Genomic DNA, 72089 nt, shown 5'->3' on the forward strand with positions numbered 1-72089 from the left:
CTTTTGAATGAATGTATTCCAAACGAAGTAAAAACATCTCACTGTAGGCTAATTATTGCCTAACAATGTCATGTGTAAAAAAAAAAAAGACCCTAAATCACATTTAAAAAAGGCTGAATATTAATGTATGCATTAAAGTAATTATTTAAATATCGAATGAATTAACATATTACAGATTTACCGTCGCTTTCATTCTGTATTATCATAGCGGCTTCCTGCCATTCTGCGGTAGGAAGCACCTGTCTACGTCACATACAGCACCTGTTTCGGGGTGGGGTCTGTCTGTCTCCGCAGCCAGCAAAGCAAATTCCCGAAAGGTGTCGGACAAGGAAGACAAAACACAAGACAGACAGAACAATGGGGAGTCTGTTTAGGAGGATAATTTAGGTCTTTCCTTTTTTTTAATAGATAATAAATTGGGCGAGATAATATTTATTAGTTTAATGGATCAATCATCAACGATGAGGAGGTTGATACTGGCCGCGTTCGTCCTCTCTTCCCTACCGACAGGTGAGTTTTTGTTGATGAAAATGAGCAATTTATATTTGAATCGTTAAATGTTGTCAATTCGTCCTGTTCTTGCATTAGAGCTTCGTTTCATTAAGTCGCGTCAAAAGTTTATGCTATTCTAATGTATCCATCCACAACCCAAAAAGTTCCAATGACTAGCCAGTTAGGCAGGAGCCGGGGTATCGGTCACATGATGGACAGATACCGATGAGTTCTCACGATGACTCGCACTGTCGTCCTGTCAAGTTACAGATACTGATCCTTATCTAGATTTAGACCTACTCATAATGAAATACTGTAGATTGAAAATGGAATTCACCTTTTTTTAGAGCAAAACTCCTGTTGGTTTGGCTCCAGCTGGGGGGAGAATGGGTGTTAGTTATCCTGACATTGCACCTCAATAATAGTAATTATGTAGGGTATTTAAGGACATAGACCCCGACAGTTACAGAGTAACCTGACTAGCCTAAATGGCAACCTGGTCTCAGAGCATTTCGTATTATTCTGTACGTAAATCCGGGACACTCCATTTAGTGTGATATGTTATGTTTGGTATGGTTACAGAAGACAAACTGTTACTTAAGGCAAAAACGAAAGTAGGGTGGATGGGTGGGTGTATAATGCAAACGTCTAGCTCTAGCAACCCAAAGGTTACGAGTTCATCACAGACAACTTCAGCATTTTAGCTAATTAGGAACTTTTCAACTACTTGCTACTTTGCATCTACTTAGCATGTTAGCTAACCCTTCCCCTAACACTAGCCTTAATCCTTTAACCTAACTCCTAAACTCAACCTTAACCCCTAGCCTAGCTAACGTTAGCAAGCTGTCTAACGTTAACCACCTAGCTAGAATGTAACATATCATACTGTTTGCAAATTCGTAACATATTGTACTTTTTGCAAATTCGTAACACGTAATATGAATTGTAAGTTTTAACATATCATAGGTAATGTGTGATGGACATCCACAAATTAATGCATACCATATGAAACGTATTATATGATAATAAATGGAGTGTCTCGGATTTACATACAGAATAATACGGAATGCTCTACAACCAGGTTGTAAAGGGTGGTCTATTGCCGATATCCCTCAACGCCAGTTCCACTGCGTTTTGTCAGGGCTCTCCAAAACTGTCCCTGGGGAGAAACCGTCCCGTCGGTTTTCACTCTAACCTTAATCTAGCACACCAGATTCTAATAATTAGCTGGTTGATAAACTGAACCAGGTTAGTTACACTTGGACTTAGAGTGAAAACCTACAGGAGGGTAGCTCTCCAGGAACAGGGTTGGAGAACGCTGTCGTACGGTAAGAGTTGAATACACCTGGCCTATACTGTAGAGGTATTTTTGCAATGGAAGTTGAGTCTATTTGAATAGCATCAAACTGTTTCCTGTGGCAGGCTGTCTCTTGCTTTGTCACTAGTTTTTCTGGTTGAACCACCTTCAGTAGGGCTCTGTCACACACACGTACACATACTCTACCCCATTCTTTTATTCTCTCTATCTCATTCAATATGCTTTAACCCAATGATTCCCACCGGAACGCCAGCGCATTTTGGTACCAACGATTCCTCTGTGATTTAACGGGGGCTGAGCTAGAGCGGTGTTTGTGAGACCAGGGCAGTCCGAATGGATTGAGCTACAAACTATTTAAAGCGATCTCTGAAAAGCTGAGACTCTCAGGAACACGCACGTGTGACATGTTTAGGTCTATGACCTCACAAGCTACAGAAGAGTCGCTAGAAGATACGGTTCTTCTACATAGATCATAGGAAATCCCAGGACAGTCTCTAATACTGTAAGGGGTTCTTCTACATAGATCATAGGAAATCCCAGGACATAGTCTATAATACTGTAAGGGGTTCTTCTACATAGATCATAGGAAATCCCAGGTCATAGTGTCTATAATACTGTAAGGGATTATTCTACATAGATCATAGGAAATCCCAGGACATAGTGTCTATAATACTGTAAGGGGTTCTTCTACATAGATCATAGGAAATCCCAGGACATCGTGTCTATAATATTGTAATAAGCTGACATAGTTGCTGTCACAAACTCCACCCAGTTGTCACTGACTAGTTGGATATTTCCCAGTGAGCAAACCATTTCTGTACTTGTTTTTGCTTTGGTGGACCTTATGTTTTGTATTGGCATTTGTCAATAAAACTCATGAATACAACTGTTTATGTGAAATAGTTGTTGTGTTCTACTTGTAGCCCTGGTTGTCCTGAAAATACAATGTTAAAACACTTCATTGTGAGAATAAATATAAGGGCTGGACGTGCAGATCAATGAAAGTCAGATCAATGAGAAGCTGATTTTTGCTGTGGCCTCGGGACTGATAGAGTTAACGCACATCTGAGCAAAAGAACAAGTACATTAGAATGTCTAGTTGTAGAAACCGACGCCTCACAAAGCAGCTTCATTAAAAAGTACCCACAAAACACCAGTCTCAACGTCAACCGTGAAGAGGCGACTCCGGGATGCTGGCCTTCGAGGCAGAGTTCCTCTGTTCAGTCTCAACATCAACAGTGAAGAGACGACTCCGGGATGCTGGTCTTCTAGGCAGAGTTCCTCTGTCCAGTCTCAACTTCAACAGTGAAGAGGCGACTCCGGGATGCTGGCCTTCGAGGCAGAGTTCCTCTGTTCAGTGTCTGTGTTCTTTTGCCCATCTTAATCTTTTATTTTTATTGGCCAGTTTGAGATATGGCTTTTTCTTTGCAACTCTGTCTAGAAGGCCAGCATCCTGGAGTCACCTCTTCACTGTTGATGTTGAGACTGGTGTTTTGCAGGTACTATTTAATGAAGCTGCCAGTTGAAGACTTGTGAGGCGTCTGTTACTTAAACTAGACACTCTAATGTACTTGCCCTCTTGCTCAGTTGTTCACTGGGGCCTCCCACTCTGGTTAGGGCCAGTTTGCGCTGTTCTGTGAAGGGAGTAGTACACAGTGTTGTACGAGATCTTCAGTTGCTTGGCAATTTCTTGCATGGAATAGCTTTCATTTCTCAGAACAAGAATAGACTGAAGAGTTTTAGAAGAAAGTACTTGGTTTCTGGACATTTTGAGCCTGTAATCGAACCCACGAATGCTGATGCTCCAGATACTCAACTAGTCTAAAGAAGGCCAGTTCTATTGCTTCTTTAATCAGAACAGTTTCCAGCTGTGCTAACATAATGGCAAAAGGGTTTTCTAATGATCAATTAGCCTTTTAAAATGATAAACTTGGATTAGCTAACACAACGTGCTGTTGGAACACAGGAGGGATGGTTGTTGATAATGGGCCTCTGTATGTCTATGTGCAGTTGAAGTCGGAAGTTTACATACACCTTAGCCAAATACATTTAAACACAGTTTTCACCATTCCTGACCATTTAATCCTAGTAAAAATTCCCTGTCTCAGGTCAGTTAGGATCACCACTTTATTTTAAGAATGTGAAATGTCATAAATAATAGTAGAGAGAATGATTTATTTCAGCTTTTATTTCTTTCATCACATTCCCAGTGGGTCAGAAGTTTACATACACTCAATTAGTATTTGGCTTTTCGCACCAAAGTGCGTTCATCTCTAGGAGACAGAATGGGTCTCCTTCCTGAGCGGTATGACGGCTGCGTGGTCCCATGGTGTTTATACTTGCAAACTATTGTTTGTACAGATGAACGTGGTACCTTCAGGCGTTTGGAAATTGCTCCCAAGGAATAACCAGACTTGTGGAGGTCTACATTTTTTTTTATGAGGTCTTGGCTGATTTTCCCATGATGTCAAGCATAGAGGCACTGAGTTTGAAGTTAGGCCTTGAAATACATCCACAGGTACACCTCCAATTGACTCAAATTATGTCAATTAGCCTATCAGAAGCTTTTAAAGCCATGACATTTTCTGGAATTTTCCAAGCTATTTAAATGCACAGTCAACTCGGTGTATGTAAACTTCAGACCCACATTCACTTATAATTCACTGTAATAATCTGTCTGTAAACAATTGTTGGAAAAATTACTTGTGTAATGCACAAAGTAGATGTCCTGACCGACTTGCCAAAACTATAGTTTGTGAACCTGAAATTTGTGGAATGGTTGAATAACAAGTTTTAATGACTCCAACCTAAGTGTATGTAAACTTCAACTGTAGATATTCCATGAAAAATCAGCCGTTTCCAGCTACAATAGTCATTTACAACATCAACAATGTCTACACTGATTTAATTTAATGTTATTTTAATGGACAAAAATGGACTTTTCTTTCAAAAACTGTACATTCCCCCTTACACACACACACACACACACACATACACACACACACACACACATATACATACACACATACACACACACATATACATACACACATACACACACACACACACACATATACACACACACACACACACACACACACACACACACACACACACACACATACATACATACATACATACATACATACATACATACATACATACACACTGACATGATGTATTCTCTCCCATCAGAGGTGCAGAGCGTCCAGGTGAATGTTCCTCAGACAGAGAGGAGTACAGCTCTGTTTGCCTCCGTCATCCTGAAGTGTGATTACTCCACCTCCGCTAACCAGCAGGATGTCCAGGTCACCTGGCGATACAAGTCCTTCTGCAAGGACCCCATCCTGGAGTATTACTCCCAAGGTTAGTTATGGACCCTGTACTAGTCCCCAGGTTAGTTATGGACCCTGTACTTGTCTCCAGGTTAGTTATGGACCCTGTCCTAGTCCCCAGGTTAGTTATGGACCCTGTACTTGTCTCCAGGTTAGTTATGGACCTTGTCCTAGTCCCCGGGTTAGTTATGGACCCAGGACTAGTCCCCGGGTTAGTTATGGACCCTGTCCTAGTCCCCAGGTTAGTTATGGACCCTGTACTAGTCTCCAGGTTAGTTATGGACCCTGTACTAGTCTCCAGGTTAGTTATGGACCCTGTACTAGTCCCCAGGTTAGTTATGGACCCTGTCCTAGTCCCCAGGTTAGTTATGGACCCTGTCCTAGTCCCCAGGTTAGTTATGGACCCTGTACTAGTCTCCAGGTTAGTTATGGACCCTGTACTAGTCCCCGGGTTAGTTATGGACCCTGTCCTAGTCCCCAGGTTAGTTATGGACCCTGTACTAGTCCCCAGGTTAGTTATGGACCCTGCCCTAGTCCCCAGGTTAGTTATGGACCCTGTCCTAGTCCCCAGGTTAGTTATGGACCCTGTCCTAGTCCCCAGGTTAGTTATGGACCCTGTACTAGTCCCCAGGTTAGTTATGGACCCTGTACTAGTCCCCAGGTTAGTTATGGACCCTGTCCTAGTCCCCAGGTTAGTTATGGACCCTGTCCTAGTCCCCAGGTTAGTTATGGACCCTGTCCTAGTCCCCAGGTTAGTTATGGACCCTGTCCTAGTCCCCAGGTTAGTTATGGACCCTGTACTAGTCCCCAGGTTAGTTATGGACCCTGTACTAGTCCCCAGGTTAGTTATGGACCCTGTCCTAGTCCCCAGGTTAGTTATGGACCCTGTCCTAGTCCCCAGGTTAGTTATGGACCCTGTCCTAGTCCCCAGGTTAGTTATGGACCCTGTACTAGTCCCCAGGTTAGTTATGGACCCTGTACTAGTCCCCAGGTTAGTTATGGACCCTGTCCTAGTCCCCAGGTTAGTTATGGACCCTGTCCTAGTCCCCAGGTTAGTTATGGACCCTGTCCTAGTCCCCAGGTTAGTTATGGACCCTGTCCTAGTCCCCAGGTTAGTTATGGACCCTGTACTAGTCCCCAGGTTAGTTATGGACCCTGTACTAGTCCCCAGGTTAGTTATGGACCCTGTCCTAGTCCCCAGGTTAGTTATGGACCCTGTCCTAGTCCCCGGGTTAGTTATGGACCCTGTACTAGTCTCCAGGTTAGTTATGGACCCTGTCCTAGTCTCCAGGTTAGTTATGGACCCTGTACTAGTCCCCAGGTTAGTTATGGACCCTGTACTAGTCTCCAGGTTAGTTATGGACCCTGCCCTAGTCCCCAGGTTAGTTATGGACCCTGTCCTAGTCCCCAGGTTAGTTATGGACCCTGTCCTAGTCCCCAGGTTAGTTATGGTGGAAGTGAAAGGAACTGGCCTGGAGCTGGGTTTGGGAGTTGGGCTACATGTTAACTAGTTGGGCTACAGTTTGACGGTGTATATAGGCAAATTCTAAGGTTGTTAGTGGTTGGGTAGATGAGTTTGCTGTAGTGTTTTCTTCAGGTTTGTAGTGAGGCCCAAACTTCCTGTCTCACTCTAGAACCTGAAATATTAATTAAATTACTGGTAATGTACAGTAACACTCACTTCTGAATGAAACATATCTCCCTCTATAGCGTACCAGAATGCTCTGCAGCTGGGTCAGGACCCGGCCAATGACTGCCCCGACCGCCAGCGCACGGTTAGGATCATCGTCCAGAAGAGAGGCTCCAACGAGGCCATACTGGGCACAGAGTACCGGGAACGCAAGATCTCCGTCCAGAACAGTGAGTCTAGTAGACAGCCTTGTGTTGCAAAATTCCAGTAACTTCCCCTAAATCCCCCAGTTTGATAGAAATCTTGGTGGGAGAATTCCAAATTCCCTGCTTAAATCCCTCCTGATACCGGAAATCATCCAACCTGGGCATTTCTGGAAAACCTGGGAATTTCAGGAACATTACTGGAATTTTGTAACTTTAATCCAGTCACAATGTCACACCTGCGTTAACTAATCCAAATAGTGGTGGAATACAACAACCATGTGAAATGACTGGAGGTTCCCAGAAGAATGGATTGAGAAACAACGTGTGAATGTGTGCTGTTTGTTGCTACTCTGACATGTTTTGACGTTGTTGGGCCTGTCTTCCCCCACAGAGGCTGACCTGGTGATCAATGAGATCATGTGGTGGGACAACGGAGTTTACTACTGTTCTGTGGAAGCCACGGGAGACACCAGCGGCGGCTTGGATGGCGTGATCCAACTCATGGTCTACAGTAGGTTGACCACGACCACAGCTATGACCACAACCTGGGCCGTGTTCATAAAGCGTCTCTGAGTCAGAGTGCTGATCTAGGATCAGGTCCTTCCTGTCCATGTCATCTGATTCGTTAAGATGTCTTTCCTGTCCATGTCATCTGATTCGTTAAGATGTCTTTCCTGTCCATGTCATCTGATTCGTTAAGAGGTCCTTCCTGTCCATGTCATCTGATTCGTTAAGAGGTCCTTCCTGTCCATGTCATCTGATTCGTTAAGATGTCTTTCCTGTCCATGTCATCTGATTCGTTAAGATGTCTTTCCTGTCCATGTCATCTGATTCGTTAAGATGTCTTTCCTGTCCATGTCATCTGATTCGTTAACTTCTTACGGCTGAAATCCCGTTAACGGGATCGATTTGACAACAGCCAGTGAAAGTGCAGGGCGCCAAATTCAAACAGAAATCTCATAATACTTGAATGTTTGAGGAATTTTAAATATCTTATGGCTGTTGGCAGTATTGAGTAGCTTGGATGAATAAGGTGCCCAGAGTAAACTGCCTGCTACTCAGGCCCAGTTGCTAATATATGCATATTATTAGTATATTTGGATATAAAACACTGAGGTTTCTAAAACTGTTTGAATGATGTCTGTGAGTATAACAGAACTCCTATGGCAGGCAAAAACCTGAGAAATAATCCAACCAGGAAGTGGGAAATCTGAGGTTTGTAGATTTTCAAGTATATGGCTATCTAAGATAGTGTAAATTTGGTCCGATTGCACTTCCTAAGTCTTGGGGATGAGGTAGTTGGGTGTGCTATTTACAGATGGGCTGTGTACAGGTTCAGTGATCGATCGGTAAGCTGCTCTGACAGCTGATGCTTAAAGTTAGAGAGTGAGATATAAGTCTCCAGCTTCAGTGATTTTTGAAATTCATTCCAGTCATTGGCAGCAGAAAACTGGAAGGAAAGGAGGCCAAAGTAGATGTTGGCTTTGGGGATGACCAGTGAAATATACCTGCTGGAGCGTGTGCTACGGGTGGGCGTTGCTATGGTGACCAGTGAGCTGAGATAAGGCGGGGCTTTACCTAGCAAAGACTTTTAGATGACCTGGAGCCAGTGGGTTAGGCAACAAATATGTAGCGAGGGCCAGCCAACGAGGGCATTCAGGTTTCAGTGGTGGGTAGTATATGAGGCTTTGTTGACAAAACAGATGGCACTGTGATAGACTGCACCTAGTTTGCTGAGTAGAGTTGGAGGCTAATTTGTAAATGGCATCGCCGAAGTCAAGGATCGGTAGGATAGTCAGTTTTACGAGGGTATGTTTGGCAGCATGAGTGAAGGATGCTTTGTTGCGAAATAGGAAGCCGATTCTAGATTTAATTTTGGATTGGAGATGCTTAATGTGAGTCTGGAAGGAGAGTTTACAGTCTAACCAGACACCTAGGTATTTGTAGTTGTCCACATATTCTAAGTCAGAACCATCCAGAGTAGTGATGCTAGACGGGGGTGCAGGCAGCAATCAGTTGAAGAGCATGCATTTAGTTTTACTATCATTGAAAAGCAGTTGGAGGCCACGGAAGGAGTGTTGTATGGCATTGAAGCTCGTTTGGAGGTTTGTTAACACAGTGTCCAAAGAAAGGGTAGATGTATACCGAATGGTGTCGTCTGCGTAGAGGTGGATCAGAGAATCACCAGCAGCAAGAGCGACATCATTGATGTTTACAGAGAAAAGACTCGGCCCGAGAATTGAACCCTGAGGCACCCCAGAGGTCCGGACGGCAGGTCCTCCGATTTGACACACTGAACTCTATCCGAGAAGTAGTTGGTGAACCAGGCGAGGCAATCATTTGAGAAACCAAGGCTTATTGAGTCTGCCGATAAGAATGCGATGATTGACAGTTGAAAGCCTTGGCCAGGTCGATGGATACGGCTGTACAGTATTGTCTTTTGTCGATTGTGGTTATGATATCGTGGCTGAGGTGCCCCCGTGACCAGCTCGGAAACCAGACGGCGTAGCGGAGAAGGTACGGTGGGATTCAAAATGGTCGGTGATCTGTTTGTTAACTTGGCTTTCGGAGATTTGAGAAAGGCATGGCAGGATGGAGCTAGGTCTATAACAGTTTGGGTCTAGAGTGTCTCCCCCTTTGAAGAGGGGGGTGACCGTGGCAGCTTTCCAATCTTTGGGGATCTCAAGACGATACAAAAGAGAGGTTGAACAGGCTAGTAATAAGGGTTGCAACAATTTTGGCGGATAATTTTAGAAAGAGAGGGTCCAGATTGTCTAGTCCTGCTGATTTGTAGGGGTCCAGATTTTGCAGCTCTTTCAGAACATCAGCTGTCCGGATTTGGGTGAAGGAGAAGTGGGGAGGGGGGCTTGGGCAAGTTGCTGCGGGGGGTACAGAGCTGTTGGCTGGGGTAGGGGTAGCCAGGTGGAAAGCATGGCCAGCTGTAAAAAATGCTTATTGAAATGATTGATAATCATAGATTTATGTTTCCATGTCATCTTATTCATTTAGGAGAAGCCATAGCTTATATCAGCACTAGTCCTACTGTGAAGCACTTTGTAAATACTGACCCTGGTGGGAATAGACTCTAAATGAAGTGACATGGGTATAAGTGCATGTCTGTTTCCCAACCTAGTAAGTATCATCTGATGTGATGGTTTCCTGTGTTGTGGCTGTCCCCAGACTGGCTGACGGTGCTGTTCATAGTGATTGGAGCTCTGCTCCTCATCCTGCTCTTCTGTATCTGCTGCTGCCAGTGTTGTCCTCAGAGGTGCTGCTGCTACGTCCGCTGCCCCTGCTGCCCACAGACCTGCTGCTGTCCTGAGAAAGGTAGGGAAGGGTCTCTCTGTCTGTCCCTGCTGCCTACAGACCTGCTGCTGTCCTGAGAAAGGTAGGGAAGGGCATCTGTCTGTCCCTGCTGCCCACAGACCTGCTGTCCTGAGAAAGATAGGGAAGGGCCTCTCTTCTCTCTTTCTCACACACTTAGGCTCCATCTCACCTCTTCCTCTGTGTCTCTCTCTCTCCAGCGGTGATGCAGCACAGGATGATGAAGGATGCCCAGAGGGCCATGGGTCCATGGATGGGAGGTCAGCCCATCTACAGCCCCATGAGCCACGGATCCTCACAGATGAACCCTCTGCTGTATGCAGGTTAGTACCACACACACACACACACACACACACACACACACACACACACACACACACGGAGTCTTACACACACACAGCAGAGCTATGCTTCTGATCTTCTAAATGTGTTTTTAACAAATCCATATTTGTCACTTATCATGGTTTTCTCTGTCCCATCAGGCTCCCAATCAGGGAAGAGCATCGCCATGGCCCCCATGCCCCTACCCCCTCCCCCATCTGGCTACAACATGCCCCCCAGTGTCCACGCTGCCAGCATCTACGGCAACCAACATCCCGGCAACAAGCAGATGCTGGACTACCTGGAGAGCCAGGTGAGGGGCATGGATGGGACCAGCCCCATGATGCAGCCCCAACCCCACCACCAGCAGCTCCAGATGATACCCCCTCCCCCTCAGCACATGATGCCCCAGCACGTCCCCTTCTCAGCGGGTCCTCCCAGCATGCTCTCTGGCCTGGACGACGGGGCCGTGGAGTACCGGGGGGTCATCCAGATGCCTCCCATCATAGAGCAGCCTGGACGAGGAGGTCGGAGAGGGGGCCAGCCGCCGCTTGCTCCTAAAACACGTCCACCCAGCTCCAGAGGAAGCAGCCGCAGCGAGAGTCGCTTCACCAGTCACCGTGACGACCGCAGCGAAGCCAGCGGGCGCCGTTACCCGTCGCCGTCAAGGAGCCGTGGCATGCCAAGGAGCTACAGTGAAGTCTTTCTGGACGGGGAGAGCCGGGGGGCGCGGGGTCGAATGGGTTCACGTGACGACCTCAGCGACAGGGTCCCTCGATCCCGCTCCAGAGACGACCTGTTCGAGGAGCAGCGTCGCGCCCCACCTCCCAGCAACTACTCCCGCTCCCGCAGAGGGTCGTTCAGTTCAGATGAGGATGAAAACAGCAGGAGAGGAGAGGGCAGAGGTCACAGGAGAGGAGGAGGAGGAGAGATGTATTCAGACATTCCGCCCAGCTATTCTGAATACGAGCCGGGACAGAAACCACCAAGGAGGAATGAGCGTTACTCTGTTAAAACTCTGCTTTAGTTAGTACACTGAATACACACTCCTAAACACAAACCACACACACACACAAACCACACACACACACACTCACACAACCCCTTCAAAAACATTTACCATCTGACAATGGCATTTGATCCATGCCTTCAATTACACACAATCATATAATCACGCAGATATGAAAGAATCACTCACAGACACACTAGTGCACACTACTTGCTTTCATCACTTCTTCCATTCAGGGAGCCTTTAATTAATGTGTCCCGCTACAGGGCAAGAGTTCTGGCAGGGGCACTGTGGTCATCTGATCTGGGCTCTCACTGGCTACCTCTCCTCTCCTTCTGCTGAATGGCATTACAACAGCCCCCTCTGCTGGTTGAACGCTCTCAGTGCAGATAAGTGCCCAATCTTGACAATCTGTTGTGCAAACAAAAGCTGTGTGTGCAGTACAGTAGTCAGCCAGTGAGTCAGCCCTCAACAGTAGATGAGCAGTTTGAAAGGCTCAGCAATGGGAAATCAGAGACTGTAGAAAGAGCTGAGGTTGGGCAATTTTGCAGAGCTAAACAACTGTCTCAGGTCACACTGTCATGTCCTCCTCCACCCTCTATCTCCTCATATTGTGCTATTCTAATTAGAGGTCGACCGATTATGGTTTTTCAACACCGATACCGATTATTGGAGGACCAAAAAAAGACGATACCGATTATTGGAGGGCCAAAAAAAGACGGTACCGATTAATCGGCCGATTTAAAAATAATAACAATAATTTATTTATTTTAAATGTTATTTATTTGTAATAATGACAATTGCAACAATACTGAATGAACACTTACTTTAACTTAATATAATACATCAATAAAAATCAATTTAGCCTCAAATAAATAATGAAACATGTTCAATTTGGTTTAAATAATGCAAAAACAAAGTGTTGGAGAAGTAAAAGTGCAATATGTCCCATGTAAGAAAGCTAACGTTTAAGTTCCTTGCTCAGAACATGAGAACATATGAACGTTGGTGGTTCCTTTTAACATGAGACTTCAATATTCTCAGGTAAGAGGTTTTAGGTAGTAGTTAATTTAGGATTTATAGGACTATTTCTCTATACCATTTGTATTTCATATACCTTTGACTATTGGATGTTCTTATAGGCACTATATATTGCCAGTGTAATAGTATAGCTTCCGTCCCTACCTGGGCTCGAACCAGGAACACATCGACAACAGCCACACTCGAAACAGCGTTACCCATCGCTCCACAAAAGCCGCGGCCCTTGCTAGGCAAGGGGGATAACTACTCCAAGTCTCAGAGCAAGTGACGTTTGAAACGCTATTAGCGCGCACCCCGCTAACTAGCTAGCCATTTCACATCGGTTACACCAGCCATTAGGCTTATAGTCTTGAAGTCATAAACAGCGCTGTGCTTGCGAAGAGCTGCTGGCAAAACGCGCGAAAGTGCTGTTTGAATGAATGCTTACGAGCCTGCTGCTGCCTACCACCGTTCAGACTGCTCTATCAAATCATAGACTTCATTACAACATAACACACAGAAATACGAGCCTTTGGTCATTAATATGGTTGAATCCAGAAACATTTTGAAAACAAAACGTTTATTATTTCAGTGAAATACGGAACCGTTCTGTATTTTATCTAACGGGTGGCATCCAGAAGTCTAAATATTCCTGTTACATTGTACAACCTTCAATGTTATGTCATAATTACGTAAAATTCTGGCGAATTAGTTCGCAATGAGCCAAGCTGCCCAAACTGTTGCATATACCCTGACTCTGTGTGCAATGAACAATTTCACCTGGTTAATATTACCTGATAACCTGGATTTCTTTTAGCTAAATATGCAGGTTTAAAAATATATACTTCTGTGTATTGATTTTAAGAAAGGCATTGGTGTTTATGATTAGGTACAGTCGTCCAACGATTGTGCTTTTTTCGCAAATGCGCTTTTGTTAAATCATTCCCCAGCGTTGCATCGATTATATGCAACGCAGGACACGCTAGATGAACGAGTAATATCATCAACCATGTGTAGTTAGTTATAACTAGTGATTATGATTGATTGTTTTTTATAAGATAAGTTTAATGCTAGCTAGCAACTTACCTTGGCTTCTACTGCATTCGTGTAACAGGCAGGCTCCTCGTGGAGTGCACTGAGAGGCAGGTGGTTAGAGCGTTGGACTAGTTAACGGTAAGGTTGCAAGATTGGATCCCCCGAGCTGACAAGGTGAAAATCTGTCGTTCTGCCCCTGAACAAGGCAGTTAACCCACCGTTCCTAGGCCATCATTGAAAATAAGAATGTGTTCTTAACTGACTTGCCTAGTTAAATAAAGGTATAAAAAATACATTTAAATCGGCAAAATCGTCGCCCAAAAATACAGATTTCCGATTGTTATGAAAACTTGAAATCGGCCCTAATTAATCGGTCGACCTCTAATTCTAATGGGGAAAGAGAGGGATGAATGACAACATATGAAAGAGATGAAGTTTGGCAATTATGTAGAACTAAGCAATTGTCTTTGGTCAGCGGCCATGTTGTCCTCCTCCTTCACCTTCGCCCTCTTGTTTTCCTCCATCCGCCCTACATCTCTCCATCTTGTATTATCCTAACGGGGAAAGAAAGGACTAAACGAGAGAAATGAATGACAACATATGAAAGACGTAGAAAGCACGAATGATAGCTGGCGGCGTGCAAGTCGACATGTCGATCTGATTTTCCAGATTCTAGAACTAGGACTCTAGAACGTTTACAATTTCTTTAACGTTTTTGAAGGTACTACACACACCATTTTATTTGTATCATTGCCATAACATTAACAGATGAGAATAATACATAATATGCCTTATTTAATTGTTTGTCAAAAGTAAACCAGAAAACAAAATGTGTTTCCTGTTTGTTTTTAGCCATAGCCTATGTAGGCTTGTACTCCATGATCACTCAGGTCCCTTTTCTACATGTTGTACATGTAAATAGTTTTGAATTTTGTGCTCTGTCTGGACATCTTGACCTGTGAATATTCAGTTATGTATGTATCGATATGGCTCAGGATATTTCAAATGTGAGAAAAATGAGCAAAAACGATGTGTTGTTACGTGAAGTCAGTTTGCTTGGGGACTTATCCTATTAGAGAAAGCAAAACCACCACCATCTCCTCAGGGTGAATTAGGCTTTGATGTGAAGATCACAGCTGTATGATTTGATGTCTCTGGATAGAAAATGGTGTTGGTGTAAGTTACTCCCTCTTAAGGACAATGAAGGAAATGTTTTCAATAAAGTTATTTTATAGATACCTTTGTGTACAGGTGTCTTCTTCACCCAACTGGTTTCCATTTCAAACATGCTGGAGGAAAATTACACTCACATCCAACAGGCTGGCCTATAGGACACACAGACACTAGGAAGCTCCTCCATTGTCCAGTAAGTTACACAGACAGTGAATGCCTGCTTCAGACCTATATATGATCACCTTTGTGTTGTGATCAGATCAGCTCAAGGCAAGGTAAAGACAAATTGGCAGAATTGATTTGTCAAATTACATTCAGGGTCAAAGGCCATCCATATAAGATGTGTGCCATGGGATGTCATACTCGCTTGTGATTAATGTATTCAATATAACAAAGTTAGCAGGAATTAAATGCATATTTTTTTATTTAACATTTACCCTGTGTTGAAAATGTTAACTTGAAAAGCCACTGCTTTGCAAGAGGATTGTACAATTTGTGTAAATATTCGTCACCAAATTCGTGTGCGGCTGCGTGGCTGAAGAACACGTCGCATGAATGATGACGTTTTGGCAAAACAGGCATCGCTTTGCCACGTCGGTCTCTGTGTGCTACTAGTGACTGTAGCTAGCTACTGTTGCACTGCAAACAGACTCGTTTTTAACCGTATGTTTGTTGTTGGAGGTAAACCGATATAACGTCCTGTGTGTTTATAAGTAGCACACAACCCCCGTCCCCGCTAAAACCTATGAATATATTCCCTTTTAAGACGAGAGAAATGTTCGCTCCTGTCTCGGCTTGTCAACCCACAATTGACTGATGCATCCGTGTCCATACCATCCGCTTTTTGTCAATGTTGTGTGAGTATTCTGTTTAATTCCTGCACGAGTAGCTAATTAGCTAGCTGTTTTTGTATACGATGCATAATATTAAACATAATATAAACTACCTAGGCTAGCTAACTTCCCCAATTTGAAATGATGAATCCTGTGCATTGTCTCGTTTCTCCTCTATAATAACAAATAACAGTTCGATCATGTCCAATAACACACAAAAACTAGCTAGCACCGTTCGTTAGGTAGCTTGACAATGTTACTGAAAATAACTAGCTAGCTACAAATTGCTTATACAAATCTAGTTAAATGTGTAGTAAGTACAATATGTGTTTAGCTAGCAAACTTTAGCTACGTGTCTTGAAAATACAACTTTTCAACTTCTTCTATGAGAATGTTTCATCTTCTTGAATGTTATAAAGTAGTTAGAAATTCGATGTTCTGCCATTTGGGAATATTGCACTCTCAATACAAGTGTCAGACTTGTGTAACAGTTGCCTATAATATTGTAACAGCTTCTATCAGCCACAGTTTACCACGAACTGTCATAAAGCCGTTACTTTATTGCGCATGCCTTCTGATCTGATTTCCGCATTTTGCAAAGTTGAAAAACTGCAGTTTCGATACAACACTACATACAGTACAGTCATGCTTAAGAAAGTGTTGCCTGAGAACAGTAGCTAGCTATGTTTGCAGATAGGCTACTCTGATCTGATGCGAGCATGGCTAAAGGGGATGTTTCTAAAGCCGTTATCACTCATCATCACCAGCAACATTAGTACATGGAAGGACAGCCTAGCTAGTCTAAGTTGACTGGCACCTTTGCATCCCTTCCCTGCTCCTCCAGTAGTCAAGGTTGTAGTGTACTGGACTAGCCAGCTACCTTTGTTTTGTGGTTGTGGGCATTGTCTCTATCCCTAACTCCTTTCTGTTCAGTCTCCCTTAATGGAATGGCTGTGTGTGGATTGTTCAGGCACTAGGAAGCTCCTCAATTACACACACACACACACACACACACACACAGACACAGACAAAGGTAATTGTGATAACCTGGTTTGCTTATCTCTTGTTCTATAACCGTGGCATCTACCGTAGCTACGGTTGTTGTCTCTCACCTGGCTGCCATTGTAAAGTGTGTTTGGTGACTGTGTGCTTGTACATGCATTCGATACCTGTCTGTGTGTGTTGCCTGTCTGTGTGTGTTGCCTGTCTATGTGCGTTGCCTGTCTGTCTGTGTGTGATGCCTGTCTGTCTCTGTCTGTCTGTGTGTGATATTTGCCTGTCTGTCTGTGATGTTTGTCTCTGTGTCTGTGTGTGATTTTTGTTTGTCTGTCTGTGTGTCTGGTCTGTCTGTCTGTGTGTGTTTGATGCCTCTGTCTCTGTGTGATGCCTCTCTGTCTGTCTGTGTGTGATGCCTCTCTGTCTGTGTGTGTGATGTCTGTCTGTGTGTGATGTCTGTCTGTGTGTGATGTCTGTCTGTGTGTGATGTCTGTCTGTGTGTGATGCCTGTCTGTGTGTGATGCCTGTCTGTGTGTGATGCCTGTCTGTGTGTGATGCCTGTCTGTCTGTCTGTGTGTGATGCCTCTCTGTCTGTCTGTGTGATGTCTGTCTGTGTGTGATGCCTGTCTGTGTGTGATGCCTCTCTGTGTCTGTCTGTGTGTGATGCCTGTCTGTGTGTGTGTTTGCCTGCCTGCCTGCCTGTCTGTCTGACTGTGTGATGCCTGTCTGTCTGTGTGTGTGATGCCTGTCTGTATGTCTGTCTGTGTGTGATGCATGTCTGTGTGTGTGATGTTTGCCTGCCTGTCTGTCTGTGATACCTGTCTGTCTGTGTGATGCCTGTCTGTCTCTCTGTGTGTCTAATGTCTGTCTGTCTGTCTGTCTGTCTGTCTGACTGTGTGATGCCTTGTCTGTGTCTAATTCCTGTCTGTCTCTCTGTCTGTCTGTGTGTGAAGCCTCTGTCTGTCTGTGTGTGATGACTGTCTGTCTGTGTGTGTGATGCCTGTCTGTGTGTGATGCCTGTCTGTGTGTGATGCCTGTCTGCCTGTCTGTGTGTGTGATGTTTGCCTGCCTGTCTGTCTGACTGTCTGTGTGTGATGCCTGTCTGTGTGTGTGATGCCTGTCTGTCTGTCTGTCTGTCTGTGTGTGTGATGCCTGTCTGTGTGTGTGATGTTTGCCTGTCTGTCTGTCTCTGTGTGTCTGTGTCTAATGCCTGTCTGTCTGTGATGTCTGTCTGTCTGTGTGTGATACCTGTCTGTCTGTGTGATGACTGGCTGTCTGTCTGTGTGTCTCTGTGTTGCCTGTCTGTGATCAGTCTGAGGATGTCGTCTTATGTAAAGTTGCATGACCCTGGGTGCTTGACTGTGGTGATGTTGTCCTACCAGTAACCCAGGACCTATTCACCCACCTCTGTTCTATTGACTCTGACCTAGTCTGGCCTTTTCTTGTCACCATCTTCCCCAGGGCTGCGTTCAGTAGGACACCATGTTCTGGAAAGTTTAGACAGAAATACATTGTTTATCCTACGTCATATCATCCTACGTGCCTCTCCGATGAGAAGAGTAGCGACTCATTCATGGCATGTTTTTTCAGGAGACGTCTATCTGCAACGTGTGTGTGTGTGTGTGTGTGTACACATTCTGTCCTCTATTGGGACTGTTCTTTATTGCACCTGGGTTGTCTTCATTAGTGCACACACTATAACAAAATGGGTTGCAATGTGCACAAGTTCAGATGGTATTCTACCTCCCTGTTTGACTCTGTTTTCTAACGTGTTGTGCCTAATGAACATGACCCTGACGTTGTTCTCTCTCTCTGTCCGTCTCTCCAGTGGCCTGGCTGTGTTGGGCCGGGCTGTGAGGTGGTGCTGGTCTCTGGGTCTAGGTGGAGAGGCAGTAGCAGGGGGTGTTGAGGTGGTGCCTGGCCATGCCCGGGGGCCGCAGGGGGCCAAGTAGACAACAGCTGAGCCGCTCTGCTCTGCCCTCCCTGCAGACTCTGGTGGGGGGCAGCCTCGGCAACGGACTCAGAAACAGGTTAGGATACGAACACAGATATTGTCGACACCCCTAACACACACACACACACAGATGGGGTAAAGTAGTGTACTACAACAAGCAGACCTAACCCTCCTACCCCACCAAACACAAACAGGCCTACATGATTTATTGAGCCAAGCCTAATGGGAAGTTAAATGTGTAGTTCTAGGCTATTTGATCACACCTTCTGTTTTTAAAATGTTACTGTCTGTATCTACCATGAGACGGCTTCTTCCTTCCCGTCCTGACTGTGATTTAACATTCAAACATAATTAGTGTTAGTCCTGTAGATGATTGGTGTGAGTGAGGGGGGTGGAGTCAGATTATTAATACCACACCTCCTCTGAGGAGGAAGGTATGCCAGCTCAGATCAACACCGATGAGGAAGAGGCATCGAGATCATTTCACTTCTATTGTTCTGGGAGCAGTCTGGCGGACTCGTTCTCCAGGGAGCAGCCTGGGGGACTCGTTCTCCAGGGAGCAGTCTGGCGGACTCGTTCTCCAGGGAGCAGTCTGGCGGACTCGTTCTCCAGGGAGCAGTCTGGCGGACTCGTTCTCCAGGGAGCAGTCTGGGGGACTCGTTCTCCAGGGAGCAGTCTGGCGGACTCGTTCTCCAGGGAGCAGTCTGGGGGACTCGTTCTCCAGGGAGCAGTCTGGCGGACTCGTTCTCCAGGGAGCAGTCTGGCGGACTCGTTCTCCAGGGAGCAGTCTGACGGACTCGTTCTCCAGGGAGCAGTCTGGCGGACTCGTTCTCCAGGGAGCAGTCTGGCGGACTCGTTCTCCAGGGAGTGGTTGTCCGGCGGACTCAGATGCTCAGCACACTAACACTCAAGCTCAAGGCTACTCCAGAACCACAACACACCAGTAACCCCAGCTTCTCTCTATGCCCCCCTCCCTCCAGAACCACAACACACCAGTAACCCCAGCTTCTCTCTATGCCCCCCTCCCTCCAGGAGCAGTAACTGTGTGGGTCTCTCTGCCCCGCCCCTCTCGGCCCTCATCACGCCGGAACCCGTCCGTCACTACCGGATCCCTGACCTCCCATTGGACAGCAGCCTGCTGTTTGAGTTCCTGCTCTTCCTCTACCTGCTGGTGGCGCTGTTTGTTCAGTATATTAATATCTACAGGACTGTGTGGTGGTACCCTTATAGTCACCCTGCTGCCTCCACCTCTCTGGTGAGTAGTAGTGAACACACACAGATAACCTACAACTCTGGTGAGTAGTAGTGAACACACACACAGAGATAACCTACAACTCTGGTGAGTAGTAGTGAACACACACACAGAGATAACCTACAACTCTGGTGAGTAGTAGTGAACACACCTTCAGTCCATTTGTTGTCTCCTCTCTGCAGAACTTCCATCTGATGGACTACCACCTGGCTATCTTCATCACAGTGATGCTGGCCAGGAGACTGGTGTGGACTATAGTGTCAGAGGTATCTCTCTCTACCTCTCTACCTCTCTCTCGTGTTATCTCTCTATCTATCTCTTTCTACCTCTCATATTCTCTCTCTTTACCTCTCTCTCTCTTTATCTCTCTCTCTACCTCTCTCTCTCTTTATCTATCTCTTTCTACCTCTCATCTTCTCTCTCTACCTCTCTCTCTCTTTCTACCTCTCTCTCTCTCTACCTCTCTCTCTCTTTCTACCTCTCTCTCTCTCTACCTCTCTCTCTCTTTCTACCTCTCTCTCTCTTTCTACCTCTCTCTCTTTATCTCTCTCTCTCTCTTTATCTCTCTATCTCTCTCTATCTTTCTTCCTCTACCTCTCTCTCTTTCTACCTCTCTCTCTTTCTACCTCTCTCTCTCTCTCTCTCTCTCTCTCTCTCTCTACCTCTCTCTCTCTCTCTACCTCTCTCTCTCTTTCTACCTCTCTCTCTTTATCTCTCTATCTTTCTTCCTCTCTCTCTCTCTCTTTCTACCTCTCTCTCTTTCTACCTCTCTCTCTATACCTCTCTCTCTCTCTCTCTCTCTCTCTCTCTCTCTCTACCTCTCTCTCTCTTTCTACCTCTCTCTCTCTTTCTACCTCTCTCTCTCTTTCTACCTCTCTCTCTCTTTCTACCTCTCTCTCTCTTTCTACCTCTCTCTCTCTTTCTACATCTCTCTCTCTTTCTACCTCTCTCTCTCTTTCTACCTCTCTCTTTATCTCTCTATCTCTCTCTATCTTTCTTCCTCTACCTCTCTCTCTTTCTACCTCTCTCTCTTTCTACCTCTCTCTCTTTCTACCTCTCTCTCTCTCTCTACCTCTCTCTCTCTTTCTACCTCTCTCTCTTTATCTCTCTCTCTCTCTACCTCTCTCTCTTTCTACCTCTCTCTCTTTCTACCTCTCTCTCTCTCTCTACCTCTCTCTCTCTTTCTACCTCTCTCTCTTTATCTCTCTCTCTCTCTATCTTTCTTCCTCTCTCTCTCTCTCTCTCTACCTCTCTCTCTTTCTACCTCTCTCTCCCTTCCTCAACTTTATCTGCCTATTCATCAGCTGTTTCTAAACTGGTTGCATCATGTTTGTGGTGTAGTAGTGGGGATGGGAATTAACTTGTTTCTAGTATTTAGGCCTACGCTGATCCTCCTAGTTGCATCGTTCGTGTGTGACTGGCTTAGTATTGTTGTGTCAGGACTCTGGCCAGGGTTGTGTGTGTTTGACTGACTTGTGCTTTATATTGAGGATTGTGGTCTTGTTATGTCCAAGTTAAGAGCTTAGTGTGTAGCAATGCATTGTGGTTGATTGTGCTGTCTGTCGGTGGATCGTGTTTGTATAACCTCTAACCTGTGCGTGTGTTTCTCTGTCTGTCTCTGTGCCCCACCCCAGGCGTCTCAGACCAGTCCATGTTCCTTGGTACGGTACGTGGTTCTGATCGCAGCACGGCTCAGCCTCCTCACTCTGTGTGGCTGGGTTCTCTGTTGGACTCTGGTCAACCTGTTCAAGAACCACTCGGTGCTCAACCTGCTCTTCCTTGGATACCCGTGAGTGTCTGTGTTCAGAGAGCGGAGCTACCAGAGGTTTCAGACTAGTTACTGTAGGACAGCAGCTCTACAGTTGATGTGTCAGTAGTCTGGTGGTTTGATTCAGAGAGCGGAGCTACCAGAGGTTTCAGACTAGTTACTGTAGGACAGCAGCTCTACAGTTGATGTGTCAGTAGTCTGGTGGTTTGATTCAGAGATGGTGTGTTTACTGGGAAGTAGTGTAGTGTGTTTTATTGTTATTCAGAGATGGTGTGTTTACTGGGAAGTAGTGTAGTGTGTTTTATTGTTATTCAGAGATGGTGTGTTTACTGGGAAGTAGTATAGTGTGTTTTATTGTTATTCAGAGATGGTGTGTTTACTGGGAAGTAGTGTAGTGTGTTGTATTGTTATTCAGAGATGGTGTGTTTACTGGGAAGTAGTGTAGTGTGTTTTATTGTTATTCAGATATGGTGTGTTTACTGGGAAGTAGTGTAGTGTGTTTTATTGTTATTCAGAGATGGTGTGTTTACTGGGAAGTAGTATAGTGTGTTTTATTGTTATTCAGAGATGGTGTGTTTACTGGGAAGTAGTGTAGTGTGTTTTATTGTTATTCAGAGATGGTGTGTTTACTGGGAAGTAGTGTAGTGTGTTTTATTGTTATTCAGAGATGGTGTGTTTACTGGGAAGTAGTGTAGTGTGTTTTATTGTTCTCCATTATCTAGTTGATCACAGTGTCATATTCTCCATTATCTAGTTGATCAGTGTCATATTCACCATTATCTAGTTGATCACAGTGTCATATTCTCCATTATCTAGTTGATCACAGTGTCATATTCTACATTATCTAGTTGATCACAGTGTCATATTCTACATTATCTAGTTGATCACAGTGTCATATTCTACATTATCTAGTTGATCACTGTCATATTCTCCATTGTCTAGTTGATCAGTGTCATATTCTCCATTATCTAGTTGATCACAGTGTCATATTCACCATTATCTAGTTGATCACAGTGTCATATTCACCATTATCTAGTTGATCACAGTGTCATATTCACCATTATCTAGTTGATCACAGTGTCATATTCACCATTATCTAGTTGATCACAGTGTCATATTCTCCATTATCTAGTTGATCACAGTGTCATATTCACCATTATCTAGTTGATCACAGTGTCATATTCACCATTATCTAGTTGATCAGTGTCATATTCACCATTATCTAGTTGATCACAGTGTCATATTCACCATTATCTAGTTGATCACAGTGTCATATTCACCATTATCTAGTTGATCACAGTGTCATATTCTCCATTGTCTAGTTGATCAGTGTCATATTCACCATTATCTAGTTGATCACAGTGTCATATTCTACATTATCTAGTTGATCACAGTGTCATATTCTCCATTGTCTAGTTGATCAGTGTCATATTCACCATTATCTAGTTGATCACAGTGTCATATTCTACATTATCTAGTTGATCACAGTGTCATATTCTCCATTATCTAGTTGATCAGTGTCATATTCTCCATTATCTAGTTGATCACAGTGTCATATTCTACATTATCTAGTTGATCACAGTGTCATATTCTCCATTGTCTAGTTGATCAGTGTCATATTCACCATTATCTAGTTGATCACAGTGTCATATTCACCATTATCTAGTTGATCACAGTGTCATATTCTCCATTGTCTAGTTGATCACAGTGTCATATTCACCATTATCTAGTTGATCACAGTGTCATATTCTACATTATCTAGTTGATCACAGTGTCATATTCTCCATTGTCTAGTTGATCACAGTGTCATATTCACCATAGTCTAGTTGATCACAGTGTCATACTCACCATTATCTAGTTGATCAGTGTCATATTCTCCATTATCTAGTTGATCAGTGTCATATTCTCCATTATCTAGTTGATCACAGTGTCATATTCACCATTATCTAGTTGATCACAGTGTCATATTCACCATAATCTAGTTGATCACAGTGCCATATTCACCATTATCTAGTTGATCAGTGTCATATTCTCCATTGTCTAGTTGATTTAACACATGGTTCTTAACACATGGTCCTTATTTCCCTTATTTTCTTATTTATTGTCCTCTCTCTCTTTCTCTCTCCTCTCTCTCTCATTTTTCTCTCTCATCCCTGTCTCTCTCTGTACGTCAGGTTTGGGGTGTATGTTCCCCTGTGTTGCTTCCATCAGGAGAGTAGGGCCCAGCCAGTGCCTTCAGACTGTGGTTACTCAGACCAGGACCTGTCCCATGGGCCGTTCTTCAGGTAAACATAAACACACACACTCCCCTTATTCAGGTAAACATAAACACACACACTCCCCTTATTCAGGTAAACATAAACACACACACTCCCCTTATTCAGGTAAACACTCATAAACACACTCCCCTTTATTCAGGTAAACACTCATAAACACACTCCCCTTATTCAGGTAAACATAAACACACACGTTCCCCTTATTCAGGTAAACATAAACACACACGTTCCCCTTATTCAGGTAAACATAAACACACACGTTCCCCTTATTCAGGTAAACATAAACACACACGCTCCCCTTATTCAGGTAAACACTCATAAACACACACTCCCCATATTGAGGTAAACACTCATAAACACACACTCCCCTTATTCAGGTAAACACTCATAAACACACACACTCCCCTTATTCAGGTAAACAAATAAACACACACTCTCCCCTTATTCAGGTAAACATAAACACACACACTCCCCTTATTCAGGTAAACATAAACACACACACTCCCCTTATTCAGGTAAACATAAACACACACACTCCCCTTATTCAGGTAAACATAAACACACACACTCCCCTTATTCAGGTAAACATAAACACACACACTCCCCTTATTCAGGTAAACACTCATAAACACACGCTCCCCTTATTCAGGTAAACACTCATAAACACACACACTCCCCTTATTCAGGTAAACAAATAAACACACACTCTCCCCTTATTCAGGTAAACAAATAAACACACACTCTCCCCTTATTCAGGTAAACAAATAAACACACACACTCCCCTTATTCAGGTAAACAAATGAAACCCCAGACTTCACTGTTGTCTCCCCCAGCCAAACACCCCCTTCTGGTCAGACTGGGGGACAGAACATTGATTTAAACAAAATGTCAGTTAAAGTTCCCTGTGAAGTGAGTGGAATCAGAGGCAGTCAGGAACTCCTGATTTCTTCTCTCTCACAGCCTGGGACAGATTCCTCTTTGTTTGATTGTGTGAGTTTAGTCCGTGGTCTTTTCAGCTGACACCCCACCTAAAGGGTGGGCATTTTAAAGTACCATAGAGAGTACACTGCAAAGAGACAACAATGTGATATTCCTGTCATGTGACGTTTTCATAAATGCAATAATAGTGTCATTTGGCTTTTGTCTGATCTGTTTTATTTCTGTGTCTGTATTAATAATGTCAGTAGGAGCGCTGGGCCCCGTATCCACAAAGAGGCTCAGAGTAGAAAATTGGTCTTAAGTGCTGAGAATAGAGAATCTCCTGCTCTTATGGTTCAGTATACGAGCTATTGATGAAACCTCTAGTCGTAAGAGTCCTACCTAGTTGACAGATCTTTAGGACACCAGCTGTCCTAATCAATTACCAGTTACCAGCAGGCTTCTTCTTTATCAGAACCATTGTTTTAAAACAAGCTTCTTGATAATAGAGAAGGGCAGTGAGTCAGTGGTACTTTATTAGAACCATTGTTTTAAAACAAGCTTCTTGATAATAGAGAAGGGCAGTGAGTCAGTGGTACTTTATCAGAACCATTGTTTTAAAACAAGCTTCTTGATAATAGAGAAGGGCAGTGAGTCAGTGGTACTTTATCAGAACCATTGTTTTAAAACAAGCTTCTTGATAATAGAGAAGGGCAGTGAGTCAGTGGTACTTTATCAGAACCATTGTTTTAAAACAAGCTTCTTGATAATAGAGAAGGGCAGTGAGTCAGTGGTACTTTATCAGAACCATTGTTTTAAAACAAGCTTCTTGATAATAGAGAAGGGCAGTGAGTCAGTGGTACTTTATTAGAACCATTGTTTTAAAACAAGCTTCTTGATAATAGAGAAGGGCAGTGAGTCAGTGGTACTTTATCAGAACCATTGTTTTAAAACAAGCTTCTTGATAATAGAGAAGGGCAGTGAGTCAGTGGTACTTTATCAGAACCATTGTTTTAAAACAAGCTTCTTGATAATAGAGAAGGGCAGTGAGTCAGTGGTACTTTATCAGAACCATTGTTTTAAAACAAGCTTCTTGATAATAGAGAAGGGCAGTGAGTCAGTGGTACTTTATCAGAACCATTGTTTTAAAACAAGCTTCTTGATAATAGAGAAGGGCAGTGAGTCAGTGGTACTTTATTAGAACCATTGTTTTAAAACAAGCTTCTTGATAATAGAGAAGGGCAGTGAGTCAGTGGTACTTTATTAGAACCATTGTTTTAAAACAAGCTTCTTGATAATAGAGAAGGGCAGTGAGTCAGTGGTACTTTATTAGAACCATTGTTTTAAAACAAGCTTCTTGATAATAGAGAAGGGCAGTGAGTCAGTGGTACTTTATTAGAACCATTGTTTTAAAACAAACTCCTTGATAATAGAGAAGGGCAGTGAGTCAGTGGTACTTTATTAGAACCATTGTTTTAAAACAAGCTTCTTGATAATAGAGAAGGGCAGTGAGTCAGTGGTACTTTATTAGAACCATTGTTTTAAAACAAGCTTCTTGATAATAGAGAAGGGCAGTGAGTCAGTGGTACTTTATTAGAACCATTGTTTTAAAACAAGCTTCTTGATAATAGAGAAGGGCAGTGAGTCAGTGGTACTTTATTAGAACCATTGTTTTAAAACAAACTCCTTGATAATAGAGAAGGGCAGTGAGTCAGTGGTACCTGCGCCTTAGTCAGGCAATTGCTTTGGAGATGTTGAAAGAATGTTTTGATATTTCTGTATGATAAATCTAGACTTAAATGCAACATTATTTTCAATTGTCATTTTTATTTGTCATTCTCCCCAATTTTGTGGGATCCAATTGGTAGTTACAGTCTTGTCTTATCGCTGCAACTACCGTACGGACTCAGGGAGAGGTCGAAGGTCAAGAGCTGTGCGTCCTCCGAAACACAACCCAACCAAGCCGCACTGCTTCTTGACGCAATGCCCGCTTAACCCGGAAGCCAGCTTCACCAATGTGTCGGAGGAAACGCCGTACACCTGGCCACCGTGTCAGCGAGCACTGCGCCCGGCCCGTCACAGGAGTCGCTAGTGCGTGATGGGACAAGGACATCCCTGCTGGTCAAACCCTTCCCTAACCCAGACGACGCTGGGCCAATTGTGCGCCGCCCCATGAGTCTCCCGGTCGCGGCCGGTTGCGACAGAGCCTGGACTCAAACCCAGAATCTCTAGTGGCACAGCGATGTGATGCGATGCACTGCGATGCTGAGCCTTAGACCGCTGCTCCACTCATGAGGCGACGCAGCAGTATCTTTGACAGTGATTTCACACGAGGCCTATTTCACATAATATAATAAATCACATATTTTTATTTGTATTATTTCATTAACCTACATCATGTTACTTCTAGTTATCCCGTTGGAGCACAATATCACATTGTTAAAAAGGTGCCCAAATTGGACATGCCTTTAAGTTGGGCAGTTGAAGGCATGTAGGGCCTATGTTAACTTTTGATTGTGTTCGGGAAAAGAATTATAGACCTTTCAAATGTCGTATGCAACATTATCATACATGATCAGAATGAGTTTTTAAAAAAAATGGTTATGCTTGCCAACATATTCATCCACAGTTAAGAGAAGGAAGTGGTCGTGTCATGTGACAAGGATATCAAACGTTTTATCAATGTTTTAATGTACAGTCACATCCACTGTGGTTGTCTGACACATGCTATTGGGTTCACAGCGAGGGATTATTCTCCATCCACTGTGGTTGTCTGACACATGCTATTGGGTCCAGAGCGAGGGATTATTCTCCATCCATTGTGGTTGTCTGACACATGCTATTGGGTCCAGAGCGAGGGATTATTCTCCGTCCACTGTGGTTGTCTGACACATGCTATTGGGTCCAGAGCGAGGGATTATTCTCCATCCACTGTGGTTGTCTGACACATGCTATTGGGTTCACAGCGAGGGATTATTCTCCATCCACTGTGGTTGTCTGACACATGCTATTGGGTTCAGAGCGAGGGATTATTCTCCATCATTGGATGTTGCCAAATATTTTAATAATTACTTAATGGAAAACTTAGGCAGGAAATGCCAACAACGAACAGTGAGTGAGTCCATCGTATTCATACATAAAAAAACTAATAATGTTTTTCTAAGTTATAATTTTGTGAAGTTTGTCCGGGAGAGGTGGAATAATTGTTATCGTTCAATAATGACAAACCTCCCGGCATTGACACCTTAGATGGAACGCTACATAGGAGTGGCTCTAGAGTCGGCTACCATCCCATCTGTCATATCTTTAATCTGAGCCCCGAGGAAAGTCTTTGTCCTCAGGCCTGGAGGGAAGCCAAAGTCATTCCACTACCCAAGAGTGGTAAAGCGGCCTTTACTGGTTCTAACAGCAGACCAATCAGCTGGCTGCCAGCTCTTAGCAAACTGTTGGGGGAATTGTTTTTGGCCAAATACAATGCTGTTTCTCTGTAAACAAATGAACAACAGACTTTCTGCATGCTTATAGAGAAGGGCACTCAACATGTACTGCACTGACAGAAATGACTGACTGGTTGAAAGAAATTGATATTAAGAAGATTGTGGGAGCTGTACTGTTAGATTTCAGTGCAGCCTTTGATATTAAGAAGATTGTGGGAGCTGTACTGTTATATTTCAGTGCAGCCTTTGATATTATTGACCATAACCTGTTTTTGAGAACTTGTGTGTTGTGGCTTTTCAACCTCTGCCATATTGTGGATTCAGAGCTATCTATCTAATAGAGCTCAGAGGGTTTTCTTTAATGGAAGCTTCTCTAATATCAAACATGTAAATTGTGGTGTACCGCAGGGCAGCTCTCTAGGCCCTCTACTCTTTTCTATTTCTACCAATGACCTGCCACTGGCATTAAACAATGCATGTGTGTCTATGTATGCTGATGATTCAACCATGTACACATCAGAAACTACAGCTAGTGAAGTCACTGAAACCCTTAACAAATAGTTGCAGTCTGTTTTGGAATGGGTGGCCAGTAATTAACTGGTCCTGAACATCTCTAAAACTAAGAGCATTGTATTTGGTACAAATCATTCCCTATGTTCTAGACCTAGTTAACCCGCAGCTGGCCCAGAACAAAGCAGAACGTCTTGCTCTTCATTGTAACCAGAGGGATAATATTAAAACTATGCATGCCCTATGCATGCCAGTCTCTCTTGGCTAAGAGCTGAGGGAAGACTGACTGCTAGGGCTGGGCGGTATACCGTATTTGACTATATACCAGTATTGATGCACGGACCGGTTTGGGTTTTTACTTTACCTTCTATAACGGTATTGAATGTTTGGTTTGTTAAAAGGGATACGCCGTGTGACACGCTCTTACCCCACCAGACATGCCACCAGGGGTCTTTTCACAGTGCCCAGGTCCAGAACATATTCAAGGAACCGTACAGTATTATACAGAGCCATGAGCGCATGGAACTCCCATCTCATTTAAAAAAAATTTAAAAAACATTTTTTAATTTAACCTTTATTTAACCAAGTAGGCCAGTTGAGAACAAGTTCTCATTTGCAACTGCGACCTGGCCAAGATAAAGCAAATCAGTGCGACACAAACAACAGAGTTACACATGGAATAAACAAACATGCAGTCAATAACACAATAGAAAAGTCTATATACAATGTGAGCAAATGAGGTAAGACAAGGGAGGTAAGGCAATAAATAGGCCATGGTGGCGAAGTAAATTACAAATTAGCAATTAAACACGAGTGATACCTGGAGACTGAAGAAAAAACTGATCCTAGATCATTATTACTTCTCTCTTCTCCCTCCAGGCCTAAGGACTTCCTAGCATTACTAAGGGAGAACCTGAGAGAGCAGTTTACCACTCCAGGCCACATCCCCCACCACACCTGTCCCCAGCCCCCGTCTCCAGAACTCATCCGCAGCGAGGTGGAGGAACTCCGGAGCGACTTCAACCGTCGCATCAAGGAAGTCCTCTTCAACTCCCTCTTCAGCGCTTACTACGTAGCCTTCCTCCCCCTCTGCTTCGTCAAGGTACAAACCCTAACCCTTACTACGTAGCCTTCCTCCCCCTCTGCTTCATCAAGGTACAAACCCTAACCCTTACTACATAGCCTTCCTCTCTGCTTCGTCAAGGTACAAACCCTAACCCTTACTACATAGCCTTCCTCCCCCTCTGCTTCATCAAGGTACAAACCCTAACCCTTACTACATAGCCTTCCTCCCCCTCTGCTTCATCAAGGTACAAACCCTAACCCTTACTACATAGCCTTCCTCCCCCTCTGCTTCATCAAGGTACGTCACACTTCCTCTCTCTCTCCCTCTCCTTCCTCCACTCTTTCCCTCCCTCTAGCAGGTTGCTGCTTTCCTTCTCCTCCCCTCCCCGTTATCCAAGGAACTGTCAACCCTGCTGGTACTCATCTCCCCTCCCCGTTATCCAAGGAACTGTCAACCCTCCTGGTACTCATCTCCCCTCCCCGTTATCCAAGGAACTGTCAACCCTCCTGGTACTCATCTCCCCTCCCCGTTATCCAAGGAACTGTCAACCCTCCTGGTACTCATCTCCCCTCCCCGTTATCCAAGGAACTGTCAACCCTGCTGGTACTCATCTCCCCTCCCCGTTATCCAAGGAACTGTCAACCCTGCTGGTACTCATCTCCCCTCCCCGTTATCCAAGGAACTGTCAACCCTGCTGGTACTCATCTCCCCTCCCCGTTATCCAAGGAACTGTCAACCCTGCTGGTACTCATCTCCCCTCCCCGTTATCCAAGGAACTGTCAACCCTCCTGGTACTCATCTCCCCTCCCCGTTATCCAGGGAACTGTCAACCCTCCTGGTACTCATCTCCCCTCCCCGTTATCCAAGGAACTGTCAACCCTCCTGGTACTCATCTCCCCTCCCCGTTATCCAGGGAACTGTCAACCCTGCTGGTACTCATCTCCCCTCCCCTGAGTCTTTGTGTGTTCACAGTTTCCTCCTTCAGTCTCCAGGTATCCTAGGTGTGCTGTCTCCTGCGTTTGTGTTAAGGCCCCTGAACCCTAAAATGTGGTCTTCTCTCCCCCTCCAGAGTACCCAGTACTATGACATGCGCTGGTCCTGTGAGCACCTGATCATGGTGTGGATCAATGCGTTTGTGATGCTGATGAGCCAGCTGTTACCTCCCAGCTACTGTGACCTGCTGCACCGCTCTGCAGCCCACCTGGGGCGCTGGCAGAAGCTGGAGCACGGCTTCTACAGCAACGCGCCACAGCACGTGTAGGTGGTCCCCACACACACACACACACACACACACACACACACACACACACACACACTTCTACAGCAACGCGCCACAGCACGTGTAGGTGGTCCCCACACACACACACACACACACACACACACTTCTACAGCAACGCACCACAGCACGTGTAGGTGGTCCCCACACACACACACACACACACACACACACACACTTCTACAGCAACGGCCCACAGCACGTGTAGGTGGTCCCCACACACACACACACACATACTTCTACAGCAATGGCCCACAGCACGCTTAGGTGGTCCCCACATTACACACACACACACACACACACACACACACATACTTCTACAGCAACGCGCCACAGCACGTGTAGGTGGTCCCCACACACACACACACACACACATACTTCTACAGCAACGCGCCACAGCACGTGTAGGTGGTCCCCACACACACATACTTCTACAACAGTGTGTCAGTACGTAACCCAACCTTTTCTCCTGGAGAGCTAGACATATGCAGGATTTTGTTCCAACACATCTGACTCTAATCAACTGTTCTTCAGGACTCTACCAGGTGCGTTAGAGCAGGGATGGAGCAAAGCCCTGCATAAGGAGGCTGTCTCCAGGAAGAGGGTTAGTCACCCTGCTGTCCACCAGACTGTCCAGTCTTCTAAGCAGGGTTCTATTGGATCTGTCGGCTGTAGGATCAATCTCCACCTCTTCGTTGTGTGTTGCAGGTGGTCTGAGAGTACAGTCTGGCCCCAGGGGGTGTTGGTACGTCACAGTCGTAGCCTGTACAAGGCTGTAGGACCCTACAACGTGGCCCTGCCCTCAGACGTCTCCCACGCTAGGTTTTACGTGAGTCGCTGCCTTTCACTAGACCCTGTAGTCTGTGTGTGTTTATGTACTGCCTTTCACTAGACCCTGTAGCCTGTGTGTGTTTATGTACTGCCCATGTACTGCCTTTCACTAGACCCTGTAGTCTGTGTGTGTTTATGTACTGCCTTTCACTAGACCCTGTAGTCTGTGTGTGTTTATGTACTGCCTTTCACTAGACCCTGTAGTCTGTGTGTGTTTATGTACTGTCCATATACTGCCTTTCACTAGACCCTGTAGTCTGTGTGTGTTTATGTACTGCCTTTCACTAGACCCTGTAGCCTGTGTGTGTTTATGTACTGCCCATGTACTGCCTTTCACTAGACCCTGTAGTCTGTGTGTGTTTATGTACTGCCTTTCACTAGACCCTGTAGTCTGTGTGTGTTTATGTACTGTCCATGTACTGCCTTTCACTAGACCCTGTAGTCTGTGTGTGTTTATGTACTGCCTTTCACTAGACCCTGTAGTCTGTGTGTGTTTATGTACTGTCCATGTACTGCCTTTCACTAGACCCTGTAGTCTGTGTGTGTTTATGTACTGCCTTTCACTAGACCCTGTAGTCTGTGTGTGTTTATGTACTGCCTTTCACTAGACCCTGTAGTCTGTGTGTGTTTATGTACTGCCCATGTACTGCCTTTCACTAGACCCTGTAGTCTGTGTGTGTTTATGTACTGCCTTTCACTAGACCCTGTAGCCTGTGTGTTTATGTACTGCCTTTCACTAGACCCTGTAGTCTGTGTGTGTTTATGTACTGCCTTTCACTAGACCCTGTAGTCTGTGTGTGTTTATGTACTGCCTTTCACTAGACACTGTAGTCTGTGTGTGTTTATGTACTGCCTTTCACTAGACCCTGTAGTCTGTGTGTGTTTATGTACTGTCCATGTACTGCCTTTCACTAGACCCTGTAGTCTGTGTGTGTTTATGTACTGCCTTTCACTAGACCCTGTAGTCTGTGTGTGTTTATGCACTGCCCATGTACTGCCTTTCACTAGACCCTGTAGTCTGTGTGTGTTTATGTACTGCCTTTCACTAGACCCTGTAGCCTGTGTGTTTATGTACTGCATTTCACTAGACCCTGTAGTCTGTGTGTGTTTATGTACTGCCCATGTACTGCCTTTCACTAGACCCTGTAGTCTGTGTGTGTTTATGTACTGCCTTTCACTAGACCCTGTAGTCTGTGTGTGTTTATGTACTGTCCATGTACTGCCTTTCACTAGACCCTGTAGTCTGTGTGTGTTTATGTACTGCCTTTCACTAGACCCTGTAGTCTGTGTGTGTTTATGTACTGTCCATGTACTGCCTTTCACTAGACCCTGTAGTCTGTGTGTGTTTATGTACTGCCTTTCACTAGACCCTGTAGTCTGTGTGTGTTTATGTACTGCCCATGTACTGCCTTTCACTAGACCCTGTAGTCTGTGTGTGTTTATGTACTGCCTTTCACTAGACCCTGTAGCCTGTGTGTTTATGTACTGCCTTTCACTAGACCCTGTAGTCTGTGTGTGTTTATGTACTGCCTTTCACTAGACCCTGTAGTCTGTGTGTGTTTATGTACTGCCTTTCACTAGACACTGTAGTCTGTGTGTGTTTATGTACTGCCTTTCACTAGACCCTGTAGTCTGTGTGTGTTTATGTACTGTCCATGTACTGCCTTTCACTAGACCCTGTAGTCTGTGTGTGTTTATGTACTGCCTTTCACTAGACCCTGTAGTCTGTGTGTGTTTATGTACTGCCCATGTACTGCCTTTCACTAGACCCTGTAGTCTGTGTGTGTTTATGTACTGCCTTTCACTAGACCCTGTAGCCTGTGTGTTTATGTACTGCATTTCACTAGACCCTGTAGTCTGTGTGTGTTTATGTACTGCCTTTCACTAGACCCTGTAGTCTGTGTGTGTTTATGTACTGCCCATGTACTGCCTTTCACTAGACCCTGTAGTCTGTGTGTTTATATACTGCCTTTCACTAGACCCTGTAGTCTGTGTGTGTTTATATACTGCCTTTCACTAGACCCTGTAGTCTGTGTGTTTATATACTGCCTTTCACTAGACCCTGTAGTCTGTGTGTTTATATACTGCCTTTCACTAGACCCTGTAGTCTGTGTGTGTTTATGTACTGCCTTTCACTAGACCCTGTAGTCTGTGTGTGTTTATATCCTGCCCATGTACTGCCTTGAGATGTCCCTTTTATGTACAAGTCTAACTATAGATACATGTTAGTAAATAAATACCAGTTGAGATGTCCCTTTTATTTACAAGTCTAACTATAGATACATGTTAGTAAATAAATACCAGTTGAGATGTCCCTTTTATTTACAAGTCTAACTATAGATACATGTTAGTAAATAAATACCAGTTGTGATGTCCCTTTTATGTACAAGTCTAACTATAGATACATGTTAGTAAATAAATACCAGTTGAGATGTCCCTTTTATGTACAAGTCTAACTATAGATACATGTTAGTAAATAAATACCAGTTGTGATGTATCTATAGTTAGACTTGTAAACAAAAGGGACATGTTAGTAAATAAATACCAGTTGAGATGTCCCTTTTATTTACAAGTCTAACTATAGATACATGTTAGTAAATAAATACCAGTTGAGATGTCCCTTTTATTTACAAGTCTAACTATAGATACATGTTAGTAAATAAATACCAGTTGAGATGTATCTATAGTTAGACTTGTAAACAAAAGGGACATGTTAGTAAATAAATACCAGTTGTGATGTATCTATAGTTAGACTTGTAAACAAAAGGGACATGTTAGTTAATAAATACCAGTTGTGATGTATCTATAGTTAGACTTGTAAACAAAAGGGACATGTTAGTAAATAAATACCAGTTGAGATGTATCTATAGTTAGACTTGTAAACAAAAGGGACATGTTAGTAAATAAATACCAGTTGTGATGTATCTATAGTTAGACTTGTAAACAAAAGGGACATGTTAGTAAATAAATACCAGTTGTGATGTCATTTTTTGTGTTGCAGTTCCTTTTCCACAAGCCGTTGCGGATCCTGAACCTGTTAATCTGGATCGAGTCCAGCGTAGTCCTGTACCAGTTGTACTCCCTGCTCCGCTCTGACAGCTGGAACCACACCCTGTCCCTGGGCCTCATCCTGTTCTGTAACTACTACGTCCTCTTCAAGCTGCTCCGGGACCGCATCGTGCTGGGCAAGGCCTACTCCTACCCTGTTACCTCCAGTACCGGGTCCAGCACCACCACCAGCACCGCCACCAACGGCCTGGGGCTCAAGTCCCAGTGACACCCCAGGAGAGGGTTCTGGAGCTGGGGGACGTGGGTTCGGATACTCCCTAGCCTCCCTGCCACTATGGCTGTACGGAGGGATGGGTGGAAGGGGTGGAGGTGAGAGAGGGGGTCGGCCGGCAGCAGGAGGGACTGACTGTGAACTCATATTGTTTTGATACGGTTCTATTTTTCATGCAATGTTTATACCTATTTAAATAATATTTTATTTTGTATACTGTTTTCAAAAGTAACAGGGCATTACGGTAGTATTGTCATGTGATGTTTGTTGTTGCTTCATGGTGCAAAGCGATTGGATGGGAGAGAGTGAGTTGTGTTCTTAATGCCATGAGGCCCCGCCCACGTGCTGTGCTAAGCTCTTCCTCCTATGCTCACCGCGTTCCGACTTCCACCAAAGATGCTTAAAGAAGGCTCTAGAGCCAATCAGATGGCGCCGGCGGCCAATCAAGGAAGAGACTTTGGCTCGGTTGGCCAATCAAGGAAGCGACTGAGGAGACCCCGCCTCTCCCTGCACACTGCCTCTTTAGAGAACATATCCCATCCCTTTACAGTGTTTTATTAGGATTCGTTACGTAGCAAGACCGTCTGCAGTTTGGCCATGAGCGCTGACTCTGGTGCCTGTAGAACATACCCACGTACCCTATTCCCTACATAGTGCACAGCTTTTGACCAGAGCCTTATTAGCCCAGGTTAAAAGTAGTGCACTATGTAGGGAATAGGGTATAATTCGGGACAGGCCCAATGTCTTCTTTGCAGCGTCATGTTCATTCAGGTCATTAATTTGCCACAAATAGCCGCTCTTCATTTCACTGTGCCCGAGAAGCGAAAAACATAGATATAGTCTGAATAGAATGGACACCACCACCGCAACAGATTGAATGACCGTTTTTCTAGATGGGAGACGAACCGCGTTGAATGTGCAGACGTGTGTATGTGCTTTACTTTCCAGTGTGTGTTTGAAATTAAATTACAAATGACACTTGGTATCTTCAATGCTACACGTTGTGCTCCGCTGCCAGCAGTGTTATTTTAAACAGCTTGCCTTGTTGCCAGTCCCAGATGACCATGTGGGATGGCTTCTAGTGCCATAACTGTCCGCTCATCCACTCTATCTTGTTCCTTTTCTATGAGCAGCTGATCTAGAATGATTCATGTTTTATCAACGTGCCAAAATCCCAGGTTGCCTGTATGATCACGTTTGTTCACGGGCGCGTTCCAACCTTGTCTTTTAATGCAGTCCTTGTTGTAGGCGCCTCTCAGCAGATTGCTATATGAAATGAATGTGGTACCTGCGATGTTGTGAGATCTGATATGTGCAGGATGACTGCAATAAAGATGACCTGGAACGTTAGCTGTGTGTTTATATTTTCAGTGGGTGAGGTGGAAGGAAGATGGAGAGGGGGGGGGGACATGGACTATCGTATGGCTCAGTGTTGGATTTTCAATGAGCATTTTTCATGCTGTTGAAATATGAAATAAACTAAAATAACGCTGTTAAACTGACTTGTGAAATGTTTCTGTTTGTCCATGACACCGTGTAGATAAGAGATGAAACCACAAAGACCACCAAACCACATTATGCATTTTATTCCAAAGCATTATAAAGTTGATATATATATATATATTGCTGCACAGTTGTTTTTGAAACAGAAAAATAGCTCACCCATAAGGTTTGACAAAGTGCATATCATGAGTAGTTGAGGGTCAGTGTTCCAGAGTCAACACTCTGCTGTCATCAAAGTGGCCTGTAGTGTTGTATTTGGCCCAGCAGAGGGAGCTATGGATATTTGACTTGGGTCCATTTGAAACACCAACCGTTTGTACTGTGACAGTCTATACCTTGAGTTGACATTTTTTTAAGAGCAGGGTAGCACCTTTGGTTGATGACAGGGTTACATTCATTGGCAATAACAGAAAAAAAAAGTTGTCCCAACAGAGCTCTGACAATCTATAGAATTAGCAGTGAAACTGCATCTGTCTCTCCCTCTCCACCAATCTCTTACACATCTTCTTGTTCCTCCTCCTATTTCATCCTTTCTTTCAGTGCATTAAATGTTCTCTTCACCATCATAACACGCTGGTCCATGGAGTCCCTGGTCAAAGCCATCTTCTGAAGCTCAGTCATAACATGCTGGTCCAGGGAGTCCCTGGTCAAAGCCATCTTCTGAAGCTCAGTCATAACACGCTGGTCCAGGGAGTCCCTGGTCTAAGCCATCTTCTGAAGCTCAGTCATAACACGCTGGTCCAGGGAGTCCCTGGTCTAAGCCCTCTTCTGAAGCTCAGTCATAACATGCTGGTCCAGGGAGTCCCTGGTCAAAGCCATCTTCTGAAGTACAGGGAGTCCCTGGTCAAAGCCATCTTCTGAAGTACAGGGAGTCCCTGGTCAAAGCCATCTTCTGAAGTACAGGGAGTCCCTGGTCTAAGCCATCTTCTGAAGTACAGGGAGTCCCTGGTCAAAGCCATCTTCTGAAGCTCAGTCATAACACCTTTCAGTTGTGTTTCAAAGCACAGTGTTGATCATGCAGTAAGAAGGGCACGAATACATGTTTTACATTTGATTTAATGTACGACGGAAAGGGTTAGTGAGGATGTATGTATGTACAGTAGGACTTCCTGGATGTAAATGTGAGTCGTTCTAGTTGTGTGTTGGGTGGGATGTCTCTGCATGCAGAACGATGGTATGTATTAGTAATGAAACAGTATTAATGCATGATGAAGTGTGTTCTGCATGTGTATGAATGACATGTCCACTTGTAAACTTCCTCAGCAAGGGAAGTGAAGACCCCCTTTGTCCTCCATCAATCCTCCGTGTGTGTGTGTACAGTATGTGCATGACATGTCCACCTCTTCCTCATCCTTCTCGGCAGTCTACATAGTTTCCTTTGATCCAGTAGCAGATCTGGGCGTATTTCAGAGGCGTCACCCTCACCGCCACGTTAAACTCTTGCGACGCCCCGTCTCGATCCACCCACTGGTGCCCTGAGAACACCCCGATCACCTTCCTCTCCCAGCGCCGCCTCCTCCGGTCCCACATACGAGCGTAGATCCCCGAGCCGCTGGCCCCGGGCTGGGCGTCACAGTGCTGGTAGAGCAGGTCTGGCGTCTCCTCTCCAGCCCGGCAGAACCGGTAGACCAGCTGGCCCGGCCGGTCGTTGTCATAGCCGGAGAATTGGACCCTGCGCCCGGGCAGCTGCTTCGCCGGCGGGGAGACGCCCAGCTTCATGTGGCGTCGTTTGTGGGCCTTCTTGAGCTCTAACAAGGCGTAGTCGTAGTCCATTCCGATGTCGTTGCCGTTGCCCTTGATCCAGCCTTTGGGCACGTGGGTGCGCTTGGCACGAATCCACTGGAACTTCATCTTATCTGGGGGTGATGGATGGGTGTTGGATGCATTGGTGGCAGAGGCCGGATTGGGAGAGTCACGCTGCTTTGGCTTCAGGAAACCCACCCGGAGCTTTTGCGCCCCCTTCACGTAGTTCTTCCCGTCGTGGACGCAGTGGGCGGCGGTCAGAACGTGCCGGTCGCCCACCAGTGTTCCGGAACACCCGGTGGACAGCTTGACCGCTGCAGAGAATGGGTAGTTCAACAGGAAGTCTTGCCCTACAATGCTGAAACGCCCGTCATGGCCAAAGATCTGACGTTTGCGTCGGGAAGGCAGTGCCGGCGTGGTCTGGGTGCGGGCAGTGTACCCGTAGATCCCCACGGCGGTTTCCGTGAGGCGACCGTTGCTATGGAGTGTCTCGTATGACAGGATGCTACGCAGGTCCCAGTAGCTGGGGGGAAGAGCCTTCTTGTGACATTCTGGGTCACATGGGGAGGCGACGTCCAATCGGGCATCAGCCTGGAAGTGAGGGGCGGGTCGGTCCTCTGTCACCTGGGGTAAGACCACAGGGACGCGTTGCAGGGGCCATTGGGGCTGGATAGGAGCCACTGGAGGGATGGAGAGGAGGAGGAAGAGGGAGAGGAGGGGAAGGGGGGATGGGATGGAGGGAAAAGAGGCCATAGAGGAGGGAGACCTAGAAGAGGAGAGAAGGAGAGGACAGGTGAGATGTGATGTCACTAAATACCTAGACAGGTGAGATAAAATCTAACTTTATTTGTCACATGCGCCGAATACAACATGTGTAGGTAGACCTTACCGTGAAATGCTTACTGACAAGCCCTTAACCAACCATGCAGTTCAAGAAGAGTTAAGAAAATATTTACCAAATGAAAATAATCAAGTAAGTAACACAATAACATAACAACAACGAGGCTCTATACAGAGGGTACCGGTACAGAGTCAATGTGGAGGCTATATACAGGGGGTACCGGTACAGAGTCAATGTGGAGGCTATATACAGGGGGTACCGGTACAGAGTCAATGTGGAGGCTATATACAGAGGGTACCGGTACAGAGTCAATGTGGAGGCTATATACAGGGTATTACGGTACAGAGTCAATGTGGAGGCTATATACAGGGGGTACCGGTACAGAGTCAATGTGGAGGCTATATACAGAGGGTACCGGTACAGAGTCAATGTGGAGGCTATATACAGGGTATTACGGTACAGAGTCAATGTGGAGGCTATATACAGAGGGTACCGGTACAGAGTCAATGTGGAGGCTATATACAGGGTATTACGGTACAGAGTCAATGTGGAGGCTATATACAGGGGGTACCGGTACAGAGTCAATGTGGAGGCTATATACAGAGGGTACCGGTACAGAGTCAATGTGGAGGCTATATACAGGGTATTACGGTACAGAGTCAATGTGGAGGCTATATACAGAGGGTACCGGTACAGAGTCAATGTGGAGGCTATATACAGGGTATTACGGTACAGAGTCAATGTGGAGGCTATATACAGGGGGTACCGGTACAGAGTCAATGTGGAGGCTATATACAGGGAGTACTGGTACAGAGTCAGTGTGGAGGCTATATACAGGGGGTACCGGTACAGAGTCAATGTGGAGGCTATATACAGGGGGTACCGGTACAGAGTCAATGTGGAGGCTATATACAGGGGGTACCGGTACAGAGTCAATGTGGAGGCTATATACAGAGGGTACCGGTACAGAGTCAATGTGGAGGCTATATACAGAGGGTACCGGTACAGAGTCAATGTGGAGGCTATATACAGAGGGTACCGGTACAGAGTCAATGTGGAGGCTATATACAGAGGGTACCGGTACAGAGTCAATGTGGAGGCTATATACAGAGGGTACCGGTACAGAGTCAATGTGGAGGCTATATACAGAGGGTACCGGTACAGAGTCAATGTGGAGGCTATATACAGAGGGTACCGGTACAGAGTCAATGTGGAGGCTATATACAGGGGGTACCGGTACAGAGTTAATGTGGAGGCTATATACAGGGGGTACCAGTACAGAGTCAATGTGGAGGCTATATACAGAGGGTACCGGTACAGAGTCAATGTGGAGGCTATATACAGGGAGTACTGGTACAGAGTCAATGTGGAGGCTATATACAGAGGGTACCGGTACAGAGTCAATGTGGAGGCTATATACAGGGGGTACCGGTACAGAGTCAATGTGGAGGCTATATACAGGGGGTACTGGTACAGAGTCAATGTGAAGGCTATATACAGGGGGTACTGGTACAGAGTCAATGTGGAGGCTATATACAGGGGGTACCGGTACAGAGTCAATGTGGAGGCTATATACAGGGGGTACCGGTACAGAGTCAATGTGGAGGCTATATACAGGGGGTACCGGTACAGAGTCAATGTGGAGGCTTTATACAGGGGGTACCGGTACAGAGTCAATGTGGAGGCTATTTACAGAGGGTACTGGTACAGAGTCAATGTGGAGACTATATACAGGGGGTACTGGTACAGAGTCAATGTGGAGGCTATATACAGGGGGTACCGGTACAGAGTCAATGTGGAGGCTATATACAGAGGGTACTGGTACAGAGTCAATGTGGAGGCTATATACAGGGGGTACCGGTACAGAGTCAATGTGGAGGCTTTATACAGGGGGTACCGGTACAGAGTCAATGTGGAGGCTTTATACAGGGGGTACCGGTACAGAGTCAATGTGGAGGCTATATACAGGGGGTACTGGTACAGAGTCAATGTGGAGGCTATATACAGGGGGTACCGGTACAGAGTCAATGTGGAGGCTATATACAGGGGGTACCGGTACAGAGTCAATGTGGAGGCTATTTACAGAGGGTACTGGTACAGAGTCAATGTGGAGGCTATATACAGGGGGTACCGGTACAGAGTCAATGTGGAGGCTATATACAGGGGGTACCGGTACAGAGTCAATGTGGAGGCTATATACAGGGGGTACCGGTACAGAGTCAATGTGGAGGCTATATACAGGGGGTACCGGTACAGAGTCAATGTGGAGGCTATATACAGGGGGTACCGGTACAGAGTCAATGTGGAGGCTATTTACAGGGGGTACTGGTACAGAGTCAATGTGGAGGCTATATACAGGGGGTACCGGTACAGAGTCAATGTGGAGGCTATATACAGGGGGTACCGGTACAGAGTCAATGTGGAGGCTATATACAGGGGGTACCGGTACAGAGTTAATGTGGAGGCTATATACAGGGGGTACCGGTACAGAGTTAATGTGGAGGCTATATACAGGGGGTACTGGTACAGAGTTAATGTGGAGGCTATATACAGGGGGTACTGGTACAGAGTCAATGTGGAGGCTATATACAGGGGGTACTGGTACAGAGTCAATGTGGAGGCTATATACAGGGGGTACTGGTACAGAGTCAATGTGGAGGCTATATACAGGGGGTACCGGTACAGAGTCAATGTGGAGGCTATATACAGGGGGTACTGGTACAGAGTCAATGTGGAGGCTATATACAGGGGGTACCGGTACAGAGTCAATGTGGAGACAATATACAGGGGGTACCGGTACAGAGTTAATGTGGAGGCTACATACAGGGGGGTACCGGTACAGAGTTAATGTGGAGGCTATATACAGGGGGTACCGGTACAGAGTCAATGTGGAGGCTACATACAGGGGGTACCGGTACAGAGTCAATGTGGAGGCTATATACAGGGGGTACTGGTACAGAGTCAATGTGGAGGCTATATACAGGGGGTACCGGTACAGAGTCAGTGTGGAGGCTATATACAGAGGGTACCGGTACAGAGTTAATGTGGAGGCTACATACAGGGGGGTACCGGTACAGAGTTAATGTGGAGGCTATATACAGGGGGTACCGGTACAGAGTCAATGTGGAGGCTATATACAGGGGGTACCGGTACAGAGTCAATGTGGAGGCTATATACAGAGGGTACCGGTACAGAGTCAATGTGGAGGCTATATACAGGGGGTACCGGTACAGAGTTAATGTGGAGGCTATATACAGGGGGTACCGGTACAGAGTCAATGTGGAGGCTATATACAGGGGGTACCGGTACAGAGTTAATGTGGAGGCTATATACAGGGGGTACCGGTACAGAGTCAATGTGGAGGCTATATACATGGGGTACCGGTACAGAGTCAATGTGGAGGCTATATACAGGGGGTACCGGTACAGAGTCAATGTGGAGGCTATATACAGAGGGTACCGGTACAGAGTCAATGTGGAGGCTATATACAGAGGGTACCGGTACAGAGTCAATGTGGAGGCTATATACAGGGGGTACCGGTACAGAGTCAATGTGGAGGCTATATACAGAGGGTACCGGTACAGAGTCAATGTGGAGGCTATATACAGGGGGTACCGGTACAGAGTCAATGTGGAGGCTATATACAGAGGGTACCGGTACAGAGTCAATGTGGAGGCTATATACAGGGGGTACCGGTACAGAGTCAATGTGGAGGCTATATACAGAGGGTACCGGTACAGAGTCAATGTGGAGGCTACATACAGGGGGTACTGGTACAGAGTTAATGTGGAGGCTATATACAGAGGGTACTGGTACAGAGTCAATGTGGAGGCTATATACAGGGGGCACCGGTACAGAGTCAGTGTGGAGGCTATATACAGAGGGTACCGGTACAGAGTCAATGTGGAGGCTATATACAGGGGGTACCGGTACAGAGTCAATGTGGAGGCTATATACAGGGGGTACCGGTACAGAGTCAATGTGGAGGTTATATACAGGGGGTACCGGTACAGAGTCAATGTGGAGGCTATATACAGGGGGTACCGGTACAGAGTTAATGTGGAGGCTATATACAGGGGGTACCGGTACAGAGTCAGTGTGGAGGCTCTATACAGGGGGTACCGGTACCGAGTCAATGTGGAGGCGATATACAGGGGGTACCGGTACAGAGTCAATGTGGAGGCTATATACAGGGGGTACCGGTACAGAGTCAATGTGGAGGCTATATACAGGGGGTACCGGTACCGAGTCAATGTGGAGGCTATATACAGGGGGTACCGGTACAGAGTCAATGTGGAGGCTATATACAGGGGGTACCGGTACCGAGTCAATGTGGAGGCTATATACAGGGGGTACCGGTACAGAGTCAATGTGGAGGCTATATACAGGGGGTACCGGTACAGAGTCAATGTGGAGGCTATATACAGGGGGTACCGGTACAGAGTCAGTGTGGAGGCTATATACAGGGGGTACCGGTACCGAGTCAGTGTGGAGGCTATATACAGAGGGTACCGGTACCGAGTCAGTGTGGAGGCTATATACAGGGGGTACCGGTACCGAGTCAGTGTGGAGGCTATATACAGAGGGTACCAGTACCGAGTCAGTGTGGAGGCTATATACAGAGGGTACCGGTACCGAGTCAGTGTGGAGGCTATATACAGGGGGTACCGGTACCGAGTCAGTGTGCGGGATACAGGTTAGTTGAGGTAATTTGTACATATAGGTAGGGGTGAAGTGTGATGTCACTAAATACCTAGACAGGTGAGATGTGAGTCAGTAATACCTAGACAGGTGAGATGTGGTCAGTCAGTAATACCTAGACAGGTGAGATGTGGTGAGTCAGTAATACCTAGACAGGTGAGATGTGGTTAGTCAGTAATACCTAGACAGGTGAGATGTGGTGAGTCAGTAATACCTAGACAGGTGAGATGTGGTGAGTCAGTAATACCTAGACAGGTGAGATGTGGTGAGTCAGTAACACCTAGACAGGTGAGATGTGGTGAGTCAGTAATACATAGACAGGTGAGATGTGGTGAGTCAGTAACACCTAGACAGGTGAGATGTGGTGAGTCAGTAATACCTAGACAGGTGAGATGTGGTGAGTCAGTAATACCTAGACAGGTGAGATGTGGTGAGTCAGTAATACCTAGACAGGTGAGATGTGGTGAGTCAGTAATACCTAGACAGGTGAGATGTGGTGAGTCAGTAATACCTAGACAGGTGAGATGTGGTGAGTCAGTAATGTGGAGGCTATATACATGGGGTGAGATGTGGTGAGTCAGTAATACCTAGACAGGTGAGATGTGGTGAGTCAGTAATACCTAGACAGGTGAGATGTGGTGAGTCAGTAATACCTAGACAGGTGAGATGTGGTGAGTCAGTAATACCTAGACAGGTGAGATGTGGTGAGTCAGTAATACCTAGACAGGTGAGATGTGGTGAGTCAGTAATACCTAGACAGGTGAGATGTGGTGAGTCAGTAATACATCAAGGGTCTTTCACCTGATAAAACAGACCCTTCTCTCACTGTTACAGATGATTTAGTGTTTGTTTATATGATGATGCTATTTCTTATACTAGTCATGCAGTCTATAGACAATGTAGTTCTGCTGCAGTGACCAGAGAGACCTGTAGTTCTGTTGCAGTGACCAGAGAGACCTGTAGTTCTACTGCAGTGACTAGAGAGATCAGAGAGACCTGTAGTTCTGTTGCAGTGACCAGAGAGACCTGTAGTTCTGCTGCAGTGACCAGAGAGACCTGTAGTTCTACTGCAGTGACCAGAGAGACCTGTAGTTCAACTGCAGTGACTAGAGAGATCAGAGAGATCCGTAGTTCTGCTGCAGTGACCAGAGAGATCAGAGAGACCTGTAGTTCTACTGCAGTGACCAGAGAGATCTGTAGTTCTACTGCAGTGACCAGAGAGATCTGTAGTTCTACTGCAGTGACCAGAGAGATCTGTAGTTCTACTGCAGTGACCAGAGAGATCTGTAGTTCTACTGCAGTGACCAGAGAGATCAGAGAGACCTGTAGTTCTACTGCAGTGACCAGAGAGACCTGTAGTTCTACTGCAGTGACTAGAGAGATCAGAGAGATCCGTAGTTCTGTTGCAGTGACCAGAGAGACCTGTAGTTCTGCTGCAGTGACCAGAGAGATCAGAGAGAACTGTAGTTCTGCTGCAGTGACCAGAGAGATCTGTAGTTCTGCTGCAGTGACCAGAGAGACCTGTAGTTCTACTGCAGTGACTAGAGAGATCAGAGAGATCCGTAGTTCTGTTGCAGTGACCAGAGAGACCTGTAGTTCTGCTGCAGTGACCAGAGAGATCAGAGAGAACTGTAGTTCTGCTGCAGTGACCAGAGAGATCTGTAGTTCTACTGCAGTGACCAGAGAGATCTGTAGTTCTACTGCAGTGACCAGAGAGATCTGTAGTTCTACTGCAGTGACCAGAGAGATCTGTAGTTCTACTGCAGTGACCAGAGAGATCAGAGAGACCTGTAGTTCTACTGCAGTGACCAGAGAGACCTGTAGTTCTACTGCAGTGACTAGAGAGATCAGAGAGATCCGTAGTTCTGTTGCAGTGACCAGAGAGACCTGTAGTTCTGCTGCAGTGACCAGAGAGATCAGAGAGAACTGTAGTTCTGCTGCAGTGACCAGAGAGATCTGTAGTTCTGCTGCAGTGACCAGAGAGACCTGTAGTTCTACTGCAGTGACTAGAGAGATCAGAGAGACCTGTAGTTCTGCTGCAGTGACCAGAGAGATCTGTAGTTCTACTGCAGTGACCAGAGAGATCTGTAGTTCTACTGCAGTGACCAGAGAGATCAGAGAGATCTGTAGTTCTGCTGCAGTGACCAGAGAGACCTGTAGTTCTGCTGCAGTGACCAGAGAGACCTGTAGTTCTGCTGCAGCGATCAGAGACCTGTAGTTCTACTGCAGTGACTAGAGAGATCTGTAGTTCTGCTGCAGTGACCAGAGAGACCTGTAGTTCTGCTGCAGCGATCAGAGACCTGTAGTTCTACTGCAGTGACTAGAGAGATCAGAGAGACCTGTAGTTCTGCTGCAGTGACCAGAGAGACCTGTAGTTCTGCTGCAGTGACCAGAGAGATCTGTAGTTCTGTTGCAGTGACCAGAGAGACGTGTAGTTCTACTGCAGTGACTAGAGAGATCAGAGAGACCTGTAGTTCTGCTGCAGTGACCAGAGAGACTTGTAGTTCTGCTGCAGTGACCAGAGACCTGTAGTTCTACTGCAGTGACTAGAGAGATCAGAGAGACCTGTAGTTCTGTTGCAGTGACCAGAGAGACCTGTAGTTCTACTGCAGTGACTAGAGAGATCAGAGAGACCTGTAGTTCTGCTGCAGTGACCAGAGAGACCTGTAGTTCTGCTGCAGTGACCAGAGAGACCTGTAGTTCTACTGCAGTGACTAGAGAGATCAGAGAGACCTGTAGTTCTGCTGCAGTGACCAGAGAGACCTGTAGTTCTGCTGCAGTGACCAGAGAGATCTGTAGTTCTGTTGCAGTGACCAGAGAGACCTGTAGTTCTACTGCAGTGACTAGAGAGATCAGAGAGACCTGTAGTTCTGTTGCAGTGACCAGAGAGATCAGAGAGACCTGTAGTTCTACTGCAGTGACCAGAGACCTGTAGTTCTGCTGCAGTGACCAGAGAGTCCTGTAGTTCTACTGCAGTGACCAGAGAGATCAGAGAGACCTGTAGATCTGTTGCAGTGACCAGAGAGATCTGTAGTTCTACTGCAGTGACCAAAGACCTGTAGTTCTGCTGCAGTGACCAGAGACCTGTAGTTCTGTTGCAGTGACCAGAGACCTGTAGTTCTGCTGCAGTGACCAGAGAGATCTGTAGTTCTACTGCAGTGACCAGAGACCTGTAGTTCTGCTGCAGTGACCAGAGAGTCCTGTAGTTCTACTGCAGTGACCAGAGAGATCAGAGAGACCTGTAGTTCTGTTGCAGTGACCAGAGAGATCTGTAGTTCTACTGCAGTGACCAGAGACCTGTAGTTCTGCTGCAGTGACCAGAGACCTGTAGTTCTGTTGCAGTGACCAGAGACCTGTAGTTCTGCTGCAGTGACCAGAGAGACCTGTAGTTCTACTGCAGTGACCAGAGACCTGTAGTTCTGCTGCAGTGACCAGAGAGACCTGTAGTTCTGCTGCAGTGACCAGCGAGACCTGTAGTTCTGCTGCAGTGACCAGAGAGATCAGAGAGACCTGTAGTTGTGCTGCAGTGACCAGAGAGATCTGTAGTTCTGCTGCAGTGACCAGAGAGACCTGTAGTTCTACTGCAGTGACCAGAGACCTGTAGTTCTGCTGCAGTGACCAGAGACCTGTAGTTCTGCTGCAGTGACCAGAGAGTCCTGTAGTTCTGCTGCAGTGACCAGAGAGTCCTGTAGTTCTGCTGCAGTGACCAGAGAGTCCTGTAGTTCTGCTGCAGTGACCAGAGAGTCCTGTAGTTCTGCTGCAGTGACCAGAGAGTCCTGTAGTTCTGCTGCAGTGACCAGAGAGTCCTGTAGTTCTGCTGCAGTGACCAGAGAGTCCTGTAGTTCTGCTGCAGTGACCAGAGAGTCCTGTAGTTCTGCTGCAGTGACCAGAGAGTCCTGTAGTTCTGCTGCAGTGACCAGAGACCTGTAGTTCTACTGCAGTGACCAGAGAGACCTGTAGTTCTGCTGCAGTGACCAGAGAGACCTGTAGTTCTACTGCAGTGACCAGAGACCTGTAGTTGTGCTGCAGTGACCAGAGACCTGTAGTTCTGCTGCAGTGACCAGAGAGTCCTGTAGTTCTACTGCAGTGACCAGAGAAATCAGAGAGACCTGTAGTTGTGCTGCAGTGACCAGAGAGATCTGTAGTTCTGCTGCAGTGACCAGAGAGTCCTGTAGTTCTACTGCAGTGACCAGAGAGATCAGAGAGACCTGTAGTTGTGCTGCAGTGACCAGAGAGACCTGTAGTTCTACTGCAGTGACCAGAGACCTGTAGTTGTGCTGCAGTGACCAGAGACCTGTAGTTCTGCTGCAGTGACCAGAGAGTCCTGTAGTTCTACTGCAGTGACCAGAGAGATCAGAGAGACCTGTAGTTGTGCTGCAGTGACCAGAGAGATCTGTAGTTCTGCTGCAGTGACCAGAGAGTCCTGTAGTTCTACTGCAGTGACCAGAGAGATCAGAGAGACCTGTAGTTGTGCTGCAGTGACCAGAGACCTGTAGTTCTGCTGCAGTGACCAGAGAGATCTGTAGTTCTACTGCAGTGACCAGAGAGATCAGAGAGACCTGTAGTTGTGCTGCAGTGACCAGAGAGACCTGTAGTTCTGCTGCAGTGACCAGAGAGACCTGTAGTTCGGCTGCAGTGACCAGAGACCTGTAGTTCTGCTGCAGTGACCAGAGAGATCTGTAGTTGTGCTGCAGTGACCAGAGAGTCCTGTAGTTGTGCTGCAGTGACCAGAGACCTGTAGTTCTGCTGCAGTGACCAGAGAGTCCTGTAGTTCTACTGCAGTGACCAGAGAGATCAGAGCCCTTCTGAATGTGACCGGATGTCTGGACCGTCAGTCACAGCGGCTGGGAAACATTCTCCAACCCAGACCCGGCGAGCCCTGCATCGTATTTTTAGCCACCAGACTGGAGCTGGGGGAGGGGGGGGGGGGGGGGGGGGGGGGTTGTGTGCACAAGGGACTAAGATTTCTGCCTTAGGAATTTAGAGCTGCGGTGGAATTCGGCCAAGCAGTTACACAACTTCTACTGTTTTAATATGGCTTAAAAATGTCCTTCCCCTGGGGTTAAAGGTTAGAGGTCAGGTGCTCTCTTCAGGGCTGAGCAGTGCTGGAGGAAGGTTCCAGAGGCTGGGAGGGTGAGGATGCTCTGTTCGCTGTGTAGTAGGAGGAAACTCTGGATACGTCCCAAATGGCACCCTATTCCCTATATAGTGCACTATTTCTGACCAGTTCTCTATGGGGTTCTGGTCAAACGTAGTGCACTTCATAGGGAATAGGGTACCATTTGGGATGTGACCTCCATCTCTCATTTGCCCCCACTACAGACTGGAAGCAGGAACTGTATAGTAGTATATCATACTGGTTCTATCAACTAGATTTCTCCATAGGAATAGGGCAGGCTGTAGGACAGGCTGTGGGGTGTGGGTGGGGGGGGGGGGCTTGTCTGTGGTAAAAATACTTAGATTTGTTAAGCACAGTGGTAGGATCAGACGTAGGATCACCCCTAAAGTGATGGTTCATTAATAAACATGTAATACCTTCCTATGAACGAAGTCCTTCTGAATAAGGAAATGTGTTTTAAACTAGAGCCAACAGTAGCCTATTTGCATCTATCTGTAGGCCTTCATGTCCTGGACAGTAGAAATGTCCTGAACCTGTTTTATGAACAAACAAACGGGAAGTACTGGTTAAAACAGTATCTCTTCTCTTCTGATTATCTCTTATCTCCATGACGTCAGCCAATACTTTGGGGATCTGATGTATCGATGTATTGCACTTTGCTATTAACAGATATCACCACAGATGTCCAAAACACTTCGTTCATAGGAAGGTATTACATGTTTATTAATGTTTATTAACATTCATGTTTATTAACGTTATTGACTTATAAATGTTGATGAAATTATGTTTCACCATCACTCATAGATATACATTTAAATCTGCTTGGGCATGAACTACTCCAGAACTTCTCAATAAATCTCGCTCAGATGCTCCCCGTGCTCATTAGCCTACATTGGACGCCTGAATAGGTAATTATATAGGAATTATGGTGATGAATAATAACCTAGATTACGCAGACATGAAATAATAGGCTATAAAATGTGAAAATCCTTACCCACGGAGCGCTTCACCCCACTTATGCTTGGTTTGCATTGGCAAGTGGCACGCGATGGGGGTCTGGGGAAGCTGCGGTTGTTGCTGCTACCGGGCGGACATCAGAGGGGTATCGGTGCGATAACGCGGGTGCTGCGAAGGGGTGGAAGTTAAACTGGTCCTTTCAAAAAGTAGATCCTTACATCAGGAGAGAGGAGGTCCAATGAAAAAGATGTATTCTCTCAAATGATTTCCGAAGGCAACCGGTCCGCTGTAGACGCTCCTCCATTGGGACAGGCGCTCGCTCGGTGGATACTAACCAGAGTTTAATGACCACCAGCGAAAGCTACTGCCTCTGCTATAACCGGTCCGGTCACGTGACTGATGATATTTTGCTTGTCATTTGCATGGCAACGATTTAAACGCTGACAAACAATATCAGAGATGAGGAAACTATTTGTTGTTGATTTATTTATGAACCTTCACCAACTGAATTCTGATATTATTTCCAGAATTGTTGTATCCAGACTAAAGGCATGCCTCAGTGAACATTCAGTTACCGTATGACCCCATGTCATCAATCATCATCATCAATCATCATCATAATTCTTTGTACCTGCTAGTGTTTTCAGATGATGATTTTGTGATACTGAATGTGAAGCTGGAGGTAGTGGTGCCCTGCAGTGTTAAAACAATTAGGGTGTGGACTGGAGGAATGGAGAAAGACAATGAGAGAAGAATAGAGAGAGCAAAGGTGAGGAAGAGTGAAGAATAAGAGGAGGAGAAGGGAGGGAGGAGTACATAGGAGAAGGGAGGAAGGAGTACATAGCAGGAGAAGGGAGGGGTGAGTATATAGGGAGGAGTAGATAGCAGTAGATAGCAGGAGAAGGGAGGGAGGAGTATATAGCAGGAGAAGGGAGGGAGGAGTACATAGCAGGAGAAGGGAGGGAGGAGTACATAGCAGGAGAAGGGAGGGAGGAGTACACAGCAGGAGAAGGGAGGGAGGAATACTTAGCAGGAGAAGGGAGGGAGGAGTACATAGCAGGAGAAGGGAGGGAGGAGTACACAGCAGGAGAAGGGAGGGAGGAGTACTTAGCAGTAGAAGGGAGGGAGGAATACTTAGCAGGAGAAGGGAGGGAGGAGTACATAGCAGGAGAAGGGAGGGAGGAGTACATAGCAGGAGAAGGGAGGGAGGAGTACACAGCAGGAGAAGGGAGGGAGGAGTACTTAGCAGTAGAAGGGAGGGAGGAATACTTAGCAGGAGAAGGGAGGGAGGAGTACACAGCAGAGACATTAGATGAAAGACTTCTCTGTGTTCTAGAACTGTCTCTGTCTCCATGGTAGCACTGAAGACTGCATACTGCAATCCCAAGCTTCTATTGTCACCCACCTACTCCTAGTTACTGCTCTGTCACAACACGCACACACACTCTGGCAGGACACCCACACACGGACCGAAGCACGCACACACACACACACACACACACACACACACACACACACACACACACACACACACACACACACACACACACACACACACACACACACACACACACACACTCCTAACTCACAGATTTGGCAGGACACGCGCATTCCTCTCTGCACACACACACACAACCCAGAATCTGCAGTCCTTCAGATGCATATTATACATACACAACACACAAACACACAAATGTTGTTTTACGACCAGCAACAGAGCGCGTATGTGTGCCCAAGGTCGGCAGGCACACTTTATTGGTTTCAGGTGTTAGCCTCCGTCAACACAGTCAACACACAGCAGGGTTTCTCCAACTGTACACACTCCAACTTACACATGTTGCCCTTCTGGCCTGAATCCAGAACTCAAACTACATTTACAATGACAACAAGGTCATAAAACTGATCACAGTTTACAGAGGTGTAAAGTGTTGTTTATATAGTATCATACAGTCATTACCCGTATCTAGTGTTTATACAGTATCATACTGTCGTTACCCGTATCTAGTGTTGTTTATACAGTATCATACAGTCATTACCCGTATCTAGTGTTTATACAGTATCATACTGTCGTTACCCGTATCTAGTGTTTATACAGTATCATACTGTCGTTACCCATATCTAGTGTTGTTTATACAGTATCATACTGTCGTTACCCATATCTAGTGTTGTTTATACAGTATCATACTGTAGTTACCCATATCTAGTGTTTATACAGTATCATACTGTCATTACCCATATCTAGTGGTGTTTATACAGTATCATACTGTCGTTACCCATATCTAGTGTTGTTTATACAGTATCATACTGTCGTTACCCATATCTAGTGTTGTTTATACAGTATCATACAGTCATTACCCGTATCTAGTGTTTATACAGTATCATACTGTCGTTACCCATATCTAGTGTTGTTTATACAGTATCATACTGTCATTACCCATATCTAGTGTTTATACAGTATCATACTGTCGTTACCCATATCTAGTGTTGTTTATACAGTATCATACTGTCGTTACCCATATCTAGTGTTGTTTATACAGTATCATACTGTCGTTACCCATATCTAGTGTTGTTTATACAGTATGATACTGTCATTACCCATATCTAGTGTTTATACAGTATCATACTGTCGTTACCCATATCTAGTGGTGTTTATACAGTATCATACTGTCATTACCCATATCTAGTGGTGTTTATACAGTATCATACTGTCGTTACCCATATCTAGTGGTGTTTATACAGTATCATACTGTCGTTACCCATATCTAGTGTTGTTTATACAGTATCATACTGTCATTACCCATATCTAGTGGTGTTTATACAGTATCATACTGTCATTACCCATATCTAGTGGTGTTTATACAGTATCATACTGTCGTTACCCATACCTAGTGTTTATACAGTATCATACTGTCATTACCCATATCTAGTGTTGTTTATACAGTATCATACTGTCGTTACCCATATCTGGTGTTTATACAGTATCATACTGTCGTTACCCATATCTAGTGTTGTTTATACAGTATCATACTGTCATTACCCATATCTAGTGTTTATACAGTATCATACTGTCGTTACCCATATCTAGTGTTTATACAGTATCATACAGTCGTTACCCATATCTAGTATTTATACAGTATCATACTGTCATTACCCATATCTAGTGTTGTTTATACAGTATCATACTGTCGTTACCCATATCTAGTGTTGTTTATACAGTATCATACTGTCGTTACCCATATCTAGTGTTGTTTATACAGTATGATACTGTCATTACCCATATCTAGTGTTTATACAGTATCATACTGTCGTTACCCATATCTAGTGGTGTTTATACAGTATCATACTGTCGTTACCCATATCTAGTGGTGTTTATACAGTATCATACTGTCGTTACCCATATCTAGTGTTGTTTATACAGTATCATACTGTCATTACCCATATCTAGTGTTTATACAGTATCATACTGTCGTTACCCATATCTAGTGTTTATACAGTATCATACTGTCATTACCCATATCTAGTGTTGTTTATACAGTATCATACTGTCGTTACCCATATCTAGTGGTGTTTATACAGTATCTTACTGTCGTTACCCATATCTAGTGTTGTTTATACAGTATCATACTGTCTTTACCCATACCTAGTGTTGTTTATACAGTATCATACTGTCTTTACCCATATCTAGTGGTGTTTATACAGTATCATACTGTCGTTACCCATACCTAGTGTTGTTTATACAGTATCATACTGTCGTTACCCATATCTAGTGTTTATACAGTATCATACTGTCGTTACCCATATCTAGTGTTGTTTATACAGTATCATACTGTCGTTACCCATACCTAGTGTTGTTTATACAGTATCATACTGTCATTACCCATATCTAGTGTTTATAAAGTATCATACTGTCATTACCCATATCTAGTGTTGTTTATATAGCATCATACTGTCATTACCCATATCTAGTGTTGTTTATACAGTATCATACTGTCGTTACCCATATCTAGTGTTTATACTGTATCATACTGTCGTTACCCATATCTAGTGTTTATACAGTATCATACTGTCGTTACCCATATCTAGTGTTTATACTGTATCATACTGTCGTTTCCCATATCTAGTGTTTATACAGTATCATACTGTCGTTACCCATATCTAGTGTTGTTCATACAGTATCTTACTGTCGTTATCCATATCTAGTGTTGTTTATACAGTATCATACTGTCATTACCTATATCTAGTGTTGTTTGTACAGTATCATACTGTCATTACCCATATCTAGTGTTGTTTATACTGTATCATACTGTCGTTACCCATATCTAGTGTTTATACAGTATCATACTGTCATTACCCATATCTAGTGTTGTTTATACAGTATCTTACTGTCGTTACCCATATCTAGTGGTGTTTATACAGTATCATACTGTCATTACCCATATCTAGTGTTTATACAGTATCATACTGTCATTACCCATATCTAGTGTTGTTTATACAGTATCATACTGCCGTTACCCATATCTAGTGTTTATACAGTATCATACTGTCGTTACCCATATCTAGTGTTCATACAGTATCATACTGTCATTACCCACATCTAGTGTTGTTTATACAGTATCTTACTGTTGTTACCCATATCTAGTGTTGTTTATACAGTATCATACTGTCGTTACCCATATCTAGTGTTTATACAGTATCATACTGTCGTTACCCATATCTAGTGGTGTTTATACAGTATCATACTGTCGTTACCCATATCTAGTATTTATACAGTATCATACTGTCGTTACCCATATCTAGTGTTCATACAGTATCATACTGTCGTTACCCATATCTAGTGTTTATACAGTATCATACTGTCGTTACCCATATCTAGTGGTGTTTATACAGTATCATACTGTCATTACCCATATCTAGTGTTGTTTATACAGTATCATACTGTCGTTACCCATATCTAGTGTTGTTTATACAGTATCATACTGTCATTACCCATATCTAGTGTTGTTTATACAGTATCATACTGTCATTACCCATATCTAGTGTTGTTTATACAGTATCATACTGTCATTACCCATATCTAGTGGTGTTTATACTGTATCATACTGTCGTTACCCATATCTAGTGTTTATACAGTATCATACTGTCATTACCCATATCTAGTGTTGTTTATACAGTATCTTACTGTCGTTACCCATATCTAGTGGTGTTTATACAGTATCATACTGTCATTACCCATATCTAGTGTTTATACAGTATCATACTGTCATTACCCATATCTAGTGTTGTTTATACAGTATCATACTGTCGTTACCCATATCTAGTGTTTATACAGTATCATACTGTCGTTACCCATATCTAGTGTTCATACAGTATCATACTGTCATTACCCATATCTAGTGGTGTTTATACAGTATCATACTGTCATTACCCATATCTAGTGGTGTTTATACAGTATCATACTGTCGTTACCCATATCTAGTGTTGTTTATACAGTATCTTACTGTCGTTACCCATATCTAGTGTTGTTTATACAGTATCATACTGTCGTTACCCATATCTAGTATTTATACAGTATCATACTGTCGTTACCCATATCTAGTGTTCATACAGTATCATACTGTCATTACCCATATCTAGTGTTGTTTATACAGTATCTTACTGTCGTTACCCATATCTAGTGGTGTTTATACAGTATCATACTGTCATTACCCATATCTAGTGTTTATACAGTATCATACTGTCATTACCCATATCTAGTGTTGTTTATACAGTATCATACTGCCGTTACCCATATCTAGTGTTTATACAGTATCATACTGTCGTTACCCATATCTAGTGTTCATACAGTATCATACTGTCATTACCCACATCTAGTGTTGTTTATACAGTATCTTAATGTTGTTACCCATATCTAGTGTTGTTTATACAGTATCATACTGTCGTTACCCATATCTAGTGTTTATACAGTATCATACTGTCGTTACCCATATCTAGTGGTGTTTATACAGTATCATACTGTCGTTACCCATATCTAGTATTTATACAGTATCATACTGTCGTTACCCATATCTAGTGTTCATACAGTATCATACTGTCGTTACCCATATCTAGTGTTTATACAGTATCATACTGTCGTTACCCATATCTAGTGGTGTTTATACAGTATCATACTGTCATTACCCATATCTAGTGTTGTTTATACAGTATCATACTGTCGTTACCCATATCTAGTGTTGTTTATACAGTATCAAACTGTCATTACCCATATCTAGTGTTGTTTATACAGTATCATACTGTCATTACCCATATCTAGTGTTGTTTATACAGTATCATACTGTCATTACCCATATCTAGTGGTGTTTATACTGTATCATACTGTCGTTACCCATATCTAGTGTTTATACAGTATCATACTGTCATTACCCATATCTAGTGTTGTTTATACAGTATCTTACTGTCGTTACCCATATCTAGTGGTGTTTATACAGTATCATACTGTCATTACCCATATCTAGTGTTTATACAGTATCATACTGTCATTACCCATATCTAGTGTTGTTTATACAGTATCATACTGTCGTTACCCATATCTAGTGTTTATACAGTATCATACTGTCGTTACCCATATCTAGTGTTCATACAGTATCATACTGTCATTACCCATATCTAGTGGTGTTTATACAGTATCATACTGTCATTACCCATATCTAGTGGTGTTTATACAGTATCATACTGTCGTTACCCATATCTAGTGTTGTTTATACAGTATCATACTGTCGTTACCCATATCTAGTGTTGTTTATACAGTATCTTACTGTCGTTACCCATATCTAGTGTTGTTTATACAGTATCATACTGTCGTTACCCATATCTAGTATTTATACAGTATCATACTGTCGTTACCCATATCTAGTGTTCATACAGTATCATACTGTCATTACCCATATCTAGTGTTGTTTATACAGTATCTTACTGTCGTTACCCATATCTAGTGGTGTTTATACAGTATCATACTGTCATTACCCATATCTAGTGTTGTTTATACAGTATCATACTGTCGTTACCCATATCTAGTGTTGTTTATACAGTATCTTACTGTCGTTACCCATATCTAGTGTTGTTTATACAGTATCATACTGTCGTTACCCATATCTAGTATTTATACAGTATCATACTGTCGTTACCCATATCTAGTGTTTATACAGTATCATACTGTCGTTACCCATATCTAGTGGTGTTTATACAGTATCATACTGTCTTTACCCATATCTAGTGTTGTTTATACAGTATCATACTGTCGTTATCCATATCTAGTGGTGTTTATTCTGTAACACAGACCATTTGTCAACCCGTACCAGCTGTCTGTTTGAGATGAATCATAACCACACATACGTTTTGATTTACATAGGATCTTTTTTTAATCAAACGCACCCAACTGTTGATCTCATTAAAGGCTTGCGGTTTCTGATCAGTTCAATATGCAATGAATATGTCTGAAGGCTGTTAAATCACAGGATGTTGAATAGCTGCAGAGCCCCAGGAAAACTACCATGTCGTTTCAGTCCAATATGCAATGATTGTTTATAGTTAAAGCATCAGAGAAGTTGAGGACAATAGGTGGAGCCACATCCCCCAGTCAAGACCATGAGTCAGGCATGATTCAGGGCCACCAGAGAGCATGGTGTCATATTGTTGGAGAGGTAGCTAGCACCAGAGAGCATGGTGTCATATTGTTGGAGAGGTAGTCAACACCAGAGAGCATGGTGTCATATTGTTGGAGAGGTAGTCAGCACCAGAGAGCATGGTGTCATATTGTTGGAGAGGTAGCTAGCACCAGAGAGCATGGTGTCATATTGTTGGAGAGGTAGCCAGCACCAGAGAGCATGGTGTCATATTGTTGGAGAGGTAATCAGCACCAGAGAGCATGGTGTCATATTGTTGGAGAGGTAGCTAGCACCAGAGAGCATGGTGTCATATTGTTGGAGAGGTAGTCAGCACCAGAGAGCATGGTGTCATATTGTTGGAGAGGTAGCTAGCACCAGAGAGCATGGTGTCATATTGTTGGAGAGGTAGCCAGCACCAGAGAGCATGGTGTCATATTGTTGGAGAGGTAGCTAGCACCAGAGAGCATGGTGTCATATTGTTGGAGAGGTAGTCAACACCAGAGAGCATGGTGTCATATTGTTGGAGAGGTAGCTAGCACCAGAGAGCATGGTGTCATATTGTTGGAGAGGTAGCTAGCACCAGAGAGCATGGTGTCATATTGTTGGAGAGGTAGCTAGCACCAGAGAGCATGGTGTCATATTGTTGGAGAGGTAGTCAGCACCTGAGAGCATGGTGTCATATTGTTGGAGAGGTAGTCAGCACCAGAGAGCATGGTGTCATATTGTTGGAGAGGTAGCCAGCACCAGAGAGCATGGTGTCATATTGTTGGAGAGGTAGCCAGCACCAGAGAGCATGGTGTCATATTGTTGGAGAGGTAGCTAGCACCAGAGAGCATGGTGTCATATTGTTGGAGAGGTAGCCAGCACCAGAGAGCATAGTGTCATATTGTTGGAGAGGTAGCTAGCACCAGAGAGCATGGTGTCATATTGTTGGAGAGGTAGCCACCACCAGAGAGCATGGTGTCATATTGTTGGAGAGGTAGCTAGCACCAGAGAGCATGGTGTCATATTGTTGGAGAGGTAGCTAGCACCAGAGAGCATGGTGTCATATTGTTGGAGAGGTAGCTAGCACCAGAGAGCATGGTGTCATATTGTTGGAGAGGTAGCCACCACCAGAGAGCATGGTGTCATATTGTTGGAGAGGTAGCTAGCACCAGAGAGCATGGTGTCATATTGTTGGAGAGGTAGCTAGCACCAGAGAGCATGGTGTCATATTGTTGGAGAGGTAGTCAGCACCAGAGAGCATGGTGTCATATTGTTGGAGAGGTAGTCAGCACCAGAGAGCATGGTGTCATATTGTTGGAGAGGTAGCTAGGACCAGAGAGCATGGTGTCATATTGTTGGAGAGGTAGCCAGCACCAGAGAGCATGGTGTCATATTGTTGGAGAGGTAGCTAGCACCAGAGAGCATGGTGTCATATTGTTGGAGAGGTAGCTAGCACCAGAGAGCATGGTGTCATATTGTTGGAGAGGTAGCTAGGACCAGAGAGCATGGTGTCATATTGTTGGAGAGGTAGCTAGCACCAGAGAGCATGGTGTCATATTGTTGGAGAGGTAGCCAGCACCAGAGAGCATGGTGTCATATTGTTGGAGAGGTAATCAGCACCAGAGAGCATGGTGTCATATTGTTGGAGAGGTAGCTAGCACCAGAGAGCATGGTGTCATATTGTTGGAGAGGTAATCAGCACCAGAGAGCATGGTGTCATATTGTTGGAGAGGTAGCTAGCACCAGAGAGCATGGTGTCATATTGTTGGAGAGGTAGCCAGCACCAGAGAGCCTGGTGTCATATTGTTGGAGAGGTAGCTAGCACCAGAGAGCATGGTGTCATATTGTTGGAGAGGTAGTCAGCACCAGAGAGCCTGGTGTCATATTGTTGGAGAGGTAGCTAGCACCAGAGAGCATGGTGTCATATTGTTGGAGAGGTAGCTAGCACCAGAGAGCTTGGTGTCATATTGTTGGAGAGGTAACCAGCACCAGAGAGCATGGTGTCATATTGTTGGAGAGGTAGTCAGCACCAGGGAGCATGGTGTCATATTGTTGGAGAGGTAGCTAGCACCAGAGAGCATGGTGTCATATTGTTGGAGAGGTAGTCAGCACCAGAGAGCATGGTGTCATATTGTTGGAGAGGTAGCCACCACCAGAGACCATGGTGTCATATTGTTGGAGAGGTAGCTAGCACCAGAGAGCATGGTGTCATATTGTTGGAGAGGTAGCCAGCACCAGAGAGCATGGTGTCATATTGTTGGAGAGGTAGTCAGCACCAGGGAGCATGGTGTCATATTGTTGGAGAGGTAGCTAGCACCAGAGAGCATGGTGTCATATTGTTGGAGAGGTAGCCAGCACCAGAGAGCATGGTGTCATATTGTTGGAGAGGTAGCCAGCACCAGAGAGCATGGTGTCATATTGTTGGAGAGGTAGCTAGCACCAGAGAGGTTCACACCGCACAAACACACCCATCCAACAATGTGAAAGCATGGAGAGAGTTGGGTGAACTGTGCTCTGTGAACACACACCCACACAACAATGTGAGAGCATGGATATAGTTGGGTGAACTGGCTCTGTGAACACACACACCCACACAACAATGTGAGAGCATGGAGATAGTCCGGTGAACTGGCTCTGTGAACACACACACCCACACAACAATGTGAGAGCATGGAGATAGTTGGGTGAACTGTGCTCTGTGAACACACACACACACACAACAATGCAGCGACATGGTGCTGGGTGAACTGTGTTCTGTCTGTGAGTGATTAGTAATCAGGTTGTTGGCCAGGTCCAGGGTGTGTTCCACTCTACATCGCACGCTGGATCACCTAACAATGACACTTCCTACACTGCTCCCCCTCTTTATCTCTCTCTCTCTCTCTCTCTCTCTCTCTCTCTCTCTCTCTCTCTCTCTCTCTCTCTCTCTCTCTCTCTCTCTCTCTCTCTCCCACCTCTCCCTTTCCATCTATCTATCACTCTCCCTTCGCTCTTTTTCTCTCTCTTCCCCTCTCTCTCTTTCTCGCTTTCTCTCTCTCTCTCCCTCTCTCTCTCTCTCTCTCTTTCTCTCCCCCCCTCCTGCTCTCTCTCTCTCTCTATCTCTCTCTCTCTTTCTCTCTCTCTCTCTCTCTCTCTCTCTCTTTGCTGTGTAACTGGGTCAGCAGCCCTGCCAACTGAGCCTAACCTCCATTCACTCCCAACACCAATTCTACAGCCTTGGTTCAGAGCTGACCTCTTTGAGGCCTTGAATTAAGTATTCAAATACACAAGAATATTCATCCATGGTTGGACTTCTGCATCATAGAAAGTGTAATTGGGCCTCCGTTGGTTAGCAACGTTGACTACAGTATGCACAATAAGTGGTCCCTATGTTGGATAAAAATCTCCATGATACTTTTGGTTGAATCTAAAGGGGTTGAGTGTGTATCTCTGACACAGCCTGTGTGTTTGTTCATTTGATTGTGTGTGTGTTTGTGATGTTGTTTGTCCTCCAGCCAATCACATGTCCTGAGTTATAACGAGTATTCTCTGCAGCTGGATCAGTAGACAGACTAGGAAACAGGCGGACTAGGAGACAGGCAGACTAGGAGACAGGCAGACTAGGAGACAGGCAGACTAGGAGACAGGTGGACTAGGAGACAGGCGGACTAGGATACAGGCGGTCTACAGGGAGGAGGTGAGGGCCCTCGGAGTGTGGTGTCAGGAAAATAACCTCACACTCAACGTCAACAAAACTAAGGAGATGATTGTGGAATTCAGGAATCAGCAGAGGGAACACCCCCCTATCCACATCGATGGAACAGTAGTGGAGAGGGTAGCAAGTTTTAAGTTCCTCGGCATACACATCACAGACAAACTGAATTGGTCATATATCTTTATGTACATATTCTTTATCCCCTTACACTTGTGTGTATAAGACAGTAGTTTTGAAATTGTTAGTTAGATTACTTGTTGGTTATTACTGCATTGTCGGAACTAGAAGCACAAGCATTTCGCTACACTCGCATTAACATCTGCTAACCATGTGTATGTGACAAATTTGATTTGATTTGATTTTGACTAGGAGACAGGCGGACTAGGATACAGGCAGACTAGGAGACAGACAGACTAGGAGACAGGCGGACTAGGAGACAGGCGGACTAGGATACAGGCAGACTATTAGACAGACAGACTAGGAGACAGGCGGACTAGGAGACAGGCGGACTAGGATACATGCAGACTAGGAGACAGACAGACTAGGAGACAGGCGGACTAGGAGACAGGCGGACTAGGATACAGGCAGACTAGGAGACAGACAGACTAGGAGACAGGCGGACTAGGATACATGCAGACTAGGATACATGCAGACTAGGATACATGCAGACTAGGATACATGCAGACTAGGAGACAGACAGACCAGGAGACAGACCAGGACACAGACAGACCAGGACACAGACAGACCAGGAGACAGACAGACCAGGAGACAGACAGACCAGGAGACAGACAGACCAGGACACAGACAGACCAGGAGACAGACAGACCAGGAGACAGACAGACCAGGAGACAGACAGACCAGGAGACAGACAGACCAGGACACAGACAGACCAGGAGACAGACAGACCAGGACACAGACAGACCAGGAGACAGACAGACCAGGAGACAGACAGACCAGGAGACAGACAGACCAGGAGACAGACAGACCAGGAGACAGACAGACTGGGAGACAGACAGACTGGGAGACAGACAGACCAGGAGACAGACAGACCAGGAGACAGACAGACCGGGAGACAGACAGACCAGGAGACAGACAGACCGGGAGACAGACAGACCAGGAGACAGACAGACCAGGAGACAGACAGACCAGGAGACAGACAGACTAGGAGACAGACCAGGAGACAGACAGACCAGGAGACAGACAGACCAGGAGACAGACAGACCAGGAGACAGACAGACTAGGAGACAGACCAGGAGACAGACAGACTAGGAGACAGACCAGGAGACAGACAGACCAGGACACAGACAGACCAGGAGACAGACAGACCAGGAGACAGACAGACCGGGAGACAGACAGACCAGGAGACAGACAGACCAGGAGACAGACAGACCAGGAGACAGACAGACCAGGAGACAGACAGACCAGGAGACAGACAGACTAGGAGACAGACCAGGAGACAGACAGACTAGGAGACAGACCAGGAGACAGACAGACCAGGAGACAGACAGACTAGGAGACAGACAGACTAGGAGACAGACAGACCAGGAGACAGACAGACCAGGAGACAGACCAGGAGACAGACAGACCAGGAGACAGACAGACAACCTCATTTGGTCAATGGGAGAAAGGTTATTTGAGTGGGCTGATATGGTGAGACATGCTGTTTGTTTTGAGTTGTTATGAAAGAGGCCATCTTGTTTGAGCTAATGGCTTGTCGTTGCCACGGGGACACACATTCTCCAGAGTGGTGTTCATGTACATTTTTCCCCTCCTCTTCGTTCTCCCCACAGAGCTGAACTGAGCAGACACAATCAAACAAGTGTGATGCTGATCCCCCTCTCTGTGTATCTGTATCTCTCCCTCTCCCCTTTCCCTCCCTCCTCTTCACTCTTCCCTCACTTCCTCTCCCCATCTCTCTCCCTCTCTCTCTTTTCCTCTCTCTGTCTCCCCCTCTCTCTTTCTCTCTCTTTCTCACCCCCCTCCTGCTCTCTCTCTCTCTCTCTCTCCCCCTCCTGCTCTCTCTCTCTCTCTCTCTCTCTCTCTCTCTCTCTCTCTCTCTCTCTCTTCCCTCCTGCTCTTTCTCCCTCTCTCTCTCCCTCCCTCCCTCTCTTTCTCCACCTCCCCCTCTTTCTCCCTCCCTCTCTCTCCCTCCCTATCCCTCCATGTCTGTCCATCCCATCATCTGTCCTCTTTCTCTCTCTCCGTCTCTCTCTCCCTCCTCACTCCTTTCTTCCCTCTCTCCTCCCTTGTTTGTCCATCCCCTCCTGTGTCCTCCCACTGATCCTTCCATCCTCTTGTTCTCTCCTGGCAACGAGGGAAACAGCTGTTCAAGAATCACAAGACCCGTTGGAAAAGTAGAACATTGGCTGTGAAATCAGGGGGAATACAAACGTTGAAATGGGAGAATAACTGTAAACGAGGTTAACTATCCAAAACAATGGAGTGTGAGAGGAGGTCCACCAAGTCGAGAGCAAGCTGTTTCCCCGCTAGTCTGATCTGAAGGGCCTGCGTACCAAATGGCACCCTGTTCCCTATTTAGTACACTACTTTTGACCAAAAGGAGGGCGTAGGGGGCCATTTTGGACACACAGGGTGTTGATCTCTGAGCTGGTCCAAATGGTTGGAGGGTCACGGGAAAGGAAACGTCTGTTCTCTGCGTGACTAGCAGGGTAATCCTATCTGACTAAGGTGGTTGTGTTGGGTTAGTCTCTGCGTGACTAGCAGGGTAATCCTATCTGACTAAGGTGGTTGTGTTTGGTTAGTCTCTGCGTGACTAGCAGGGTAATCCTATCTGACTAAGGTGGTTGTGTTGGGTTAGTCTCTGCGTGACTAGCAGGGTAATCCTATCAGACTAAGGTGGTTGTGTTTGGTTAGTCTCTGCGTGACTAGCAGGGTAATCCTATCTGACTAAGGTGGTTGTGTTTGGTTAGTCTCTGCGTGACTAGTAGGGTAATACTATCTGACTAAGGTGGTTGTGTTTGGTTAGTCTCTGCGTGACTAGCAGGGTAATCCTATCTGACTAAGGTGGTTGTGTTTGGTTAGTCTCTGCGTGACTAGTAGGGTAATACTATCTGACTAAGGTGGTTGTGTTTGGTTAGTCTCTGCGTGACTAGCAGGGTAATCCTATCAGACTAAGGTGGTTGTGTTTGGTTAGTCTCTGCGTGACTAGTAGGGTAATCCTATCTGACTAAGGTGGTTGTGTTTGGTTAGTCTCTGCGTGACTAGCAGTGTAATCCTATCTGACTAAGGTGGGTGGTTGTGTTGGGTTAGTCTCTGCGTGACTAGTAGGGTAATCCTATCTGACTAAGGTGGTTGTGTTGGGTTAGTCTCTGCGTGACTAGTAGGGTAATCCTATCTGACTAAGGTGGTTGTGTTTGGTTAGTCTCTGCGTGACTAGTAGGGTAATCCTATCTGACTAAGGTGGTTGTGTTTGGTTAGTCTCTGCGTGACTAGCAGGGTAATCCTATCTGACTAAGGTGGTTGTGTTTGGTTAGTCTCTGCGTGACTAGCAGGGTAATCCTATCTGACTAAGGTGGTTGTGTTTGGTTAGTCTCTGCGTGACTAGCAGGGTAATCCTATCTGACTAAGGTGGTTGTGTTTGGTTAGTCTCTGCGTGACTAGCAGGGTAATCCTATCAGACTAAGGTGGTTGTGTTGGGTTAGTCTCTGCGTGACTAGCAGGGTAATCCTATCTGACTAAGGTGGTTGTGTTTGGTTAGTCTCTGCGTGACTAGCAGGGTAATCCTATCTGACTAAGGTGGTTGTGTTGGGTTAGTCTCTGCGTGACTAGCAGGGTAATCCTATCTGACTAAGGTGGTTGTGTTTGGTTAGTCTCTGCGTGACTAGTAGGGTAATCCTATCTGACTAAGGTGGTTGTGTTTGGTTAGTTGTCGTTCCTATGGCTTCCTGTTAAGTGTCTCCCAGCCTTCTGACTGAGACTGAGAAGCAGTGCTGTCTACTCCTTGGTGAATCTGGACCCCAGACTGAGAAGCGGTGCTGTCTAGTCCTTGGTGAATCTGGACCCCAGACTGAGAAGCGGTGCTGTCTACTCCTTGCTGAATCTGGACCCCAGACTGAGAAGCAGTACTGTCTAGTCCTTGGTGAATCTGGACCCCAGACTGAGAAGCGGTGCTGTCTAGTCCTTGGTGAATCTGAACCCCAGACTGAGAAGCGGTGCTGTCTACTCCTTGGTGAATCTGGACCCCAGACTGAGAAGCGGTGCTGTCTACTCCTTGCTGAATCTGGACCCCAGACTGAGAAGCGGTGCTGTCTACTCCTTGCTGAATCTGGACCCCAGACTGAGAAGCGGTGCTGTCTAGTCCTTGGTGAATCTGGACCCCAGACTGAGAAGCGGTGCTGTCTACTCCTTGCTGAATCTGGACCCCAGACTGAGAAGCGGTGCTGTCTACTCCTTGCTGAATCTGGACCCCAGACTGAGAAGCAGTACTGTCTAGTCCTTGGTGAATAAGAGTTTATATTAAAACAGACACTTGAAAACTGACTGAGTAGATAGAGCGTGTATCCCCAATGGCACCCTATTCCCCATATTGTACACTGCTTTTGACGAGAGCCCTATGGGTCCTGGTCCAATGTAGTGCACTATGTAGGGAATCTGGTGCCATTTGAGGACCGGTCAGCAACATTCCAGGGACCAGAGTTGGGGTGGGTCATAATCATCTCTCCTTCTTCCTGAAGTGTGCACTAGTTCACTACTCCACATGAATATCTCTCCTTCTTCCTGAAGTGTGCACTAGTTCACTACTCCACATGAATATCTCTCCTTCTTCCTGAAGTGTGCACTAGTTCACTACTCCATACGAATTTAAAAGAAACAAATTGGTGTTGGCTTGGAGAGGGAGTTTACAAATTCCAGTCATTTCTTTTCAAATCCATGAAGGGCAGTGACGGGTCTGGGTCTGTAGTGACGCCTCTGGCACTGAGATGCAGTGCCTTAGACCTCTGAACCAGGGTCTGTAGTGACGCCTCTGGCACTGAGATGCAGTGCCTTAGACCTCTGAACCAGGGTCTGTAGTGACGCCTCTGGCACTGAGATGCAGTGCCTTAGACCTCTGAACCAGGGTCTGTAGTGACGCCTCTAGCTCTGAGATGCAGTGTCTTAGACCTCTGAACCAGGGTCTGTAGTGACGCCTCTAGCTCTGAGATGCAGTGCCTTAGACCTCTGAACCAGGGTCTGTAGTGACGCCTCTAGCTCTGAGATGCAGTGCCTTAGACCTCTGAACCAGGGTCTGTAGTGACGCCTCTAGCTCTGAGATGCAGTGGCTTAGACCTCTGAACCAGGGTCTGTAGTGACGCCTCTAGCTCTGAGATGCAGTGGCTTAGACCTCTGAACCAGGGTCTGTAGTGACGCCTCTAGCTCTGAGATGCAGTGGCTTAGACCTCTGAACCAGGGTCTGTAGTGACGCCTCTAGCTCTGAGATGCAGTGCCTTAGACCTCTGAACCAGGGTCTGTAGTGACGCCTCTAGCACTGAGATGCAGTGCCTTAGACCTCTGAACGAGGGTCTGTAGTGACGCCTCTAGCTCTGAGATGCAGTGCCTTAGACCTCTGAACCAGGGTCTGTAGTGATGCCTCTAGCACTGAGATGCAGTGGCTTAGACCTCTGAACCAGGGTCTGTAGTGACGCCTCTAGCTCTGAGATGCAGTGCCTTAGACCTCTGAACCAGGGTCTGCAGTGACGCCTCTAGCTCTGAGATGCAGTGCCTTAGACCTCTGAACCAGGGTCTGTAGTGACGCCTCTAGCTCTGAGATGCAGTGCCTTAGACCTCTGAACCAGGGTCTGTAGTGACGCCTCTAGCTCTGAGATGCAGTGCCTTAGACCTCTGAACCAGAGTCTGCAGTGACGCCTCTAGCTCTGAGATGCAGTGCCTTAGACCTCTGAACCAGGGTCTGCAGTGACGCCTCTAGCTCTGAGATGCAGTGCCTTAGACCTCTGAACCAGGGTCTGCAGTGACGCCTCTAGCTCTGAGATGCAGTGCCTTAGACCTCTGAACCAGGGTCTGCAGTGACGCCTCTAGCTCTGAGATGCAGTGCCTTAGACCTCTGAACCAGGGTCTGTAGTGACGCCTCTAGCTCTGAGATGCAGTGCCTTAGACCTCTGAACCAGGGTCTGTAGTGACGCCTCTAGCTCTGAGATGCAGTGCCTTAGACCTCTGAACCAGGGTCTGCAGTGACGCCTCTAGCTCTGAGATGCAGTGCCTTAGACCTCTGAACCAGGGTCTGTAGTGACGCCTCTAGCTCTGAGATGCAGTGCCTTAGACCTCTGAACCAGGGTCTGTAGTGACGCCTCTAGCTCTGAGATGCAGTGCCTTAGACCTCTGAACCAGGGTCTGTAGTGACGCCTCTAAGCTCTGAGATGCAGTGCCTTAGACCTCTGCTCCACTCGGGAGGTCTGCTGGACAGTGATGTCATAATGAGTCAGTCAGCCAGTCACATTATGGCGAGTAAATCCACTAAACATAATTTGATCATAACATTTAATTGAGTTATGACCTGTCCGTCCGATGCTGTCCTGTCTCTGCCGTATCATCACCTGACCTTGGCATTTAGAGCGGCCATCACTTCTCTCTCTGCTCCTCTTCAACAAGCTCCGTTCTGGTTGTCCAGAGTGGGTTCGTCCCAAAATGTATCCCTATTCCCTGTATAGTGCACTAAATAGGGCGTTGGGTACCATTTGTGACACAGACGTAGCTACATAGCTCAGATAAAAGCAGAGCAGCAGTTTGTTTATGCAGCTGCAGATTTCGCTGGAGCGTCTTGAATCCTTCCTGCCCTGAGGGCATAGTAACAGAACAACAACAGCCAGTACAGGATAGGCACCAGTCCTGGCTCTGGTAACATATACACTAGATAGGCGTTTCCTCAAGTTAATGTTTAGTCAAGATGTATGCGTTTTATGAGGGACTTTGTGAGGATCATTGTGCAGAGGTGTAAGACTCAGAGCTACATAAGTGTATTTCAGTGTTAGTATGTGTCTCTGGTAAGACTGTGATGTCACGAAGGGCAAGGAGAGCCTTCAGCACACCACCCAGGAGTATTCATGCAGGACTAGATTCACCCAGTAGGCTACTTTATGTTACTGGGAGCGAGAACAAGAAGATAAGTTATTTATTGTGTGAGGCGTTGTGCTTGCAGCTGTCCTGAACACGTTGGTTTGTCATGTGGTCCTGTGACGGTCCCAGCCTCGTCGGCAGGAGGAGAAACATGGCGTTGGCGCCGGGCGGGGAGTCAGAGGCACTGACATACTGAACATGTACCTGGTATTCATGCAGGAATCCATTTACCCAGTACACTACTTTATGTTACTGTCAAAGAACAAGAAGCTTCATTGTTTTCCTGAACTCGTTGTCTTGTGGACCTGGGATAGTCCCGATTCTGCATTAAAAACACCCTGTTTCCTATATAGTGCACTGCTTTAGACCAGGGTTGGCAACCTATTCCCTTTATAGGGCCCCGGTCAAAAGTAGTGCACTAAATAGGAAACATGGTGCCATTTGGGACGCATATCTAGCCTCCCAGCCTTCAGGACATGGGTTGGGTGTGGTGCGGTGTGGGTGGTGAGTCAGAGGCGTTGGACAGAGCAGAACAGAGCAGAGAACAGAGCAGAGAAGAACTGAGCATAACAGAGACGAACAGAACTGAGCAGAACAGAGACGAACAGAACAGAACATAACAGAGACGAACAGAACAGAGCAGAGAAGAACTGAGCAGAACAGAGGCGAACAGAACAGAGAACAGAGCAGAGAAGAACTGAGCATAACAGAGACGAACAGAACTGAGCAGAACAGAGACGAACAGAACTGAGCATAACAGAGACGAACAGAACAGAGCAGAGAAGAACTGAGCAGAACAGAGACTAACAGAACAGAACAGAGAACAGAGCAGAGAAGAACTGAGCATAACAGAGACGAACAGAACTGAGCATAACAGAGACGAACAGAACTGAGCAGAACAGAGACGAACAGAACTGAGCATAACAGAGACGAACAGAACTGAGCATAACAGAGACAAACAGAACATAACAGAGACGAACAGAACAGAGCAGAGAAGAACTGAGCAGAACAGAGACGAACAGAACAGAACAGAACAGAGCAGAGCTGCCTGGATGAGTTCTGTCTGTGTCATAGATCAAGAGAGACAGCTGTGGGCTCAGTGCTTGTGAGGCCCTGTAACAGGAAGTGGGCTTGGCTTTACACGGCGGCTCACTGCCCGGGCTGGGCTGGCATGTCTGTTGTGTTTTCCCCCTATGACAGACAGACAGAGCTCACTGTTCTGATCCATTGGGACACCCAGTTAGACCGTGACACATATTAGTTCTATTCCAGCACTAATCAAGGATTTAAACTAACTTGATGATTAGTTTACCAGTTATGCTGGCATTGTAATAGAAACAATAGATGATGGATATGACAGACGAGGTGAGGTGATGATGGTGCAACCTGGTCTCAGAGCATTTCATATTATTCTGTATGTAAATCCGAGAACAGTGTGATATGTTACACAAATACACAAATAAAATTACCATATGAAATGTATGTCCATCATCCATTTCGTATGATATGTTACGAATTACAATTCGTACAATATGTTAGGAATTTGCTTACGACGCTTGGCATTGGGTATGGGGAACAAAGGCTTGTGTGTGGCTGCTCAGCCATGGAAACCCATTTCATGAAGCTCTCGGTGAACGGGTCTGTTGCTGACGTTGCTTCCAGAGAAAGCTTGGAACTCGGTAGTGAGTGTTTACGCTCTTCAGGACTAGGCGGTCCCATTCTGTGAGCTTGTGTGTTCTACCACTTCGCGGCTGAACCGTTGTTGCTCCCAGATGTTTTCACTTCACAATAACAGCACGACATTTTATGATCTGACTTGTTGGAAAGGTGGCATCCTATGACGGTGCCACTTTTAAAGTCACTGAGCTCTGCAGTAAGGCCATTCAACTACCAATGTTTGTCTATGGAGATTGCATGGCTGTGTGTTCGATTTTATACACCTGTCAGCAACGGGTGCGGCTGACAGCCAAATCCACTACATTTGAAGGGATAATGTCCACATACCTTTGTACATAAAGTGTATGATGGATCTGACAGAGAAGGACATGATGGTGCTGAGATAACCCACCTGCTGCCACTAGAGGGTCAAAGGTTAACAACCTGCTGCCAGGCTAAAGAAAATACACACACAGCTACTCAGCAGACAGTCAAAATAGCACATTGAGTTGTTCAGTCTCTGTGTCCAACTGAAGATAGATTCAGGATCCTCCCTATCCTGGGAGAAATCAAGCAAAACCAAGAGCTGAGTCGGCTGCAAATACAAAACAGATTCTCCTTGGATGATTAATGAACACTTTTCTGGGTCTCTCTCACTGTCATATATCAGACTCTCAAAGCATACTGACTAGTGTATACTGACTAGTCCATATTAACATACTGACTAGTCCATATAAACATACTGACTAGTCCATATTAACATACTGACTAGTCCATATAAACATACTGACTAGTGTATACTGACTAGTCCATACTGACTAGTCCATACTGACTAGTCCATATTAACATACTGACTAGTGTATACTGACTAGTCCATACTGACTCATCCATATTAACATACTGACAAGTCCATATAAACATACTGACTAGTGTATACTGACTAGTCCATACTGACTAGTCCATATTAACATACAGACTAGTCCATATAAACATACTGACTAGTCCATATAAACATACTGACTAGTCCATATTAACATACTGACTAGTCCATGTAAACATACTGACTAGTCCATATAAACATACTGACTAGTCCATATAAACATACTGACTAGTCCATATAAACATACTGACTAGTCCATATAAACATACTGACTAGTCCATATAAACATACTGACTAGTCCATATAAACATACTGACTAGTACATATAAACATACTGACTAGTACATATAAACATACTGACTAGTCCATACTGACTAGTCCATATAAACATACTGACTAGTCCATATAAACATACTGACTAGTCCATATAAACATACTGACTAGTCCATATAAACATACTGACTAGTCCATATAAACATACTGACTAGTCCATATAAACATACTGACTAGTCCATATTAACATACTGACTAGTCCATATAAACATACTGACTAGTCCATATTAACATACTGACTAGTCCATATAAACATACTGACTAGTCCATATAAACATACTGACTAGTCCATATAAACATACTGACTAGTCCATATAAACATACTGACTAGTCCATATAAACATACTGACTAGTCCATATAAACATACTGACTAGTCCATATAAACATACTGACTAGTCCATACTGACTAGTCCATATAAACATACTGACTAGTCCATATAAACATACTGACTAGTCCATATAAACATACTGACTAGTCCATACTGACTAGTCCATATAAACATACTGACTAGTCCATATAAACATACTGACTAGTCCATACTGACTAGTCCATATAAACATACTGACTAGTCCATATAAACATACTGACTAGTGCATATAAACATACTGACTAGTCCATACTGACTAGTCCATATAAACATACTGACTAGTCCATACTGACTAGTCCATATAAACATACTGACTAGT

The 72089-nt window shown here is 45.3% G+C and overlaps 3 protein-coding genes across 3 annotated transcripts; 2 read left to right on the top strand and 1 right to left on the bottom strand.

Moving 5' to 3' along the window:
• Nucleotides 1-247: 247 nt before the first annotated feature.
• ildr1a (immunoglobulin like domain containing receptor 1a) lies at nt 248-14928 on the top strand. Its single transcript, XM_036951583.2, has 7 exons — nt 248-510; nt 5006-5176; nt 6856-7005; nt 7373-7492; nt 10162-10308; nt 10506-10628; nt 10788-14928. The coding sequence occupies exons 1-7, from the start codon at nt 444-446 to the stop codon at nt 11651-11653; spliced, it is 1644 nt and encodes a 547-aa protein (XP_036807478.1). The 5' UTR covers nt 248-443; the 3' UTR covers nt 11654-14928.
• A 454-nt stretch (nt 14929-15382) lies between these two features.
• tmem39a (transmembrane protein 39A) lies at nt 15383-36758 on the top strand. The gene is made up of 10 exons (XM_090207288.1): nt 15383-15720; nt 18521-18722; nt 19679-19901; nt 20081-20164; nt 21533-21687; nt 23841-23951; nt 29687-29909; nt 30943-31130; nt 31858-31978; nt 34982-36758. The coding sequence occupies exons 2-10, from the start codon at nt 18616-18618 to the stop codon at nt 35255-35257; spliced, it is 1488 nt and encodes a 495-aa protein (XP_090063414.1). The 5' UTR covers nt 15383-15720; nt 18521-18615; the 3' UTR covers nt 35258-36758.
• Nucleotides 36759-36830: 72 nt separating this feature from the next.
• LOC110495406 (serine protease 23) lies at nt 36831-50867 on the bottom strand. Its single transcript, XM_036951587.2, has 2 exons — nt 50162-50867; nt 36831-39272 (listed from the first exon to the last, which is right to left on the bottom strand). The coding sequence occupies exons 1-2, from the start codon at nt 50197-50199 to the stop codon at nt 38111-38113; spliced, it is 1200 nt and encodes a 399-aa protein (XP_036807482.1). The 5' UTR covers nt 50200-50867; the 3' UTR covers nt 36831-38110.
• Nucleotides 50868-72089: the final 21222 nt, after the last annotated feature.

Source organism: Oncorhynchus mykiss, chromosome 18 (assembly GCF_057628025.1).
Source record: "Oncorhynchus mykiss isolate SJ-2025 chromosome 18, ASM5762802v1, whole genome shotgun sequence".
Taxonomy (NCBI): Eukaryota; Metazoa; Chordata; class Actinopteri; order Salmoniformes; family Salmonidae; genus Oncorhynchus; species Oncorhynchus mykiss.

Coding starts and splice junctions, on each gene's coding strand:
- LOC110495406 (XM_036951587.2), bottom strand. CDS start 50,199: ATGCAAACCAAGCATAAGTGGGGTGAAGCGCTCCGTGG. Junction 39,273..50,161: donor TGGGGTGAAGCGCTCCGTGG/GTAAGGATTTTC, acceptor CTCCTCTTCTAG/GTCTCCCTCCTCTATGGCCT.
- tmem39a (XM_090207288.1), top strand. CDS start 18,616: ATGCCCGGGGGCCGCAGGGGGCCAAGTAGACAACAGCTGAGCCGCTCT. Junction 29,910..30,942: donor TCCCCCTCTGCTTCGTCAAG/GTACAAACCCTA, acceptor CTCCCCCTCCAG/AGTACCCAGTACTATGACAT. Junction 31,979..34,981: donor TCTCCCACGCTAGGTTTTAC/GTGAGTCGCTGC, acceptor TTTGTGTTGCAG/TTCCTTTTCCACAAGCCGTT.
- ildr1a (XM_036951583.2), top strand. CDS start 444: ATGGATCAATCATCAACGATGAGGAGGTTGATACTGGCCGCGTTCGTC. Junction 7,493..10,161: donor GATCCAACTCATGGTCTACA/GTAGGTTGACCA, acceptor GGCTGTCCCCAG/ACTGGCTGACGGTGCTGTTC. Junction 10,309..10,505: donor CTGCTGCTGTCCTGAGAAAG/GTAGGGAAGGGT, acceptor CTCTCTCTCCAG/CGGTGATGCAGCACAGGATG.